The following is a 59,185-nucleotide window of genomic DNA, read 5'->3' as shown; positions in this document are numbered from 1 at the left end:
CGACTTTTACAGATAGAGCATACCAGGACTCCTGGAAAGGATAAAGGTAATATTTGGGTGTTTCCAATTGACAGACTTATGGGTTTCGCTCAGGGGAGGTTTGCAACTCCAGAAGGGCAGATGGCTTTTGCTTTTGCGGTGTATGGAGCAGTGTTATTTCCTTGTACAGGAGGATATGTAGAAAAGAATGTGATCAAATTGGTTCACCTTGTCAAGTACGGCACCAATCCAATACCTGCAATCTCATGTGAGACAATCTGATCCCTTAATCATTGTCGTATTCAAGGAGAAGGCAGTTTCCGGGGGTGTTCGCAATTATTAGGACTCTGGTTGGTGAGTCACTTGAAGTACCCAAAAGGAATTGGAGCTCCGATCATTATATTTGAAGATCACACCCGGATGCTTAGAGATCCTATTCAGAATTTCAAGATGGCGAGGATGCAATCTAATGTACCAGCTGTTGACGTGTGGAGACAATTCCTGGAAGAGTTAGAGCCGAAGGAGACATTTGATCGAGCAACATGGTACAAGCCCAAAGGTTTGCTTTACAGATGTGGTAATTACAACTGGGTGCCATTGGTGGGACCCTGGGGAGGTACCGGTCAAGCACCAGCAATGTTCTTGCGTCAAGAGGCTGGCAATTTATGCACGCCAGTTACACATGGCTTGTGGGAGTTTGAATTCGCACATGGGGATGAGAAGGGGAAATGTCTATCTCACCAAGTGGTAGAAGCCTGGAAAAGGACCCACATAATGGAGCGCGGAAGGCTTACTGTAGATTCGGAAGGGAAAAATCGATATGTACAATGGCTCCGAGGAAGGAAGAAAACTATTACCCAGTGTGGCAGCTTTACTAGTACGAAGAGGAAGGAGACTATATCTTGTGAAAATGAAAATTCAAGTCTGGAAATACCATCCAATGAGATTAATGAAGTGGTGGACACCCTAATTGAAGAAGAGGTAGAAACAAGGCAAAATTCATGGAAAGAGAAGTATAATAGATATAAGAACAAATGCAAAAAGCTGAAGAGGAAGGTCCAGGGGGAGAGGGAAGCCCGAGAATCGGAAAAATGACAGTTTGATATGTTGAAAAAGAAATTCTTGAAGCTGCAGAAGAAAATGAAGAAAAGAAAAGAGAATGATTTAGCAAAGCATAGCAGGACACAAGTGGAACTCCAAGAAATGCAGGAGCAGATTCGGAAGCTAAATGAAGAGCTCGCATCTTGGAAAGAAGACGCTTATCAACTACAATTGCAGATGCATGCAGATAGAGAAGAGCAAAGAAGAATAGAAGCTGAGAAGGATGGATTGATAGAACAGATGAATGAAATGTTTGAAGTGAACCAGCAACAGGTGGAGGGGATCACAACTTTAAAGGAACAGAATGATTATTTTCATTCAATGCTGGAGGAGGTCCAACAAGAGCAGGCAAGTACCAAATTCAAAGTAAGGTTGATGATGAGTCGCTTGATGACCCTGTCAGATTGGGTTGAGGTTTATGAACGACGTCTGCAAAATTTGAGTTCCAACCCTGTTTTGGAAATGCCAGAGCTGACAAAGATATGGGCATTTTTGAAGAATTTGAAAAGTGACTTACAGGAGTTTCAGAAGAGGTTAAATGCAGTACAAGCAGGAGGTGCTTTTGTGGTCGAAATTCTGGTTATTCAATTGGACTGAATATGATGGTTCCCATGTATGCTTTGAATGAATGAAATGAATAACAGGAGATTCTGCTTTTAATTGTCTTGTCCCATTGCAAAGAATACTTAGGATTTGCACAAATAATAATCACATGCATGCACATTTTAAAATAAATGACAACTAATGTTGTTTTTATAATGCACAGAGAATCATAAATAAGCATAGCACCCAAGAAGCATCATTGTCACCCCTATCAGACTCACTTTATGACAGTTTTGTGTATGGAGGGATGCAGAACAAGATAAGTTTGGCTGATACTGGGGCAGTTTTTGGAAAACTGCCATTTATAAACTCGATTGATGTAACTAGGGCAATGCTCGCTAATATATGTGATCAGTTTGGAGAGTTTCAAGTTGCTATGGTGGAAGAGGAAGAGAGTTCAACTGCTAGACCTTGCTTTGTCATCTCGCGTCCTTCAAATTTCAAACTTGGCAACTGGACCAGTCTGGAGCTCCCAATATCTCTCAAGAATCTGCAAGAGTAATCCCGAGTGCACTACCATCGTGGGCCCAGCTCACGGCCTTCGTTTGGGTCTTTTGTAATGAGCATGCTTTACTTTGCTTTCAATAAATTTTATAGTATGGCGATTGCATGTTCTATCTTTGTACATATTCCCTTTTCCATGAAATGAAAGTCTTTTGATAGTTATCCATATTCATGTTTCTTTATTCCCATTTAAGTTTTGTTCTCCATTCTCAAAACCATTTTTATTCATTTCTTTCACAGGATTGAAAATGATGATAACGAAGATGACGAACTTAATGAACCAGATTTTGATGCACCCATTAGCAATGTTGAATCTGACTATGAAATAGAGGAAGAAATTGAGATTTTACCTGAAATGTTAAGACAAGTCAATCAAGAGGAGAAAATAATACAGCCACATCAAGAGGTAACAGAAGTTGTTAATTTGGGAACTGAAATGGAGAAAAAGAAGGTTAAGGTAGGAGCTGCCTTCGAATGAGAAAACAAGAAGAAATTGATAGATTTATTGCATAATTACCAGGATGTCTTTGCATGGTCTTATCAGGATATGCCCGGTCTTGATACAAGTATTGTTCTTCACAAGTTGCCATTGATTCCGGAATGTACTCCAGTGAAACAAAAATTGAGGAGATTAAAGGCAGATATGCTTTTGAAAATAAGAGATGAAGTGAAGAAGCAGTTTGACGCTGGTTTTTTAGCAGTGGCTAGATACCCTGAATGGGTGGCAAATATTGTACCTGTTCCCAAGAAGGATGGTAAGGTTCGGATGTGTGTCGATTACAGAGATCTCAATCGTGCAAGCCCGAAGGATAATTTTCCTCTTCCCCATATCGATGTTTTGGTGGATAATATGGCTAGACATTCAACTTTCTCTTTCATGGATGGATTTTCGGGTTACAATCAGATCAAGATGGCACCAGAGGATCGTGAGAAAACGACTTTTATTACCCTCTGGGGAACCTTTTGCTATAGAGTCATGTCGTTTGGTCTGAAGAATGCCGGTGCTACTTATCAACGAGCCATGGTCACTTTGTTTCATGACATGATGCATAGAGAAGTTGAAGTATATGTCGATGATATGATAGCAAAATCCAAAGAAGGTGAAGATCATATTGTGAATCTCCAGAAGTTGTTTGATCGATTAAGGAAGCATCAATTGAAGTTGAATCCAGCTAAGTGCACATTTGGGGCAACCTCGGGGAAGTTGTTAGGTTTCGTTGTAAGCAGGAAAGGAATTGAGGTAGATCCTGATAAAGTGAAGACGATCTTGGAGATGCCACCCCCTCGGACAGAGAAGGAAGTTAGGGGTTTCTTGGGAAGATTGAATTACATTGCCAGATTCATTTCACAGTTGACAGCTACTTGTGAACCTATCTTTAAATTGTTGCGTAAGAGTAACTTTACTGAGTGGAACGAAGATTGTCAGATTGCATTCGAAAAGATCAAGCAATACTTGAAAAGTCCTCCAGTGTTGATGCCTCCTGTGGCTGGCTGGCCACTTATTCTCTATTTGACTGTCTCAGATAGTTCGATGGGATGTGTGCTTGGACAACATGATTCATTGGGAAGGATAGAGCATGCCATTTATTACTTAAGCAAGAAATTTACTAGTTGTGAAGCAAATTATTCGATGTTGGAGAAGACTTGTTGCTTTTTGGTTTGGGCTGCACATCGACTTAGACAGTACATGCTTTATCATACTACATGGTTGATTTCTAGGATGGATCCTATCAAGTACATTTTTGAGAAACCTTCTCTTTCAGGGAGGGTAGCTAAATGGCAGATGTTGCTATCAGAGTATGATATTTTGTATGTCACACAAAAGGCAATCAAAGGGAGTGCAATAGCAGATTATTTGGCAGATGGAGCAATTGATGATACTCAGCCAATGGATATGAAATTTCCAGATATTGATATCATGACTGTGTAGATAGAATGGGGGAATCAGAAGGATTTGGCAAAATGGACTATGTTGTTCGATGGTGCTTCTAATATCGTAGGATGCGGAGTCGGTGCAGCGTTGATATCACCTGAAGAGAATGTTATACCGTTTACAGCTAAGTTGTATTTCGAATGTACTAACAATGTGGCTGAGTATGAAGCATGTACGATGGGAATTCAAGCTGCTATTGATATGGGGATTAAGAGGCTACAGGTTTATGGTGATTCACAGTTGGTGATTAGGCAATTGAATGATGAGTGGGAAACCAAAGATGACAAGCTCATTCCATATTACTAGCATATCAAAAAGTTAGTCAAGTTTTTTGATTGGGTTGAGTTTGATCATATCCCAAGAGAGGAGAATCAAATAGCGGATGCTTTGGCAACTTTGGCGGCAATGTTTGATATAGACCCAAAAGGGGAAGTGCAGGTGATTAAAATCGAGAGACGAGAAGTTTGAGGTTACTGTTCAAATTTGGAGGGAGAGCCTGATGGTAAACCGTGGTATCATGATATTCAACAGTACATTGAAAAGAAAGCATATCCATCAGGGGCATCAGAGAATGATAAGCGTACCATCAGGAGACTGGCAGGATTTTTCTTCTTGAGTCGAAATGTTCTTTATAAAAGGAATGATGGAATAGTTTTCTTACGTTGTGTTGATGTTGCTGAGGCTAAACAAATAATGGAGGAAATTCATGAAGGAATATGTGGGACTCATTCCAGTGGATATGCAATGGCACGGAAGATTATTCGTGCAGGGTATTATTGGTTAACCATGGAGAGGGACTGTATAAGTTATGCAAACAGATGCCACAAGTGTCAGATTTATGCAGACAGAACACATGTTCCAGTTAATCCATTGCATGTGTTGACATCACCATGGCCTTTTACGATGTGGGGATTAGATGTCATTGGTCCAATTGAGCCGAAGGCTTCTAATGAGCATCGTTTCATTTTGGTTGCTATTGATTATTTTACCAAATGGGTGGAGGCTGCTTCATATTCTAATGTGACGAGTAGCGTGGTTGTTCGGTTTTTGAGAAAAGAAATTGTTTGTCGATATGGAGTCCCAGAAAGAATTATTACTGACAATGGCACGAATTTCAATAGCAAAATGATGAAGGATTTTTGTGACCAGTTCAAAATTTATCACCATAATTCGACTCCTTACCGTCCGAAGATGAATGGGGTTGTCGAAGCGGCGAATAAGAATATCAAGAAGATCATTGGGAAGATGACAGAGAATTACAAAGATTGGCATGAGAAGATCCCTTTTGCTCTATATGGTTATCGGACATCAATACGGACATCTACCGGGGAGACACCTTTCTCCTTGGTGTATGGTATGGAAGCGGTTTTGCCTATCGAAGTGGAGATTCCATCCCTTCGCGTAGTTCTGGAGGCGAGTTTGGAAGAATCAGAATGGACTCAAATGCGTTATGAGCAGTTGAATTTGATTGAAGAACGAAGACTAAGAGCAATTTGTAAAGGGCAATTGTATCAAAGAAGATTGATGAAAGCACATAATAAGAAAGTTCGACCTCGCAGTTTCAGGGAAGGAGATTTAGTGTTGAAGATGATCTTGCCGCCTCAAAAGGATCACCGAGGGAAGTGGACACCGAATTATGGGGGACCATATGTGGTGAAGAAAGCCTTTGAAGGAGGGCCATTAATTTTGACAAGAATGGATGGAGAAGAATTGCCAAATCCGGTGAATGCAGACGCCATCAAAAAGTATTACCCATAGCAAAAAAAAAAAAAAAAAAAAAAAAACTCGCTAGATTGAAAACCCGAAAGGGCGGTCTAGGCAAAAATTTAAAAAAAAAAAAAAAAACTCGCTAGATTGAAAACCCGAAAGGGCTATCTAGGTGTCGCAACCGGGGTCACGACGCAGTCCGACGTTTGAAAGGATGAAAAATGTTTAGAGTCGCCACCAATTGATTTAAGGTGCAATTGGACACCGTAAAAAACCTGCGAACCAGAGAAAAGGGTACAGGGATCGATTGAGTGTGGGGAAGGTGTTAGGCACCCCACAACTCCCGTTTGAAAACGGTTACCCGGATTAATCTAATGGCTATCTTATGGAAACTTGCTCTTTGCAAGATATAATTATTTTGAGAAAAAGGTTGGTATGAAAAATACTATCAACTCATGATAGCTTTGGAAAAAGGGTTTGAAATAACACTTATCAACTTATGATAGTGTTTGAAAAAAGGTTTGGAATATTACTATCAACTTATGATAGTTTTTATTTGGGAATACACTGCCAACTTTGGTAGGTTTAAATTTAAATACCAACTTATGGTTTATTGAACAAAATGCCCTACCAACTTTTGGTAAGTTTGATTTTAAATACCAACTTATGGTATAAATGATTATATGTACTACCAACTTTTGGTATGTTTAATTTTCAATACCAACTTATGGTATAAATGATCTTATGAAAACTTGCTCTTTACAAGGTGTAATTGTTAAAGTTTGAATTATTACTTTCAACACACTTATCAACTTATGATAGTGTTTGAAAAAAAGCTTGGAATATTACTATCAATTTATGATGGTTTTTATTTGGAAATAGGTTTGAAATAACACTATCAACTTATGATAGTTTTGGGAAAAGATTTGTAAGAATACTATCAACTTATGATAGCATTAAAAAAAATTGTAATTTTACTAAAAACTTATGATAGTTTTTATTTGGAGACACACTACCAACTTTTGATAGATTTAGTTTTAAACACCAACTTATGGTGTTAATGATAAAATACCCTACCAACTTTTGGTAGGTTTAATTTTGAACACCAACTTATGATGTAAATGATAAAATACCCTACCAACTTTTGGTAGGTTTAATTTTAAATACCAACTTATGGTATAAATGATTATTTGGAAAAAATGTCATTTGCCAATTTAATCCATTATTGCCAACTTATGGCAAATTCATAAATGAAATCAAATATGGTCCATAATCCAGATAAGTGAAATCAACTTATGATTTCCTTAATTGAAATGACAACATATCAAAGAATCAAGATTTGCACAAAACAGATTTTTAAACCACACATTGCGCACAGATTTTTCAACTCTGATTTCACCTGTCAAATGAGGTCGAAATGCAACGAAATTTTATATACAATGTCACAACACCTCAATAAACACTATATCAAAATTTCAGAGCAAAATTCAAAGTTTAAAGCAGTCTGCTAATCTCGGACAGATTAGGGTCTTGAAAATCCTGCAATTTGAAGTCCTTGATTGTAGAGGCTCGCATTGGAGAAGATTGTTGTAGCAAAAAAAATAACAGGAAAGCTTGATGATTGATGAACTTGATAGCAAGAAGTTTCTCCCCTTTTCTTTCTCTCTTTTTCTTTTTCTCCCCCCCTAGCTCTCTATTTTTGCTCTCTTCCCTTAGCTCTCTCCCCTAGCTCTCTATCTTGCTCTCCTCCTTTAGCTCTCTCCCTTAGCTCTCTATTTATAGGAAATTAGGAGCTACCCATCCATTGAATGACCAACCATGGCAACCTAAGTGGAGTCACCACCATTGAATAACCAATTTGCACTAAGTAAGTGGATTCACCACCATTGAATGTAAATGGAGTCACCACCATTGAATTTGCACTAAAATGATGGATTCACCACCATTGAATGTAAATGGAGTCACCACCATTGAATTTAAGTGGAGTTGCACATCAATTTGCACTAAAATGATGGTGATGCATGGAATGATGTCAAGAGAAATATACATATATGTGTATATATGTATAGGTGGAAATAGTAATGGGTTTGACAAATCATGTGGTGGGCTTTCAAATGATAATCAAGACATTGGTCAAGATGGTAGTGGACACAAGCAAATTAGCTCTTCATGAAATGGGCCAACAAATGTTGAACATAGGTTGGTATGAATTGGGCTAAGATATGAGTATTTGTGGGCTTAAGAATCCAAGAAAGAGAATATTTATGGGCTTATAGGTACAACAAATGTGTTTTTTTGCATTTTTGTGTTTTTTCTCATTTTTGTATTTTTTTGTATTTTAGCCGGACGAAAATCGGGTACTACAGCTGCCCCCCTTTGTATGTCTTTTATGAAATAAAAGGCAAACAAAGGTATAGTCAACCGAGTTTCGTACGAGAATTGAAATGCACGGGATCACTATGGCCATTCCCGGCTTGGCCAAATATTGGTGCAGGAAAATAAAGGGGCACGGGATCACAAGGCCATTCCCGGCTTGGCCAAATATTGGTGCAGGAAAATAAAGGGGCACGGGATCACAAGGCCATTCCCGGCTTGGCCAAATATTGGTGCAGGAAAATAAGGGGGCACGGGATCACAAGGCCATTCCCGGCTTGGCCAAATATTGGTGCAGGAAAATAAGGGGGCACGGGATCACAAGGCCATTCCCGGCTTGGCCAAATATTGGTGCAGGAAAATAAAGGGGCACGGGATCACAAGGCCATTCCCGGCTTGGCCAAATATTGGTGCAGGAAAATAAAGGGGCACGGGATCACAAGGCCATTCCCGGCTTGGCCAAATATTGGTGCAGGAAAATAAAGGGGCACGGGATCACAAGGCCATTCCCGGCTTGGCCAAATATTGGTGCAGGAAAATAAGGGGGCACGGGATCACAAGGCCATTCCCGGCTTGGCCAATGTTTTTTTTTTAATCTTTGACTTTTTTTTTTTTTTGGTGAAAAGGTGCTCGGGATCACTGTAGCCATTCCCGGCTTGGCTGAAAATTTTTTATTTTTGATTTTTTTTTATTGTGAAAAAGGTGCTCGGGATCATTGTAGCCATTCCCGACTTGGCTGGAAAAGATTTTTTTGATTTTTTGAGAAAAAGGTGCTCGGGATCATTGTAGCCATTCCCGAATTGGCTGGAAAAGATTTTTTGATTTTTTTGATTTTTTGATTTTTTGAGAAAAAGATGCTTGGGATCATTATAGTCATTCCCGGCTTGCTTGGAAAATTTTTATTTATGCAGCGATGATGCATGCACTGACCTATTTTGCTCAATTATGAATGTCTCATGAATGAATGAATGCATGTTTTCTCAAGGCTTTGCCATCCTCCAACAAGCGCACAATTACGAATTGCTAAACCAAATTTGTTTCTCTGTTAGGGTTGACCTTCTGACTCACTGAGCTTTCAATGTATCTTCTCTAATCTGATTAGTGAAGGCCTTTTTCCATTCTGGATTCTAGCTCTTGGGCTATCTCTTTTCCTTCTCCAATGTGCATTCCCATAATCAATTGATTTTCCCTGAAATTTGCATGTTCGTACGCATCTGAGTTCAAAGCTACCCATTTATCTGAATTTCTTTATTCAATTTAATATTTTATTTTTTTTTTTGCACGGCTTAGGAATGTGAGCTTCTCTTTCCTGCTAACACCTGCTTCAGCTTCAGGCTTTTCACTCAGATCCTTTCGAGCTTAGGATGCCAAAATCCATCAACTTCCTATCAAAAGTATTGTCCTGATGCACTCATTATATTTCCTGTCAAAACTTTGTCAGTGATAAATTCAAAAGTACAGCCATGCTTGTCAATTATTGAAAGCAAATGATAAATTTTTGGAGTATGAAATGAGAATTGAATTGGGATGTGGAAAAGGAGACAACAAGCAACAAAATTGAAGAAATGAATTTCCTCACAATTTGTTTCTTGGAGTATCAAATGAGAATTGAATTGAGATATGTAAAAGGAGACTACAAACCACAAAATTGAAGAAATGAATTTCCTCACAATTTTTATTGAAAAGGATGGGTGGTAATAAAATATTTTAGAATGAAATATGTACAAGAAATTAGGGAGGTCAAAGGCAAGAAGGACAAACCGAACTTATTCAAGATGAAATATGTGATAATTCAAAGATTGTACCAAAATTGCCCCAATTTTGGTGTGCACCCAATTAACAATAATCAAAACTGACTTGTATGAGGCTATCTCTGAACCTTCCATTTCTGCCAACAAACTTCTTCTTTCTATGTAACAGACTAACACCTTAGCAAGGTAAAATATCTGATGGTATCAAGAGCACCCCAAAATCTACCCCAGTTTTGGGTGCATGTCCAATTAACTAATCTCCAACCCTTCAATTACGAAATTAATTTTGCACTCCCACCTATGTCAATGTGAGACAAGTTAACAACCAACTCAGGCAATACTCATCAATTCAACAGATTCGTGATCCAACCATCTTGCAGCCCAAACTAAAATGCCCATAAGGGTTTTTTTTCACTTTAGCGGAATTCTTCTTTTTTTTTTTTTTGCCCCTATTTTTGCCTAGAGCGCCCTTTCAGGTTTTCACTCTAGCGAGATTTTTCTTATTTTGTCCCTAATTTTTGCCTAGAGCGCCCTTGCGGGTTTTCACTCTAGCGGTTTTTTTTTTTTTTAATTTTTTTTTTTAAGCATAATACTGCCTAAGAACATCGATATTTACTGGGTGAGGCAAATCATCTCCATCCATCCTTGTCAAAATTACTGCTCCACCAGAGAATGCTTTCTTCTCCACATATGGTCCCTCGTAGGTAAGAGTCCATTTTCCACGATGATCTTTTTGAGGTGGGTGAATCATCTTTAGTACTAAATCCCCTTCTCTGAAACAACGAGGTCGCACCCTCTTGTGATGTGCTCTTATCATTCGTCTTTGATACAGTTGTCCTCTACAAAGTGCCCCTAATCTTCTCTCCTCAATAAAATTTAGATGTTCATAACGAGTTCGAACCCACTCATTCACTAGTGAATGTACGCACAGAAGTCCGATATCCATATAGAGCAAAGGAAGTCTTGGTATTCATGTAGGAGACCTATCAATTTTTTCTATCTTCTCCTTCAAAAGCTGCACCAATCCTAACCTCCTTTTTCTGATCTTCAGTTCCAAGTTAACAACCTCAATTATTTCTTTGTGTGGCTGAATTATCCTCTCTTCTTGGTTAACTTGTCTCAACATTTCTGGCGATGTCTCAAATTCGTCCTTAATGTCAGGGTCAGATTCAACATTGTTAATGAGTGCCCCAAAATCTGGTTCATTCGATTCATCTTTTTCATTATCCTCAATTTCAATCCTGTTAAAATGGAATATGTGAGATTTGGAATTTTGGAGGTGATGGATGAAATGAAATGAATAGATGTGAGAATTATGAGCAACGATTTTTGTGTATGATAAGCATATCAGAATCATCAGAAACATGAGAACATGCAAAGGCCTTACTATGCGAATTCATCAAAAGATAAAGTAAAGACATGCTCATTACAAAAACCCAATCAGTGGCCATGAGCTGGGTCACAGATCATAGTGCACATGGATATTACTCTTGAAGGCTGTTGATAGAGACTGGCAATTCAAAACTGGTCCAGTTGTTGAGCTTAAAACCTGAAGGACATGGCAAGGCTTAACAGCAAAGTTTTGATCATTCCCCATAATAGCAACATGGAATTCCTCAAACTGCTCACATAACTCCCCAAAATTTCTGACTGTTGGATTGCTATGTTTTCACTTCCGTATCATATCCATGACTGCTACCAACATGTGCTCCAGCCTGTGTTGTCCATCTTCTAGTGTTTGTAGCCCCATCTCTAGTCGGGCTATCGCTGCATGCATGCGATCTGATTGTGGAGATGCTGCAATTACTGATGAGGAATCACCAGGTGGTGATGCTGAGGGACCATCTTGGGTCTGCTTCTTTCCAGCAGAAGTTGTTTTCAAATGGTTGATGCTCTGACGCCATGTCCTTCTTTCTAGCATGGTGACCTGATATCCCAAAGATGCTTGAGGCCGAGGAGGTCGAATGCTTTTGAACAAAAGCAACCTTGTGATAAGCCGTGGGAAAATAACTTCCCCGCCTTTGTTGGCTTCGTCTCGACAAAATCCTTGGCTTTGAAGATAATGGCCAGATAGATCTTCCCAATATCAAACCACTGCCCTTTATACATAGAGTATAAGACTGACAAGAATTTTCCTCGTCGTTCTTGCTCATGGCTAATAGGGCACAGATTTTTCCTGACAGCATCATCCAGCAACCACATCTTTGAAGGCAAGTAAGCACGGCATGTAGCGTTGCTGTGCCTATTCTTTTTTCCTCCACACATATCATCAACAATTTTCTGCTTTGACGCACAGATCGGTTGTCGAGATCCAGTGGGCTTATCATCTACTGGTGGATATCCCAAGCAGCAACACAGATCTGTTGTCGTGAATTGAACTTTTATACCATCTAGAATGACCTGATAAACCAGTTGATTCCTAGTCCGCTCACTTCGTGGTAGCTCGATGAGAGTGTGATAGAAGGAGCGAACGATCTGAGGATACACCAGTAAGTCATTTTCTGGATCTGGGTCTACTAGAAACAGCAAGGAATGCTCCCTCAAGTAGCGCATCGCCCATTTGTTGAGTGCTTCTCGCTGTACCGTTTCGTCGATTCTACACTCAGGAATAATTTCAGCTTTGTTGAACAACGCAAGCCTGGACTGTAATCTTGAGGCGATGGTGCGCGAGCGTCTCGGCATAGCTCTTGATCTTTGTGAGAGAACACACTTTTGTCAGGAATGATTGAGATGAAGATGGAGATGGAGATGGAGATGAAGATAGCTCAGAGAGAAAACACACTTTTGCAATTGAGATGGAGATGAAGACGGAAATGGCTCTACATATACGAAGACATTTGCGGTGCCTGTCACATCAGTACTTACTTGACTGTCACCATCCACTGTTATTTTCCCGCTTGAGGACAACTCTTTTCTTCCTTCTTTTTTTTCAACTAGATAATAATAAAAAAACAAAACTGTCACACTCAACTGTTCATTTCCCGTTTGAGGACAAACTTTTTTCTTTCTCTTTTTTCTTTTCTCTTTTTTTTCAACTTAAATAAAAATAAAACAGAATAATAATAATTAAAAAAAAAACTTTCACACTCTCCAAGAAATTACGAATATTTGCACAGTGAGGCAGGGTACATAACAGACGATCGGGATTTAATCCCAGCAGGACCTTCTAAGCTGTCTGATAAGAGATTCCAACGGAGGTGGAGAACATGACTCTAATGGTGATGGTGGTAATGAAGGAGAAACTGACAGCGATGGGGGCGGAGAGCTAAGAGTGGAGGATGACGGTGACGGTGATGATGATGATGAACATAGATCACAAGTCCCCGGAAGCTTTCTTTTGTTTGTTGATGCATCTCTCTTGGTTTCCATCTCTGGTCATGTAACCTTTCAAGCGCTTCACATCTGACAACTTCACTGGCTTTACAATAAAATCCTTTGCTCCTTCTCTCAAGCATCTGTTGATCGAGTCACTACGTTCTCAGATGACATGATTACCACTGGAATCTCTCTCAAGGCAGACGATCCCTTGATTTTCTTCAGCAACTCGTATACAGTAGTCGGTGATAATCAGATCCACCTTCAAACTATCAAACCCAACAGAACAATTATTCTCCTCGTCTAATCCCAGAAACTGAAGTACTCTTATTCCACTATCCACCGCCATCACTTTACAGGAAGTAATCTTGAGCAACCTTTCAATGACCATTCTATCAACAAGGTTGTCATCGATAGCCAAAACATGAACCTCCTCATAATCAGATATAAAATGATCTATTCCAACTCGATCAACAAGAAAATTAAGAGTCAATTTCCTCAAAAACTGCCCCATTATATTTTTTTTGTTGTTCATTTTCATTGTTTTAGCAATTCACAACTGGAAATATTGTACTATAAGGATGGCAAAGACATGAGTGAATTGGTGTTTTTTCTTCTTTTTTTTTTGTTTTTTTTTTTCATGCATGACTATGAACTTATTTAGTTTGACAAAATGCAATGACTATACCTACGTGAATGCATGAGAGAAGAAACCAGTAATGGAAATTACAATTAAAAATGTGTAAAACAAAACGTCAACGGTAAATGAATAAATCACACAAAAATAAAAATGCCATTATATGGGGTAACCTAAATTTCTGGAGGTTTCGAACATGGATCTAGGGTTTTATAAAGTGCTTGGGTAAGTTTATCTAACTATTCCGCGAGGCCCCAGATCATGTTGCTTTTAAAATCCCAACTATTGGGACAAAAGCTCCTCCCTTAACTTTTAAGGGAAGTCGATCCGGTGAGGATATCTTCCACTACCCATGCGGAGACGGAATCTCACGAGAATAGTGGTCAACCCTCTCTAATACTAAAGGTAGAGCCCAGCTGGTAGGCTACAGTGAGTGTGATTGTATGAGATGACAAATACTTTACCACAACAAAATAAATCAACATCTCAGCCATATAAAGGAAACAAACAATTAATCATACAAAAAGAAGTAACCGTAGCCAATCAGTTTAATCATATGGGCTTGACCCTCTTAGGTTTAAAAACCTGGTGTTCCCCAGCAGAGTCGCCAGTTGTCGCAACCGGGGTCACGACGCAGTCTGACGTTTGAAAGGATGAAAAATGTTTAGAGTCGCCACCAATTGATTTAAGGTGCAATTGGACACCGTAAAAAACCTGCGAACCAGAGAAAAGGGTACAGGGATCGATTGAGTGTGGGGAAGGTGTTAGGCACCCCACAACTCCCGTTTGAAAACTGTTACCCGGATTAATCTAATGGCTATTTTATGGAAACTTGCTCTTTGCAAGATATAATTATTTTGAGAAAAAGGTTGGTATGAAAAATACTATCAACTCATGATAGCTTTGGAAAAAGGGTTTGAAATAACACTTATCAACTTATGATAGTGTTTGAAAAAAGGTTTGGAATATTACTATCAACTTATGATAGTTTTTATTTGGGAATACACTGCCAACTTTGGTAGGTTTAAATTTAAATACCAACTTATGGTTTATTGAACAAAATGCCCTACCAACTTTTGGTAAGTTTGATTTTAAATACCAACTTATGGTATAAATGATTATATGTACTACCAACTTTTGGTAGGTTTAATTTTCAATACCAACTTATGGTATAAATGATCTTATGGAAACTTGCTCTTTACAAGGTGTAATTGTTAAAGTTTGAATTATTACTTTCAACACACTTATCAACTTATGATAGTGTTTGAAAAAAAGCTTGGAATATTACTATCAATTTATGATGGTTTTTATTTGGAAATAGGTTTGAAATAACACTATCAACTTATGATAGTTTTGGGAAAAGATTTGTAAGAATACTATCAACTTATGATAGCATTAAAAAAAATTGTAATTTTACTAAAAACTTATGATAGTTTTTATTTGGAGACACACTACCAACTTTTGATAGATTTAGTTTTAAACACCAACTTATGGTGTTAATGATAAAATACCCTACCAACTTTTGGTAGGTTTAATTTTGAACACCAACTTATGATGTAAATGATAAAATACCCTACCAACTTTTGGTAGGTTTAATTTTAAATACCAACTTATGGTATAAATGATTATTTGGAAAAAATGTCATTTGCCAATTTAATCCATTATTGCCAACTTATGGCAAATTCATAAATGAAATCAAATATGGTCCATAATCCAGATAAGTGAAATCAACTTATGATTTCCTTAATTGAAATGACAACATATCAAAGAATCAAGATTTGCACAAAACAGATTTTTAAACCACACATTGCGCACAGATTTTTCAACTCTGATTTCACCTGTCAAATGAGGTCGAAATGCAACGAAATTTTATATACAATGTCACAACACCTCAATAAACACTATATCAAAATTTCAGAGCAAAATTCAAAGTTTAAAGCAGTCTGCTAATCTCGGACAGATTAGGGTCTTGAAAATCCTGCAATTTGAAGTCCTTGATTGTAGAGGCTCGCATTGGAGAAGATTGTTGTAGCAAAAAAAATAACAGGAAAGCTTGATGATTGATGAACTTGATAGCAAGAAGTTTCTCCCCTTTTCTTTCTCTCTTTTTCTTTTTCTCCCCCCCTAGCTCTCTATTTTTGCTCTCTTCCCTTAGCTCTCTCCCCTAGCTCTCTATCTTGCTCTCCTCCTTTAGCTCTCTCCCTTAGCTCTCTATTTATAGGAAATTAGGAGCTACCCATCCATTGAATGACCAACCATGGCAACCTAAGTGGAGTCACCACCATTGAATAACCAATTTGCACTAAGTAAGTGGATTCACCACCATTGAATGTAAATGGAGTCACCACCATTGAATTTGCACTAAAATGATGGATTCACCACCATTGAATGTAAATGGAGTCACCACCATTGAATTTAAGTGGAGTTGCACATCAATTTGCACTAAAATGATGGTGATGCATGGAATGATGTCAAGAGAAATATACATATATGTGTATATATGTATAGGTGGAAATAGTAATGGGTTTGACAAATCATGTGGTGGGCTTTCAAATGATAATCAAGACATTGGTCAAGATGGTAGTGGACACAAGCAAATTAGCTCTTCATGAAATGGGCCAACAAATGTTGAACATAGGTTGGTATGAATTGGGCTAAGATATGAGTATTTGTGGGCTTAAGAATCCAAGAAAGAGAATATTTATGGGCTTATAGGTACAACAAATGTGTTTTTTTGCATTTTTGTGTTTTTTCTCATTTTTGTATTTTTTTGTATTTTAGCCGGACGAAAATCGGGTACTACACTAGGCAAAAATTAGAGTTAAAAGCTCGCTAGATTGAAAACCCGAAAGGGCGGTCTAGGCAAAAATTAGAGCAATAAAAATCCTGCTGAAGTGAAAACCCCTCGTGGGCGCTTCAAGCAAAAATTAGGGAAAATAGAAAAGTCTCTACTAAAGTGAAAACCCTTCCTGGGAGCTTCAAGTAACATTGAGATCAGAAAAGGCGTGGAGAAAGCAATTACGGGGAATTGACAGAGGCCATTAAGAGGATTTGAGATGGGACAATACAGTGAATGACAGATAGCAAGGCTGTACACGGGTGAATTGGTTATGTTCAGGGGTATGCATGATGAGTCTGTGAAGGAGAAGCTTCATATGGAAGTAGTCAGATTCAATAATTGCAAAATGGGGGCACACAAAAACTAGGGCAGTTTTGTGCGGAATCAAAGTTATCTCATTTTATATCCTGTAAAGATTTCTGCTATTTCTTTTATTTTTAACCCTCCTGAATCATATATATACTCGATCAGTCTCTCCTGTTATCTATTTATTCTAAATAAAACTCTCTGAGGTCATTCAATTCATTTCTGAATTCCTTATTCATTGCTTGTGTTCTTCACGATTTTTATTGCTCATATATCTTGCCTTTAGAAATCTCGTGTAGTACAAGCATTGCCATACTATTGAATTTATTTGGAAGTTAAATAAGGTAATAAAAGAATCATGACAAGTGCATTAGGACATTGTTCTTAGCAGAAACATGTGAGATTTTGGTGTTCTTGACGGTAAAGAAGCTAAAAGAAATTAAATGGCACCAAAAGGCATGGTGGAGCCGAAGAGGTTGTGGTGTTCTTAATTCTAAGAGAGCTAAAAGAAATTAATTGGCGTTAAAAGGCATAGTGGGGCCAGAGAGATTTTGGAGCCGGAGAGATTGTGCTTGGCGTTAAAGGTAGATGTAAACAGTAAATTGATGGAAAGATCGGACAAAAAGAGAATGAAAGATACAAGAATAAGCCTAACATGGCAGATTGAAGATAGGATGGAATCAAAAGATGCAGTCTTCTCATGATGGATGATTGCAGGATGAAAGGGTGGAAATCAGATATGAACAGTAAATCAATGGAAAGACCAGACAAGACAAAACAAGAATGAAAGATACAAGAATAAGTGTAACATGGTAGATTCAAGATGGGATGGAGGCAAAAGATGCAGTCTTCTCATGATGGATGATTGCAGGATGATAGGGGTGATGGTGCTTACGACAATTAACCAAAATCAAATTTTCAAAATGAGAAAAATAAAAGAAAATACAATTTTCTTCATGCATTCATACACTCATGGATATTTTCTTGCATAAATTCAAACAAACATTTTTGGGCCAAGCTGGGAATGGCCGTAGTGATCTCATGCACTTTCTTTTCATCAGCCAAGCTGGGAATGGCTGTAGTGATCCCATGCACTTTCTTTCTTTTCATCAGCCAAGCTGGGAATGGCTGTAGTGATCCCATGCACTTTCTTTTCTTGCTGGCCAAGCTGGGAATTGCCGTAGTGATCCCATGCACTTTCTCTTTATCAGCCAAGCTGGGAATGGCTGTAGTGATCCCATGCACTTTCTTTTCATCAGCCAAGCTGGGAATGGTTGTAGTGATCCCATGCACTTTCTTTTCTTGCTGGTCAAGCTGGGAATGGCCATAATGATCCCACGCATTACCTTTTTCAGTTCCCGTACGAAACTCGGTTGACTACACCTTTGTTTGTCTTTTTTTTCATAAAAGACATACAAAGGGGGGCAGCTGTAGTACCCGGTTTTCGTCCGGCCCAAAAAAATAGAAAAATTAAAAAATATAATAATAATAATAATTCAAAAGCCCGTTCTGAAGCCCGTAAGCTCACAAAAAATTCAAAGCCTGTTTCTTGGACCCACAAATATGCAAAAAATCCTAAAGCCTATTTCTTGGACCATAAGCCCATAAAAATTCCAACCCAAACCCAATATAACTAAACCCTAGAAAATATCTAAAAAATAGGAATATTAAATAAATAATAAATAAAACCTTAAAAAAGGAAAGGTGACACCTTTTTAGGGTTTTGCAAAAAAAAACATTAGAAAATACCAAAATATTAGTTTCTTAGTATTTTTAAGGAGAGAAGAAGTAGGGTTTGTGGGGACATTTTGGTAAAAAGAGAAAGTAGGGTTTTATGTGGTCATTATATAAAGATAAGTGAGAGATTTTTGTAAGGGGGAAGCCGCACAATAAGAAAAAAGGGGCAGCCGCACAAGGGAAGGAAGAAAAAACAAAGAGAGAGTGAAGAGGGGAAATCGGGAAACAAAGAAAGAAAAAAACAGAGGAGAGAAAGAGAGAGAGCAAGGCAGCCAAGGGAAAAGAAGACAGCAAGAGAGAGTCAAAGAAAAAGAGAGAAAACCAGGGGAGCAAACTGTGAGAAAGAAAAGCCAAAATCAAGGGAGAGTTGCGGAGAGAGTCTTTCGTCACTCAAGGAAAACTTTGATTCTAAGAAAAGGAGGACTTTCTATTGCTCTAAGAAGGTAATATCTCATATACACTTTGGTTCTTTGGATTCCATTTCCTCGGCTCTGTTTCTGTTTCTATTGCAGATTCATTTTCTGATTCATTTTCTGAGTTTCTTCGGGTCCTTGGCCTCTGTTTCCATTTCATGTTTGTCATGTTTGTTCTATGTGATGAATGACTGAGATTTTGCCCATATTTGAGACTCTTCCTCCTGTATCCATGTATGTGGTTTCTGTATATTTTGTATATTGGATTTGTTCGCTGTATTCGTGCCCTTGCATTTTATGTAGGCATATATTGGTTTCTGTATGCATATATGTGTTATATGTGTTTGTATCAGTTTATATGTGATGTGTATATATATATGGTATGTTACAGAGAGTGTATAGTATATATATATATATGGCGTGTCTATGAGTTCATGTGTGTTTGTATGTGTATATATGTTGTGTATATATATATGTTGTGTATGTATGGATTTGCTTGTATGTATATATACACTGTGGGTACGGGTGTGTATATAGATCGTGGGTTATGTACGAACGATTTATGTGTTTATGTATATGCATATCTATGTATATGTGGTTTGTAGATGTATATGCGTATATTATCATATATGTTTTTATGTGCATGCGAATTCTTAGATATTGGGCTTGGTTTGATGTTATGTTTGAATATCCATTTGACCCCATTTTTTTTGTGTTTGATGTTGGGGCTTGGACCGGGCTTGATCCCACTTGGGCCGGAGGACATACTTAGAACATTTGGACCGGATTTGAGCAATGGGCCCCATGGGCAATATTCCAATTGTTGTATAATATTTGCATTCCTCATTTTATATTTGTCTTTTGTACATTCTTGTAAAATGTAAGTCTTGTAATAGTGTAGCAAAAATAGTGGATGTAAAAATAGAAAATGCATACATGATATTCTAGGATGCTAGAAGCATATAGAAATTAGGAAATGATTTTTGTGAATAATGATTGCATTAGAATGCATGCTTAGGACTTTGATTTCTCACACTATGCCATGATGCTTAGATGTATGCTAGGATTGTTTGAATGCAATGAAAATGAATGCAACGCGTTAGTCATTAGAATTAATCAAAGCCGTCTCACCTTAATAAACACACCAAGATTAATTTATGGAACCTTTATGTTTTGTTTAAATATCAGGGAGCCTTCAAGATATTGGGGTTCCATTGGCATTCATCCAAAACATTTGGATTTCATGGACCCGGAAAGCAAATATGTTTTTAGGGATTAGGAGAATTTATTTAAGGACCCAAAAGGGGGTTTAATGATATTTGGCCCTTCCGATGGACCTTAAATGGATTCTTTCTTTTCTCATGAAGAACATAATTGTGAGTAAGGCTTGAATTGAATCTTTTTCATTGATTGTGGGCCTTTTTGGTGCATCAACCAAGTTCCCAAAAATCTCTTCACCAAAACCATCAAAATCCATTCCAAAACTCATTCCAATGTTCCTATCCAAATAGCCTCTTTTCCAAATCATCAAAACCATCAAAACCCACTCCGATATGGATTTTTTCATCCAAGACCAAGTAAAACATTTTCGGCCAAGCCGGGAATGGCCGTAGTGATCCCGTGCACCTTTTTATTTCAACAACCACTTCAAGTGGAATTTTTTATTAAATGTTTTCGGCCAAGCCGGGAATGGCCGTAGTGATCCCGTGCACCTTTTTTTGTCAACAACCACTTCAAGTGGAGTCTTTTATTTGACATTTTTGGCCAAGCCGGGAATGGCCATAGTGATCCCGTGCACTCTCTTTTTATCAAAAACCACTTCAAGTGGAATTTTTATTAAACATTTTTGGCCAAGCCGGGAATGGCCATAGTGATCCCGTGCACCCTTTTTTTATCAAAGACCACTTCAAGTGGAGTTTTTTTTAATATTTTTGGCCAAGCCGGGAATGACCATAGTGATCCCGTGCACCCTTTTTCCTTCTTTTTTATCAAAACCCATAAAAATAAGATTTTTAAAATCAAATCTTGGTCTAACATTAATGGAACATTTCCACCCATTTGATAATACGTGATTTTCCGGGCATATGGAAAACTCATTAAAACATTTGGGACATACAATCATTCCTCAAAACAAATTAGAGCCAAATAGGAAAACATTTTTGAAGGTAACCGTTTTCGGGAGTTATGGGGTGCCTAACACCTTCCCCATGCTCAATAGACCTCCTTACCCATTTTTCTCGTAGACCAAAATGGATGTCCAATTGCATCCTAAAAATCAATTGGTGGCGACTTCATTGTTTTTATGCCGGTTGCTTCAATGGGTCTCACTAAGCTAACCCTCAAGGAGGAGTGTTGACTGGTAGTGAGGTTTGCTTAGCTAAGTTTACATTTGACTTGGTCTTAGTTTATGTTTGTGTTCGACCTTGCCAAGTCATGTTTTATTTATTTTTTTTATTATGTGTATGCAAGTAAGCCACGTAGGCTAGTTGTTTCAGTAAGCTAGTTTGTAATTTTGTATTAAAGTGTTTTCTTGTACTCCTGTTGAAGTACTCTTTTTATGGAAGTTGCAGGCTGAACTTCGAATGTTCTTTGCTGCAAGCTTCTTACTTTGATCTATCACTTTTCTTCACTTTAGTTTGATTTATTCGTGTGTTTATCTTGTGAAGAAAGGATCAACTAGTTGCTGTCCTTATTTTGTGGTACTGAAGTGAAGAGTGCAGGTTGTTGGTGTTCTAGTAAAGGCACTGTGGTTGATCCAGCTGGTGTAACTAGTGTTCTTGTGGTGCTAACACTAACTCTCAGACATCCGTATTTCTGCACAGCTTGTAATTTTTTCTATCTAAGTTGTTTTTAGAGGGTAGGAGAGTAAAAAAGCAGGCTATGTTGAGGTGGGTGACTTTAAGGTTCAAGGTCTTTGAAATTCTACCTAGGGATGGCAACAGGGCGGGGCGGGGGGCGGATCATGGTCGCCCCGCCCCCGCCCCGCACCTCCAGGTGGTGCCCCGCGCCCCGCCCCGCCTCGCATGTCGAGGGGACTTTTACTCCACGTGCTCGCCCCGTCCTACCCCGCGGATCCCCGCGCCCCGCCCCGCCCTATTCAACACCTTTGAAAATTGCAAAATTAAATTTCACATTTTAGGATTCGAACCTGAGACCTGTAGGTGGGAAAGTAATGAACTAACCAACAAACCAAAACTATTTTCATGTTACACTTGCCAACTAATTAAATTATTATCTTTACATACCACCTATTATATTTTTAACACCATTAAATAATTTAAGTTTTACTTAATGGTATTGATTTTAAATTTTATATTATACACATCTATAGTTTTAAATTGTTTAATTTTATACTTTATTTTATAAAATCTTAGGGTCTTAAAGATTTTATCAACATTAATGAGTAGAGGATCATATTATGGCTTTAGGGTTTAGTGCTTAGGTTTAGAGTTCAAGGCCTTTAGGGTTTAGGGGTTTAGGGTCTTTAGGGTCTTGGGGTTTAGGGTTTAAGGCCTTTAAGGTTTAGAGGTTTAGGGTCTTTAGAGATTTGGGGTTTAGGGTTTAGGACCTTTAGGGTTTTGGAGATTAGGATTTAGGAGTATAGGGTCATATTTAACTTAAGATTTAGGGTCCTATATTTGTATCAATATCAATTCAATTGACTTAGGGTCTAGGGATTATTTATGTTGGATTAATTATATGGTTTAGGGTTTAGCGCTCACGTTTAGGGGTTAGGGTTTATGAATTATTTATTCCTTAGGTTTAGGGAATTAGGGTTCATGGATTATTTAGTGCTTAGAGTTTAGGGATTATTTATATTGGATTAAAACTAAGCATTCAAATCTCTATTTTGACATTAAGTTAGGGTTTAGGGATCTTAAATTATTTTTTATCAACATCACTTCAATTGAATTAGGAGTAGACTATATTTAATTTAAGATTTAGGGTTTTATATTTTTATCAATATTTATTCAATAATCAATCTAATTAAGAGTATAGGAGTATTGTAAATATTATGTATAGGGTTTTAATGTTTAAGTACTTAGATTTAAGACTTATTAAAGAAGTTTAGGGGTTACTTTGATTTTAATAATAATATCAGATTAATATATGTTTAGATAAACAAATATTTATCTATATTATAAAAGAAATCTTATATATATATATATATATATATATATATATATATATATATTATGTACATAAACATGTATTGCGGGGTGGGGTGGGGTGCGGGGCGGGAGGCATACCCGCCCCCGCGCGGGTTGAAAATTTTTACCCCCATCCCCGCCCCGCACAAGTCTCGGATCGGAGAAAATCCGTGTGGATCGGGGCGGGTCGGGCACGAATTGCCATCCCTAATTCTTCCCATATCTTATTTGTTGGATTTCAATGGCAGCAATGAGATAACTTGTATGGAAGTGTTAAGCAATTTGGATTAAAATTAAGTATGCTATTCATATGAATCACAATGAGGATTTTGGCAGCTTTGATGTTGAAATTTGTCCACATTTCCAATTTTTCAACGAAGCCTATTCATAAGGTATGTGAAGTTTTTATTTGCTTTTGGTCAAATATGTCTGTGTGATGGGCATGAAGTTAGAGGAGCTAACTTAATAAGAGATCAACTTCCTATAAGTAATGGTGTCTTGCGTTACATTGCCAATGAAAACTATTTCCGCAGATCAGTAGAGACCTTAGCCTAGGTGACCTTTTTTGGAAGTGAATCATCAGTTTGGTTCAGATGATTTGGAGGAAAATATGTTGATCCTAAATGTTTGGGCAGCTAACTGACAGATCATTACTGCTGAAACAAGATCTATGACCATTCCATTTTCCACACGGTAGCGAGGACAAGGAATACCATTATCAGACTGATAGGATGTATGAAATGGAAGGTAACTGAAATAGACTATTGTTCCTCATCAATAGTTAAATTGAGGACGAGCGAAGCAGAAGTTCACTCAAATTCATATAAGATGCATGAGTAGTAGCACAAGCACCATACCAAAGGTTTTCATAATAAGAAAAAGGATCTGAAGACATCTGAAGGTCCGATCATTTTGTGACAATGAGCATGTTAGGTAATTTAGATGAATCCAACTTGGGGAATAACTGGAGAAGTTGATGATATGAGAATGGCATGGCCATTGCTGTTAGCCTGTTAGCAGTATGTAGTTGGTAACTCTCTAAGTTGTATGGAACTATTGCTTGTAATTCTTAAACAAGTTGGATTAAAGTACTATTGATGAAATACCCAAAACCAAAAGCTCCATTAATTTGAATTGAATTACATGGCCCTATTCATGTTCATACTTCATTCTTGACAAAGCACTTTTGTATTGAACTCTTATTTTATTTCATCATGGAAGACAATTTATATGACATCTCTAAGACACACAACACATCTTGTCTACCCTTTTTGGATTCAAGCAAGGCCATTCTTGTTGTTCTGAGGATAATAGATCTGGTAACTGGGAGGCAAAACTATTCCCTCTTTAGCACAAAAATCCTTGACTTCATTACCAAACGCAGGATTGAACATTCCATGGTTGAACATCCACTCAAAGCACTTGTGCGGAAGCGCTAGAATAACTTGACAACACTTCTGGCTTAAATATACCTTCTTATTGATCAAAGCTGAAGTGATTTCTTGTCCACAATCAGTCCCTTTGTCTAAGTCTAGCCAACAGATCAATGGATATGGATTGTAATACCTTTCATCAAACATGGGGGATCGCGATCGAGCCGGTGTGATTGCAGTAGATGCAGCTAAGATTATGGTGATCAGATGAAGCATACCCCGTTGTTGCAGAGTCCCCATGTCCCTTCTATTCAACAAACTTAATTTGCGTAGCTTGTGTTGTGGTTATGTAGGGTTTTGGTTAGTCTTAAAGTACGTAGAGAGTAACAGGCAGCAAGTTACAATCCACTTGCACTAAATACAGGATATTGCTTTAGCTTTAAGCCTTTAAAGAGTTATAAAACTGTAATTAAGTAGCAGACCTTCAACTTTTACCCACAAAATTTAATGGGAGAGAGTTAAAAGAGCATTGATGGATGAACGAGTAAACGAAAACCCACTCACATGTACAATAGAGAATTCAATACAATATTAATGAAACCAATTCAATGCTTGTTTGAGAGAAAAATACAATATCACAACTTATTTTTCCACAATAATATTCATATCAGATTAACATAACTCAATCGAGTAATATATAAGTAAAATACTAACCACTCTCAAACAATGTCTACTTTTTGGGCTTGAAAACCGACAATTACGGTTCATAAAAAATAATTAAATCTGTGTGGATCCGTGGTCCAGAGCGGACAACATCCTTAATTTTTCTTTTTTTCCCGTGGGCCCTGGAGTGAGTATGCTACAACACATTATTACCGCCGAAGAAGTTGGGCTAGTGATGGATTAGCCCACTACTTTTTTTTTCCGGCCCACTTTACTCTTTAGTTTCGCTGCATTGCAAGGGACTGAAGATAAAGACGAGGAGAAAATTGAAGAAGCAATAGCTTATACTGGCCTTTTAGGAATTAGGATTCAAGAAGCGATTAGTTCTAAAAAAATGGCGATGCCGACGAGGGTAGGAAGTGGAAGTGTGAGGGGCTCCTCAAGCAGCAGCAAAAGGGATGACACGGCCAAAGCAATGGTGGCTGATCAAATTTCTCAGGCAGTACAATCCACCTCCAATCTCCTCCACCTCATGCAGCAGTCCTCCCCTTCTCAGGCATGCCCGATCCCCATTTATTCGAATATTTGAATGTATGTATTTGACCGTATCTTTTTATGACTGATGCCAATTTGAATGGTTTGCTTTTGTTTTTGTGTCATTGCTGATTGGAGATAGAACTAGGGATATGAAGTGTTAATTTCGCTAGTATATTTTGGTGTTGCTGATAATTACAGTGACGAGGGTTTGTTTACTTTTTGTATGGATTTCCCAATTTGGGGTTTAGGGTTTTGATGTAGTCATATTTAAGACCTTTGGAAGCTTTTTGGGGAATTGATGCAAAGAAATTCGAGATTGGACTTCTTTAATGGGATATAAAGACAATGTTTGCTGCAAACATTATCAAGAATTGAGTATTATGCTGCTGAGTACTAGAAAGTGAATGAATCAAGGCAAAATACTGATACTTATATTGTACTGTGATTTGAAATGGACCAATATTGACGCAATGTGTTATGCATTATAAGGCAATTCTTTACGAGTGAACCTAACTGCCTAAAGTACTACTTTATAGAATAATATACTAGCGGCTCAATGTCACTCTCATATTTCTTCTCATTATTTTGGAAACATGAGATTAATAATTCTTCTAAGATCCAATCTTGTTGCAATTTCATGTATCTTTATGCCAACTAGTTACATAATTTGAGACTATCTCTATGAATGATGTACAGTCATAAATTTCATGTGCAGACTCAACTGATGAAGCTCCCAAAGAACCTCCTGGCTAAAACTCCTACAATAAAAAACACTGGGCAAGTATGTAGATCCCTCATACAAAGGTATTCAGACTTTATAGAGGACATCACCGGTGAATCTGGTAATTTTGACCTCATTGTTCCTCATTTTTTTATTGCAGGTGCTGGAGCAGATGCCTCAGGTGATTTCATCCTTGGATGCACATCTGGAAAATGGATTGCAGAGGTTATACTTTTTTCTATCTGACATTGTCGTTAATTGTAACACATCCTGTTGTTTCATCATCTGAAAGTTTCTCCCTTTGCGGTCATGAATAAGCTAGGGATGCCTTGGTAGTAGGCAACGTTTTCAAGTTTAAACAAACTTGAGCTGCTCATTCGAGGTGCCTTGACTAAGCCAGGGGAAGTGGGAATTGATCCTAGGCAATTTTCTTGCACCACAGGAAGTTCTTGAGCTCATTTCAGGAGTGTGCAAACCAAGATTAGACAATTAGTTGTGCTTGGTTTCAAGTTTGAGCTCAATTTAACTAAATGAGTTGGGTCAAACAATTTTATGTTTGAATTGGCGTGTTTGCTGGCTGCTTTAGATTGTAGTGTGTGATGATTCCATCTTAATAATTCTTGGCACTTGGTAGCACCATAATGGACTACGTGCTTGCCTGGATGTTGTTTGCTAAATGCTAAGCAAACTGGCAGCTCTTGTTTGTCTATTCCAGGATATACTGATTTATGTTCACCTGTTTATATGGATTAAATTTTTGCAGTGTTCTCCATCTGAAGCCTGTAATCCAGTTACTCACAAACATGGAAAGCTTCCAACTCAATTCTCTGTCTGTAGCTCATCTCTCTCAGGAGGTATAATCTCCGTCCCTCGTCCTTTCCTCCTTTTGCATGCATCTGCACATGAATGATCCATTCCTTTTGTTATTCATTTCAAGGCATCACGTTTTCAAAAAATTCGCTTCGCTTTTCACTTGTCATTCAAATGTTGCTTGTTGATACAACTGTATTTCCTTTTGTTTCAATTGTCCAGGAAGCTGAGTTGCCAAAGCAACCTCCAGAGGCAGGTTGAGCAATCTTAGCACGCCTCTATGATTGAGGCCTGGAATGGCAAAGTAATGCTAGAGACCTTAACTGCCAACCTTTGGAAATGTAGCTAAAAGTTGTGACGCCAGTTTACATTGCACACATTGAACATCAAATTTCAAGTATGGCGATTGTGCTGTCGAGATGATATTGGAATATCCTCCATTTATTTCTGGGTTCGTATCAAATGTATTTTTCAAAAGTAGTCCAATCTTTCGTTTTCCCTAGTGTTGGAAACACTTTGCCTTCAAGTATTGACTTGCTGTATAGCCTTCTTCCAAAAGGGAAGTATATACCTTCTGTCCAATCCAGTTTGCTGTCTTGTTATTCCTTCTCTAGAAGTAGAGTAGAGCCAGACTCGCACAGATTCGTCCGTTCATGTTGTTTTTGGACAGGATATGTCCGTATGGCGCTGCTCCTTGCTCAATGACTATGAGGGAGGACCGTGTATCAATGAATTCCATGATTGTATAAATACAAACCTTGCGTATATATATGTGGGCCATCTGGCCCGTGTATCAGTATTCTTCTTCCAGGGCCACAATTCAAGCTGTTCAATATTGGGGGCTAGATTGATGGATTGCAAAATTCAGGCTATTCCCAGTTTCCTAGGAAGAATACGAAAGATCACAATGGACTTGGGCAGATGAAGTACAGGACCATAATTTCTTACCAAACTCATTGACATGCACTTACCTTGCCAGAAACTTTATTGGAATTTTTCTTGGTATAAAATGGTTAGAGAGTATTATGCGCAAAAGTCAGAAACCCATCTAACGTAATCAATTGTAGGGTTGGGACTGGATTGGTTTTATCGATCATTATCGATCAATCGATCCATTATCGACCAGTCGATTATCAACCACCAACCGACCCATTGAATCGGGCTGATAATATCATCCGACCCATGCAAAGGTGGGTTGATTGATGGTTTTCAAAATACACAAAAGTCGGTTGGCCGATAATTATCGGCCAACCAACTATTAAAAAAAATTAGTATAAATTATAAAATTAATGCTATTAAGTATTTAAGCTAACTAGTTAAGTATAATTTATTAAATGTTAATTATTGATTTATTGTTACTTATTTTATTTAAAACAAAAGTTACAATTTCTTGCCCTAAATCGCGACTTCGAGTCTTCGTCTCTTCAACACTACCACCACAGTCTGCACTCCCAGCCCTAAATCGACGTCGACAGATGAAATCGCAGTCCCAATCCGACACTCTGCACTCCCAATTTCTTCAAGAAAGCATGCGCAGTTCCCCCAATTTCTTCAAGAAGGTCAAATGTTCTTCTAGTGTGTTTGAGTGCAAGAACAGGGTTTTGAAGAAAGCGAAGGGAGGGTCAATTCTGTGAGGGGCAGGATCACTAGTTGTGATAGTGAGTGTTGGTCTTGTGGAAGTCAAAGGTATAATGATAGCTTTGCAAGAAAGATTGGGAATTTTGGTTCTGATGTTGAAAAGAACGACAATTTTAATGTGGGTTTAGTTTCTGATGGTGGCTAAAGATAGAAGAGGTTGAAGACAATGGCAATGGCGTGAAAGAAGAGAGATTTTTTGTGGAAACTGAAGTGGATTTCTCTGGAATTCAAGAATTTGGCAATGAAGTCATGTCATGAGAGCAGAAAGTCAAAGAAAACAAGAGAGTCGGGTATACCGGCCACCCAACCCAGCAACCGACCCGAAAAAGTCAATTGCCAACCGACACCTGATCCATAAAGGTTGGACTGATAATGGTTTTCACATTTGGACAAAGTCGGTTGGTCGGGTCGGTTGCATTATCAGTCGATAATCAATCGACCTAACCCAATCCCAGCCCTAACCAATTGGTTGATTGGTCGGATATTTTCATAATCCGTCTAACGTAACCAATAATAATCAATTGATTGGTCGGATATTTTTATAAAAAAAATTGAAAAAATGATTGTTTACATCTCTAATATTTTTAAAAATGGAATAAACCGACCGTTTACATCTCTAAAATTTTGTATAAAGACGTAAAAGCACTAAGTAAAACAAAATCAATATATATAGAATAAAACCTACTACATACAATGTTATATTTTTTTTTCTGTTTAATAGATTATACGTGTATTTTTACATATAAAATAATGACGCATATATTGTGTCCGTTTGGTGCATAATTTTGATTGTAGCATATATTGTAAATAATAAATGGTAGCATATATGGTTCTTGAAATACTGGTAGGTGTTTGGCTATATTTTTGTTGATAAAATATATGATGTTAAAATTGTTGAGTAAATTACGTGCATGGTATTATGCATTAAAGTTATTATTATACAAATAAATAGTAAAATCAATAATAAAAAATAATTTCTTAAATATTATAATTATTTAAAGAATTTTTATTAACAAAGTAATTACAGAATTACTTAAGTGAATTATTTATAATGAAAAAAAATTAAGTGAAGAGTTTTGCACAGAGGAGGACTAGTGGATGACGACGAGTCCGTTAGAGGAGGACGACTCAAGAAATTGATCGGCGGTGATGAGTGATGAGGATGAGAGAGGTGAGAGAGATGTGGAGAAACATACGAGAGAGGTGGAGAAGATGAAGGCATTATCGTCAATCCATTTAAAATCAAAGAGAAAATTGGAAAATGATGTCCAAATGTCTGAAAATTGTTCAAAATGGAACAGTTTCAAAATGAGCAATATATTGTGTCCAAAGTGTTTCGGTTTTTGAGTCCAAAATTTTTTCTTTTTTGAAAATCACACACACATAAGACACAGACACAGGCACCAACACCTCGAAGGGCAAAAACCTGTGTTGATAACTGAGCTATCAACTATATATATGGGACATACATCACCGATGTAGGACATTCTGTGATAGACAGAGGGTTTAGGGTTGTTTGATTGTGCATAACAATATATTATCAAACTACAATACATGCACCAAACCAAACGCACCCAATATTGTACCATATTTCCATGCCTTTTTCAACTGAATTAGGGTTTGCCTTCTTGCCGCACGCCGCACCCCCACTCCTTATTATCTATAAAATAAGCTGCTTCCGCCAATTCAGACCGATTGACTATCGCTCATCTTTCATTGAAACTCTACTGAATTTTACTTTCAATTGAAGTAGATAATATTAAGCGTGTGTATGTCTGTGATTGTACTTTGCCGATGTCTTGTTTTGTATTCATATGTATGGCGCAGAGTTATGGCCGTGATGAACATCTACAATTGTGTACCAGAGACAGTGTCTGTGACGGTAACACATCCCTCTAAGAAGTTCTGAGCTAACTCTATATGGGTTTTTGTTTTATGTTCGAATGGAACACTTGATTTCGTTTGTCGACTAATTTTTCTTTTTCTCTCTTCTTTTTCTTGTCTGGTTTGTTGATTTGGGTGGTGTGGATGGGAGGAGGATAAGCGAGGTGATGATAGAAATTCATGTCTGTCAATCCACTGACAATTAACATTGTGATGTTACTATGAATCCCGACAGGTTCTGATCGCCAATTACCAAGTCCTCCCATTAAAAGGTCTATAGATTTGTTTGAAAAATGTGTTTTTCTTTTTGCGACTGAAATTTGATCGTGTTATTTTGTTTTTACTGATCGATAGTGTGTTCATGCTGAGCCTGGGGAAAGTGGTTACTTGATGATGTAATGTTGTGTATCTCTGTTTTGTTGGGCAAGTGATGAATCTCCTATTTAATGGGTAATTTGCGTCTGAAATTGTATTGATGCATATCATTTTGGAGACCTGATGCCTATCTTTCGAAAAGAAATAAACTTTGTTATGTAGTCAATTTTCTGGCCATGTATTTGTGAAATTAGTATTTTCTGGTAGAAAGATGGACCTATCTTTTTTGAATGTCTATCACCATATATGAATGTTTTTGAATGTTCAGGATGTGCACTGTTTTTGAATGTTTTTTGATGCTTGTCTGCTAGCATAGCATTTCCTCCTCTCTTACCAGTTACATTAGTCATGCTATGTGGAATTGTTTTGTTCTAATTGTTGAAGAATAAATAGAATTTCATCTGAGAAAAAGGGATTCTTGATTTTAAGTTGTGTGTATCTCTGAGGTAATAGGTTTTGAGTTTTCGACTGAGGTCAGGAGTCATTTGTTTCGTTCCTTTGATGGAGAATCATTGTAATTTCATTTAATGGAAACGTGCTTCTTGATTTCATATTAGTGTATGTGCATCTCTCTTTGTTGGGCAAATGATGAATCTCATTTTATTTATGGGTAATTTGCGTCTGAAATTGCATTGATGCGTAACACCTTGGAGAACTGATGCCCAACCTTTGTAAGGTAATTGTGTTTATGTTTTGTTGTTGACATAGCCAAAAGTCATAAAATTTTGTTGCTGGATGAATGGCACAAATATTTACTGATGAAAAGTTGTGAGCCCTGATTTAAAACTATCTTCTTTGACCATTTTATCATTATGAATTTATGATATGATGAATGTGGTAACAAGTGTACCATAGAAAAGCATTGTAATTTAATGTTATAAAATTCATGAAGATAGAATTTAACATTTATTTGATTTTGTCTAGACATATTTCACACATTTTCTATGGTGTTAGTTTAAATTTCCCGTGCAAGTGTGGATTTCTGTTCAAACAACTATAAACTTGTTAGAGACAATGATTTTGTTTTTGCATTCTTTATCGATCATTATCTGCTTCAGAATGGAAATAAATCTGCCCAATGTCTTTATGGTTTATGGGATATGTTATGCAATTCAACCTTTGACGTTGGGGGGATGCCTATGTAGAATTTTAGCTACCTAGGGGGTTCACAAACCTACAATTCCTTCTAATTTCTCCTTCATTACCTGTTAGCACATTGATGTTCCCCATCTTGATGATTGACTTCACAAATGAAGCAAAGAAAAGCTCTTGGTCAGAGGCATAAGCCCACAACTGCTTTGTTATATCCCCCTCTTGGTCTTCATTGATTAGAACATTGTCTGATCCTAGCAAGCCATAACCTTCCAGAAGGTTAATGAAATAGTGATTGTCAAATCTAGCAGGAGTCCTTGAATCTAGTGGTGCCAATACATTGTCTGTTCCTGATTGTTTGCATATTGAATGTAAGATTTTTTGGAAGGTTGTATATCTCTTGTATTTGTCATGTCTTTCAATTTGGTTCTCATCGTATAGCCTTTGCTTGAAGCTGAGACATCTGGCCTTGCCCATTGTGTGGCTACCTGTTCATACGTTCTCAATTATTTATGCAATCTAATATTAGAGAAAAACTTGAATGTGTGTAGATTTGTACCTGACAAAGTGACCAAGTCTTCTATGTCAAGACCTTGTTGTCCGAAATTAGAGATGAGAGTCTCTAGAGAGGAGTTGGGAGTGGGGATGAACTGGTTGGCACCATCTAAGCTTGCTTTCAGTGAGTCTCTCCTGCCCAGCTTCACCTTCCATCTTGGTCCACCTCTCTTAATTTGCATACAAAATGATTAGTATGTATGCACACAATACTTGATATTCCAATGGAGTAAAGAGAGTTACCAACAATACAGCATCACGAGCAGCCATGGCTAAAATGTCAGCGCAGGAGACTGTTAATGGGCATGCCTCCTCCAAGAGGTATTTTATCTTGTCAATGACTTTGAATCCGCGCAAGGAGTTCAGGTTTGGCACTGCTTGTTTCTCACTGACTATGTTACCATAGCTATCTAGAAGAACTGATGCGTCACACCCCTAACGGTCATCAGGATACAGTTAGCACTTGAAACTGAGATGAGCAAATCAAGCGGTATTTTCGTATTTTCTTTGAAGTATTAGAGTTACCATGACAAAACAATCGTGGAAATGCATTCGGAGGAGAGAAGCAGCCATTCGAGGATCTTTGCGGACTGCAATCTCTACATTGCGACCAACAATCTCTTCTGCTGAGGGGCACTGCTCCTTGTAATAGTCATGAATTAGAAGTTCATGGTCTCCAAGAGCTTCCCTGCCCTGCAAAATCAAAGCTAGTGAAATCAAGAATACTATCTCCATTGAAGATGATGGTGAAGAAAATGTTTGCTCAAATGCATGTGCATACTTGTGTATATATGTAGAAGGGTGTTGGCTTCCAAAATGATGTTTTGTGCGCTCTTTGATGTTTGTTTATGTTTTCGAATTGACTAAACATGTAGCGATTACCTGTTGCTATTCATTCAAAGTTGATGCAACTAATCTTATCAGAGTTTGACCTAACATGCATATGCTATCCACCTAAAAGGTTAAAGCTTTGTTTTGGCATTTGTTCTGACCCAGCATGATACAATCAAAGCTAGTGGCGTCACAGGTTTCTTTAGTCCTAACTTCTCCATGGTAAGGAAGACTTTGTTTTCAAGTATTGAATATGTAAAACAAATATTGAATATGTGATGTATAGGTTGCAAACAAACCCTTGCAATTCTGTCATTGTACAACATGTTCGCCCGTATAACTTTTCCATGATATAATTAACTTACTAGGCTGAAATCTTTGTAATCCAATTGTTCAAGTGAATCACTAATAAAATGAGCTTACCAGCTTTAATGGAATTGTCATGCAAGTAATCGAATTTCTGGCCAACCTTCAAATTGTTTATCTGGAGTTTATCTTAAACGTATGACCTTTTAAAAAGACATAGAATGACTACAAAATCCGGGGAAAAAAAAAAGAAGATCCTAGACGGTAACAACGTTTATCATAGACTTGCAAGGCAAGGAAACCAAAGAACAAAACTCAAGTTAACCATGGGGGTCTCACTATTGTTCAAGGTTCATAGAAAGCATAAATCTATTGATTGAGCTCTATACATCAATCCACCAACACAAACAATTCTGTGTCTATTCTATCATACTGGGTTAGATTTTGTTTCTGTATATATTGACTCAAAACACTCACACAAACTACTTCCTGTTCTTGCATTTTTCCTGGAAAACCAAGAGCAAACTCCACACATCCCTTGCATGCTGAGCATGGTCATTACTGGAGTAGAAGTGCAGCATCGACATACCCCCCGTTTGTCAAAAAAAGACGCCAATCTTTCAACTTTGTTAAAATGACCTGTTAATAGAAAATCCCACTCTATTAGAGGCATGCAACATGAATTTGACCATCACACACCCAAATCCTGGTTTTTAAAGTAGAAACCTTCAAACTGAGAATATCTCACACTCAAATTTCTTTTTACATATTAAACTCAAGAATTTCTCAAACTTCTAATGAACGAAAAAAGTAAAATGTGAAGAGAACTTGGTTCTGATTATAAGTTACTGAAGAAGCTTTTTATTGAAAAAGGTTTTCATGCAAGGCTCATCCACACAAGGATTAAAACAATTTTAATTGATCATTCCCCTTTGCTTATCATGTAACATCACCATCATGTTGAATCTTTGGAGTTGGTCCCAATTCCCAAACTTTCAAGGTAAATAATGCAGTAACCGGGAAAGATAAATGCGATAAAGTTATGTGAGTAAGCTTGCTTTAATAATGCCGTATCATTGCAAATCCAGTAATGACGTTCTAACTGTACTAAGAGTTTTAGCAGTTCAGATATCAGATTTATGCATTGTACACATAGTCACAACGATATTCAGAGAGTCGTTATAATTTTAGTTCAATTACCTGGTGTTAGCTTAAGGTTATATGTCCCCATCTTCATCAAGGAAAATCTCAGGATGTACAGCTGAACTGTTGACATTGAGTGCCTTTTGCAACTTCCGATTATCTAATACTTCAACTTCAACCGCGAATACGGAGCTAACAGGGCGGTGATCTGAGAGCCTTATTTCTGTAGGCTTGTACGAATGTTGTTTTATTCCTTTCCCTAACCAGAGAATTCGATCACACCTGCAAATGATCAACTACATAACTTAGCACGAAATTATGACAACACAAGACGTATCAATCCAATGATTTAGTGATGAAACAAAAAAAAATCTAAAATACAGCAATCAATACTTGAACCCAGGGGTCCACTGTCCTATCTATTTTAACATTTCTCCATACTACTATCTTTCTTCAAAACCAGATGTCATTTGTTGTCCTCCTTTGAATACTTACCACGCTGGAGATCTCTTCTTCTCTCCTTCCTTAGGGTTCTCACCGACATATCTATCAGAGTTTTTCTCATACTTGTAAGTGGGAGGAAAGTCTATCACTCCCTCTTTCCATCCATCAAATACATGCCCACTCCGAAGTTCTTTGCTTAGCTGCCACATAAGGTGACGATATTTTAACACTAATTTCATCAAAAAAAAAGAAGCATGATTCCATTCTGGGATAGAAAATTTACAAAACAAAGAAAAGATAGAGACCACCATTAGTAGAGCAAAAAAAAAAAAAAAAAAAAGAATGCCAAAAAGAAGCACTGTATGCAGAAAGATCCATCCACGGGCAGTAAATACACAATGTTGGAAACCATATTATCCCTGATTCAGAAAAACGTAATGACGAAATGCATTTTATTACGGCGGATCAGGACACGTATGCTCCAGCGTAAAATGCCAGTGAACGAATAAGTCATTTGCAGAGAAATATCAAATATTGCATGACAAGGCCAAGGACCAACAAAACTGAAAATTTTGAACGTGTCAAGCAACTAATATTTAGTATGCTGATTCTAACCTGGTCATTGTTGATCAGTTCATCCCACTTTTTCAGAGCAACAAGCTTCCTAATTTGGGCGTCCAACATATTGAGACGATAATTCAGATCTCCAAACCAGAATATCTGGCTGTTTACACAAGCATCCATGATCAGAAACCACATTCACAGAGAATAATTAACAGGATTTCCTAAAATTTGCACTCAAGGGTAAGAAACTTAAAAACTGGAGAAAAAAAAGTCAGCAATCAGTGACTAGGAGAACATAAATTTAAATTCAACATAATGCTTACTCATGAGATGGAATTGTCTGTGCTTGCTCTGCATCAATGATAGATGAGAAACGGGTACGTCTTATTATCTCATATACATCAGCATTACGTCTCTGTTCAGTTCCATCCTTCTGACCAGATGTCAAGTGTGAACAGACAAAGCACAACCTTGACTGGAAAAGAGTCATGCTAACAGAAACAGATCCCTGCATTTGCAAACTTCTACTTTAGATATCCTGCAATCTAGACGTAAGCAAATTCTAATACACATCATTATATGCATATGGTATTTTCTATTACACTGTAATTATTGCTATCTCCCAGCTGTAACTAATAATTTTTCTTTTTATCTTTTTTATGGTTGCGTTGGAATGCAATTTATTTGCCGAGTAGGCTCTTTAACTCTGGCATCAAAGAGCAGACAGTACCTTGTTTCCCATGTAGCCCATGAGACCAACTCCAACTGGAGAGACTTTCACATTGTTTATATGTCTCCTTAACCTTTTGCGCACCCAAATTGATAGGTATATTCCTACCATCTGCTTGCTAACAATTCGCACATATTTAGGACGTGACTTCACCCTAGTTCTAATATCTTCACTGTCATATTGTTCCTTTGGAATTTCAAAACGATCATCCTCCCCTTCAGATATATCATCAGACACATCAGAGAGAGAATCGAGAACTTCAGGCTGAGAATTGAGGACTTCGGGCCTCTCTTGCTGCTCTGTCCACATTGAGCGCAGATCTCCAGAGCTGTGATGTGATCTTTTCAATCGACTGGCATTCAACGAAACATTTTGGGGGCTAAATATTAGAGAATTTTCTGCCCAACTCAAGCCCATTCTTGCATTACTACTTAATACTCTCCGCATTTTGAAATTGGAAGAGGTAACTGGAGGGGTTGCATCCAATGGTAGTTCAGGCCAGTCTAATCTGCTATCACATTCAATTCCAAACATTCTTTTCAAGAGAAAATTTTCTCCAATACCAACTGCTTCATTTAATCCTTGTGTCGCCGAATCACCACCATAAGAAGTTTCCATATAGTTCTCACTCAGAATCTCTAATGACAGAGGATCAACCTCATCTTCAAGTGCATCAGCAACAGAGGAAGTCCTTAACACTGGAGAGGGTGGGGCACTGAAACATTTGTGTTTGCTTTCTGGTTGTAAAGATTTGTTGAGAGTTCGTCGAATAATTGCCTCCCATTTCAGAATAGGCCTGTTGTCCTCCGCTCCAAATACATTTCCAGCATTCAAAGGAACGACCTCTTGAAACCTGTAGAAAGCATATGTAAACACCACCTTAAGATGAGTTTTACAAACGATTAACCTTATCAGTAGTCCAATAATTTGATCAGTCACTGAGCCAAAAACGATGATTGTAGATAGAGAAAGAGATACTAACACGTTAATGGCATTAAGAATAACAAAAGAATGCTCCAAATCATCAGTGCATCAGGGGGCCACTAGAGATTTATAAAAGTCAAGATGTCCCTTTTCTATGTATAATGAACATTTTCTAAACATAAAACCGTTGGAACCCTAACGAGAACTTGACTTCACAATGTGGAAATTCTTCAAATATCTCATATATGAATCTCAAGGCACATCCGGATGCAGTTCCCATTAATTTAAGCCAATATACTATATTGAAACTATAGGAACCAAACCCATGAACAATCAAACCAAGATAAAAGTACCTACATGTATTGGAACATAAACTTATCCAAACTAGAAAAGTGGTTAAAAAAGCAATCTAGTACTCCGAATTTATCCTCTTGGCGCAGAACAGCAAGCCACATAGATTTTTGAGGCCAAAAAAAAAAGAGATGCACACAATCTAGGTTCTTATACGACCCCAGGGTAGATTTTTGAGGCTTTAAACATGAACAACACAACAGACAAAAAAACATCATTTTCTCCAAATATTGCATCAACGTACCAAACATGAAACTCAAGGATACTGCAAAATCCTCCAAAACCAAGGGGATGTACTCACCCAATGATGTACATATCAGATGGTTCTTTTGTACAAAGCCAATCATCAATCTCAAGATCTTCATGTGGAAGCACTCCAGCAACATTCCAAGTGCCTATTGTTACTCTACAGATAACCACGAGCCAGAATAATTCTGAGTTAGAACCCAAGCAATAAAATAATAAGTCTAGCTACAGCGCTAAACAGCATAAGCAGAGCAAATCCAAACCTCACATCCTTAGTATTTATATACTGGGCACGCAGAGTTTCTGATTTTCCTCTCCTGTGCCTCACCTGATAGCCTTTAGAAGGTGCTTCTGTACCACCAAAAATATCACAGCCATAAAATGATTAATATTAAGAATGCATAACAGGATTAGATACTGTGATACAGTTTGAAAATCTAAGATAAATGACTAGAAACTTCTCAGGCTCCTTTGTGTCTCCTAAGATTATGAGGAAAGAAAGATGATGTGAACTATCATGTTTTACTCTTTCCTTTTCCTAGACTCTACTGAAACACGGAAACGTATGAATTATGATCCAAGGTCCATACTGATTATAGCACAAAAGTTAGTCAGACAATGAATCATGCTTCCTCTACGAGCAAAGATATTGGATTGCTAACAACAGCCATCATAGAATAGGAAATTAGGATTACAACATAGATGAACTTGTGGAAAACTTCGATAATTTAAACTATGCGGCACTGAGAGACAACGAGTTTTAAATGAATTGGGTTTGAAAGAAACCATCACAGAGTGATAGCAAAGATATCATCAACGGCATCATAAGACGTGAACATCTATGAAGAGCAATTCATCCTAACAAATTTAGACCACAGATAAAGAGAACAAGTATTGCCTGAATTTTGAGCTCGGTATGTAGCATGGTTCCCCTGTATCTTATGGCCATGATCCTCACCCATATGCACTTTTGCATCTTTAATAGAGCAAGCTGGATAAAAGTCCAAAGAACATCATCAGGCATTGAAAGTATTTAGAAAAAAACATTATTACTGAAGCATGCTGAAGTCTCACCATCATCCTCGCTTTCAGTTTCTGGATCAATCTCATCTTCACTAAAATCAGAAACCTTGGGTTTTATATTTAACCATTTTTTCATCACAATTGAGGGCCAAAATGCCTGCACCCATTCAAATCATCCAAACAAATAAGGTATATAACCACGCCTACATCGCCAGAATCAGATTCAAGCATCAAGAAGCACTGGAACATACCTCAGAGCGCTTTCCTCTTCTTGTTCTCATTGTTTCAAGACCAACTATTCAAAAGTGGAAGTCCTACTCCTACAAACAACTTGCCCTTAAATACTGGACGCAGGTTCTAATATCAAATTTTCACCACAAGTTCTTAAATAAGGATGCAGACACGAGCATCAGATTGTCACTATTGTAGCATATTAATATTCAAATAGAAGACTGGCAGACGTTTATAATAAAAGGACGATCTAAAGGTAGGCCTATTTGATGCCAAACTAAATGAAATTTTATACCATGACCAAATAGAAGGGACAGAACACCCACAAGCCACAACCCAACTTGCAGAGAAAAGAATTACTCAATGGTTCTCCTTCAACGTCACAATATTCTAATAAAAGAAACAGATTAGCGAGATATTATTGAAAATTTAAGGAAATCCCCTACAATTTTCACATAAAATTTTTAAAAAAAAACGTCATTTTCATGACAGTAAAACCTAGAACATCCTCCTAAAATTACTTATTGCTGCTACAGCCAATGAAGGCAGAGTTAAAAAGAACACGTTCTCATCAAAAGTAAACAAAAATGAACAATTCAATTGCAAAATGCCAAAACTGCCAAGAATACAATGAACCCAGAAGTCAATAATTACATGGTTAAAGAAAAACCCAATTGCAGTCTGACCAGAATTCACTTCATAACCTCCAAATCAAAACCTAATCAAAGTAACCCAACAAGTAGAAATCAATCCCCACCACAAATCTTAAAGACAAAAAAAAAAGGACTGATAAATAATGATTAACAACCCACAGCACACATTATTAACACTGATTAAGACCAGCAAGCATGCTTATAAAAATGCCAAGATATAGCTGCTGATTAACTAAAGCATTGAAGGCTGACCTTACCATCAAAGCCAAAAATTTTCCCATCCACCCATACAGCCACACCCACTTGGTAGAGACATGTAACAACCCCGTTAATCAAACATGGGTTTGACACTAAAAAAATATACAAGTTCAAGTCAAAGAGATAATTACAGGAGTAAACAAATGTAATCAGATTAAGTACAGCTGTGAGGCCATTGGAAGGACGGTTCATATATGTGTTTATAAAGATCAACTGGCACAATTTTCTTTTCCATTTGTAGTTAAGATTCAAACCCAAGAACTCATCCATAGAGGGACCACAAAAATGGTTAAGCGCACTCTATGTGGAGGATGTAAACTCTTCTGGGTTGTTTTTTTTCTTTTCAACTGGAATAAATTCCCCAAATGTTTACTCTTGACTCTTGTGCTCCTTTACTTGTTTTTTCTCCTATTAAAAAATATTTATTAGCATTTTTTTTTGTCTGGAAAAATATTTATTAGTTGGGACTTGGGAGAGAATTTTTGAGGTTATTTAATTATAGAGGCCTTTCCATAATATCCATGCAAATTATTAAACTTTAAGAAAGAAAGGAGAAACAGACTGCAATAGTAAAAGATTGTAGCAAAAATGGTTTTTCTTTTTCTAATTAGGGGAAAGCAAGAAAAAATATATTTGTGCTCAAATATCGTATGCCTAATATGTAATTAGACCCTAAACCCGAGCTTGTTTGCATAAACACTTGTCAAGTTATGATAAAATATATCTAAATATCTTGTGTAATTACACCTACCAAATTTGTTCTGGTTGCACAAATACTCTGAAATTATATATAAGAAAAGACTAATATATAGCAAAATCAATTATGATTTATGAGTGTGAAGACTAACATCTCACATCGGATTGGCAAAACCTAACCGAGTTATATATAAGTAAAGACCTTACACCTCTCAGACAATATGACGCGTATAAATAAAGCCTTTATATAGGTTCAGGAGCCAAAAGTAGTCAAGTGACCAAAGAGTACAATATCATTCTGTGTAGACCTAGTGCAGTCGTTGTGCTAGTCCTTAAGGATGCGTTTTCTGAGCTTAACACCCATGAAAAACAAATTTTTGTGGGCTCGTGACCCAAAGCGGACAATATCTTTGATGTGTTTATGCTTGGTTTTTCAAGCCTAAGAACAATACAAAATGAGAAAGGCATGATTCATTTTCAACAATTATTGTCTCCATAATCAATTTTTAGTCGAAAAATGGGGGCAATTAACTTAACACAAAATTAATTAACAGCTTATTAGAATTTTGGAAATTAAACACAAATTCATCCTAAAAAAATTAGTGTAGAGAGAAAATGTGTGTTTGACTTTGGGTTTGGGGTAGGCCATGTCAAGTTGGCAAGTTGTATCAGTGATGTATTGTTGTCTTGTGGCACCAACAACAGCTTGAAGTGTGTACTTCCATTGTTGGGTTCTTTGTTTTGTTAGCTTTAGCACAAGTTGATAAATAGTGCATGATTCATAAGCCAAATTTGGTTTTGAGTCAAGTGCCTGGTTTAAACAAGAAATGAATTTGTGGATCTAATTTTTCAATCACCTTTTATAATATATATATATATATGTGTGTGTATATTACACCAAGAGAAAAAAAGAAGTTGGGTATCATTCTTTTTTTATTCGGATAACTAAGGTTAGGTACAAAGTCATTCTCATAAAGATATATATATATATATATATATATATATATGAATTCTCCTATAAAAACAAAAAAGTAAGGATATATAATAAAGACGTGTTTTCACCATTGATTTAGAACATGTGAGACTTAAAACAGTGTGCTACAACTGAAACTTATATTCATCTTTCTTTAGGCTCCGTTTGGATGAGTGAATGAGACTCCGTATGATGTAAAATTATCTTTTAATGAACTTATCTGGTATTTGGACGATTTTTAAAATATTCAGGATAGTATAACTTTATACAAAAGTGGTTCTTATACGATGTCGACCGTATAATATTAAAACACCTACAACTCGTTTTTATTTTATACGGAGCGCTTAGTATAAGAAATAACATGTCAAATGATAAAAAAGATCTTCACTCTCACTTTAATTGGGGGTAATCCATACATATTACCACAAATCTTATACTATACAAACCTAATATCATATTATTTCCAAGCACCGGATATGATGAAATTATACTTCAACAGATACAAGGATTAAATTATACATTGGATATAAAAATTATACTATTCTATACGAAGTTCCAAATACAACCTTAATGTAACTATGAAGGTCAAATACATATGTCTTGTCAAAAAAAGGTCAAATACATATGTAGTAGAACTAATATTACTACAAACTCTCTCTCTAAACTCTCTCTCTCTAAACTCTCTCAACTACTCCAGCAAAAGTGCAGCCGTGGAGGAGGAGAGGTCTCTCCTCCTCCTCCCCCACTCACCTCCACACCCACCCCCAACCACCCCCACTCCCTTTCTCTAACCACCTCGATACCCACCTTCACCTCCACAATCACTTTTCTCCACCTCCAACTCTACTTTTTAAATTTTAGTCTGTTTTCCTTTGTTCTGTGTTTGTCCCTCTAGATCTGATGGATTTTCCTTCAGATCTAAGGGTTTCGTCCACCGATATGGTGGTTTGGCTCCTCTCTCGTCCAGATCTGATTTTCTTGGACAACGTGAGGCTTTATCTGGCGGCGGCGACGGCGACGACGACGTTCGTCTTTTGACTACTCTGCATCAGGTTGTAAAGAATATGTCTCAAGACTACAGTACATGCTCCATTCTCTGGCGAGGTTTCAAGGCAATCCTTAATCGTGCTTTTGCTGCTTTCAGGCCCCTGCCTGCCTCTTCAAACGAGTTTAAACTCTATTTTAGCCTGTTTGTGGCATTTGTTGTTGTCCTGAGTCAATCCTTTATCCTTGATGTAGTAGGAGTGTTTTTATTTTTATCTTGTAATCGAGGAGTCTACTCCTCTATGTATGGTGCTGCGTTATTTGAATAGAAGTTCGTATTTCTCTCAAAAAAAAAAAATATTACTACAACGCTTGGTTCAAGAATTCCAAGAATACTGTATAGGAGTATCTTTGTCCATGTTGACTTCAATATATTTTGTAGCCTTTCAAGTGAAAGCAAAGTCTTATCTTTATGTTAGCATTTGCTTTCATTGGATCGACAAATATATCAAGTTGTATGTAAAGTAAATAAAAAAAAACCAACTACTTTTAAGACTAAAATAATAGCGATAAGCATGAATTACATGGCAATGCATGAAGGCAGCAAAATGATCCCATATGCATGAAGACTTAGATGATATAACAGCATATATTCCTTACACTTTTTTTTGGGTAACGTGGAACCCACCAGCTGTCCATTGAACAATTGACTAGTAAATCTATAGTCACATGAAAGACCGGGTGATCCCTATAGACAAGTTGAGACCTGAGTCGAGACCCAATGTGAGAAGATAACATAAGATGACATTCACACACTGTTGTAAATCCATACCCTATACGCATTAATAATATTGTCTGCTTTGAGTTGTTCGGTTTCTGTGAATACATTCGGTCCGTACGACTTTGTTTCTCCTTAGGCCTAAGTAAGTGGGCTAGGCCCAACTCACTAAAACCTAGGAAAATGCCTTGTTGTAGATAAGGGGTGGGCTTAGCCCTTATAAAGGACATTGTCACCACATCTTTTAACGATGTGGAACTTTACACACACGTTGGGCTGAGACCCAATGCGAGAAGATAACATAGGGTGACATTCGCACACGTTGAGCTGAGAAATAACTCATCTTGTAAATTGCGATAAATGAAAACACTCTCATGAAACTTGAACTCACGACCTCTCACTTATGTTATAGAGCTACTGCTCAAGTTCACCATCTCAGTCAACTCAAGCTATTGTTCACATTCTCTACACCATTTGAAGAGATGTTACATCATTGGTTTCCTCTTTAATTAAGCCAAGGATTTTCCATATGGTGATGGATGTAGGAAGTGACAAGAGCACGTAGGTGTGGGTCATTGAAAAACTGGAGGTTGTTACACAATATTCTGTTAACTCGATTGAGATTTAAGAGGAGACACATGCACCGATCATTACAAGTAAACTACAGCTGTTGAGCACTTCAAATTCAAAGGAATATATAGATGGTAAGCATGCATTGACTTGTGTTTTTGAAGTAGCTAACTTCTCATTATGTTGGAAATCCACCTAGCGTCCTATATACACCAATAATATTGCACACATGTATAACCCATACACATCAATAATATTATTCGCTTTGAATTATCCAATTTTCGAGAATACATCGGATCCGCACGACTTTGTTCTTCCTTAGCCCAGTTACTACATGCTGAAGCCTATGGGTCAAAGCTCAATTCACTTGGGTTAGGAAAAAACATTGTTGATGTAATGAGGGAAGGCTTGATCTTATGAAGTGTAAGAATCCCACATCTTTTTCTGATGTGATACTTAACACATTCCATGCACAACTTGGGGAGGGAGTGGGACTGTGTCTTATTTCCCACCAAGGACACTACAAACATATGGAGTATTTCAATTCCTTTGCACGAATGGACCAAGTTCTTTAAGAACAGACTATACTATTATAAGGAAATGTATCATCAATGTTCTTTTATAATCAACAATCCAATCCCTTCAACAACTTAAAAATAATTCTTCCATGTGGTAGAGGCAGGTGTATTCTACTACTCGTGTTGATTTAGATTTTTGTAAGCTGAAATCATTAGAAAATGACCAATCCAAAAAAACTACACTACAATTGGTGTCAATGGATGGGGTTTGTCATTAAAGCATAAAAGACGACAATTTCAATTCTCATGCCCAACAATTTCAACGTTATTTTTTTATAGGAACTTCACCCGATCTTTTATGTCACCAACATGAAACGAACTGGGTTGGTAGTCCGAATTTCGAATTGACACAACTGTTCAGTGAGCATATATTGGGCTGGACAATTGTCGATAAAAAAAAAATATATATATATATATATATAGGAAAAGAAGTGGCAGGAGGAAAAAAACAAAGAAAAAAAAAACCCACTACAATCATCACATAATTCATTGGTCATCAACAACCGAAAGATTCAAAAACAACGCACAAATGTACTTGTATTAAACCCCAACAAAACTGTCCTTCTCAAAAGGCAAAGCCATGGAAAAATTAAAAGACAACAGTCCAATTTGCCATGCAAGTCTGCTATCTGGACCATAGAGAGCCTAGAGAGTGAGAGAGAAACCACAAGAGTGAAAATGACATCCACTCATAGAGCCAACCTACTGTATTAAGATATCAAAGAAAGCAAAGCAAATAATCTTTGGAGATGGATTCAACTTTAAACTGCAATTGGTCCCTATTACTGTTCAATGGTCATTCTTTTTCATCTGCATACTATCCACCCAAAAAAGGAGCTGGGATAAGCACACACTTCCACAGAACCTTAAGAGAGTCCCACCTGGACACTACATAAGCTCATAGCTTTTCCACCATCAATTTTAATGGAAATTCCAGATCTTAGCTTCAGAAGAAGAATCACATAGAGCCAAGGAGATGTATAATGAGTGTTTTCTGATAGATTGCGTAATCACAAAGTTCATGCAGTAAAATGTGCTGGGTAAATCATGCATGACGATAATATGATGAACCATGCAGAACCACAAACCTAACAGGAGCAACACAGTTTGCCATGACAACACATCAGGACATCTGCACAAACTTGCCAAAAAATGTATGCTTAAGCTCACTAGAAAATCCACCAGAGCCGCCTAATATTACAGCAGGATTTCACACAAAATGGAATTGCTTGGAAGGTTTGTTCTTATAAGGAGGAGGTATGGTGAGAAACAAGTAAAGATCCTGAAAAATGTGTTTTGTACACAAGCTCAACATGATGCAAAACCATCGTCTTCTGAGAATATACTAGAAGCTATCACACTATTGTGCAGGCAATCTGTCCACACATGGTTCAGCAAAACACTGCTTCTTGTCACATGATGGTGCAACGGCTCCTTTCCTCTGCTGGCTGTGTTGCCACTTGCTGGAACCTGTGTGACTCTGATGGGTTGTATGTGAACTCTGAAGTATCAAGCCCATACTGGTTTACATGCATAGATAAACCAAAACATCGCAGCATTATTAGAACAAAAACTATGACAGATAAAAGTCATCAAATAACTGGAACAGAATTGGGGTGAGAAAGAGGAGGAGGTAGGCGGGGTTGGAGAAGGCAGCATAGTGAATCGATAATAAGATGGTTAGGTCATTTGGTACAGAAAAAAGGTCAAAATATGACGAACCCCAAGTTAAATGACACTCAACCTAAAGACATTTAGAAAATTCAGAAATGAAGATATTTAATTTGATAATTGATATAGTGCATTTCACACCTTTTCCCTCATCCGTGCACTCCAAGCATCATTTCTGCTCGGACGCTGGTCAACAGTTCCAGCAACAGGTACACCAGTTGCAGGCGCTGCTGACCTGTTGATCAAGGGTTGCCGGATTTGTTGTCTCGGGGCAATGAGTTCATCGTCACTGTCGTACTCTGCTGGCCTATTTGCTGCCCTTACCATAAGCGCTAACAAGAAAATCAAAGCCTGCAATTCCATGTTCATTCATATTAACATGCGTCTGGGGAATAACAGGTATGCAGTAAACCCAGGATTTAAACCCGGAACTGGAAGGAGATATATCTAAATTATATCAAATAAACTCACTCATACAAATTTATTATATCCACAAGGATACACGAGAGGATTGAAGGCAGAGAGAGAGGTGAAGGAGATAGTTATACATGGGGTTTGCCCTGAAAATTTTACAATCAAGTTTGACAACCATCCTGTAGGCTCATTTTTAAAACGGTAACACGCCATGACAAAAATTGGATTGGAAGAATGAAATATATGAATAGAAGAATTTATATCAACAACGATACCAAAAGAACGGATTTCAAATTTCTGTCCTGGAGGTGCTTTTGGCTTTATAGGGTTATGGAAATCAGGGATAGTAGGATTAAGAAGTAATATGAGGAAGTCATAAGGTGACTAAAAAGTAAAATAGGTAAGCTTTTGATTTTCAAAAGACTAAGAAGCTAAAAGCTAGGGACAGATTGATGTTGTTCTTAATAATGATGCTAAAAACTACACAAGGATTGCAGCATTGAACATGAGAATACTGTACCAGTGAATAATAACCCAAATTATCCAACAGCAAAGAGAATGAAGAAAGGAAAAAGGATAAAGAAATGAAGATCAACACTAGGCAGCCAATGTTTAATGTCAAACCTCTTACAAAGTACGAGAATTTATGGACTCTAGACTAGCCTTGATTGTAATGACTTCTTTTTAAAAAATGCATGGGGACCTGGCTTTTCTTTCTTTTATTTTTGGATAAGTAATGCAATGTCCGTGTGGCGTGTATACACAAAACTTGAGAACAAACAGAAAAAAAATCTCTGACTTGCAATTACCAACTAAAGACAACAATAAATAGTCAATAACCAGATAAGATTCAAACTAAGAGTGGATCTTTTTTCAAAAAGATAACAAGAATGTGTAGCTGTGTCAGGTATAAAAATACATATAAAGCTTACAAGAACTACTGATTGAGATATGCCCTTAATGTTAAAAAGAAAATTTCTCACTCCAAAATCATAATATGATTTGTGGAGGAAAATGTTACTTTTCCCTAAGGCCGTCTTATGAACACCTTGCATAGCGATACAGTTACAAGGCAACACTATCACCAGTGAGATCCGCCCTTACCGTCCAAGTTTGTAGGTATGTATACCCAAAATCATAATTCACATCACAAAAAGCAATGACATTGAGTTTTGCTTACCTCCAAAATTACAACCCCAAGAGCGACCCACTTCACAATTTTCCAGTTTTTTCTCAGGAAATCATATATCATGTCAAAATATCCAGTTTTGTCCGTTGGAAGATCCTGGAAAGGAAAATCATAACAAAAATTAGATGAGCAAAAAATGCAAGTTGAACTTCAAAGTATCATAAAAAAAACACTCACTTCTTTCCAGCTCTTGTCAAAGAAAATAAAAGCTGCACATCCAAGCTCCACCAATATTAGTAATATGACCAATACCGAATACTTTTCTAGACTTAAGGGAACCAATTGTGATTTGTGACAATATAACATGAAATAAAAAAGTAACAAATAAAAATGGAAATGTAAATGATGCAGATGTACACAATAATATCAGTGACGTGTAGGGGCAAGCCACTCATACAGATTACTTCATTAATAAGGATACACATGTCAAGCAGCATCCATTTCGTGATACAGCTCCAATACACCCAAAACAAGAAATGACAAAGAGAACTGCTCCGACACCAATAAATAAGTATATGAACCTGCCAAGGAAAATAATGTGAGGATTAGATCTTAGTAGTTGAAAAACACATATGAAAGAACAACATAGGAACCCTATTTTTGATGCTATAATAATTATTAGGAAGCAAAATACAGGTATCATAGACAATAACAACAATCAAGCTGCTAAAACTTGTCTGCTGAGAATGTATAGGGATCAAATACAATCCAACCCAATATTCCTGCTGCAAATCATCCCGCGGCAGTCTTGGGTTAAGGGATAGTTGAGGGACTCTACGGACAGAAGTAAACTCAAAATGTTGAATTAAATTGCAGCTGCTGCACCTTGGGTTTGACTAACAGTCTAATGTCAGTGGTTTATGGGTGAAAACTACTATCTGGGATTTGCTCTATAGGGATGGGTCCAAAGTGAGCATACCTTAAATGCGTCCATGTCATTTAGAGAAGCACATAAAGAAGATATTACAAAGGTTAAATCCCCTCCTGAAATTCATGGATGCTTATCTCAATAGACAAAATTGTACCAAAAGATATTTATTTGCAACATACTGGCAACTTCAGGTCTAAACTTTGCTCAAGCATGGTCTAAAGATAATATCAAGGAAACAAGCATCTAAAAGTGATCCACGTGAAGACAGTATAATCAGTTGATTACTGCTACTTCTCTAAACAGTAACATGCATCTAAAAGTGATAGAAATATAGGAAAAAGTAAAAAGGTTCAAATTTTTCTCGAGTAAAGGTAAACAACTCTCGTGCATAATACTCCCGCAATGGGCAGGGTTGGGGACATGCTGGATATACGTAGACCTTACCCCCACATAATATGTAGAGAGGTTGTTCCTGGAATTGAACCTGTGACCTTTAGGTTGCACCATTGCAACTCTACCACTTCAAAATTTTCTCTAGTAAATGAAAAAAAAAAAAGGAACTATAGAAATGAATGTAGCATAAAATCAAAGATGAAGGTTATATTCAACTATTATTTTCTGAATCCAATACCATATTATATCAAACCAGTAAACATGGATAATTAACTGTCAAAAAAGAAAATATATGCCCATTAGGAATCTAAACAAACACTTAAAAAGAAAGACGTTTTAACCTTCTAACTCTCCTACTTTCTAGCTTCACAAAAATGGCTTCCTAACTTTATTTTTTAAAAGCATCCCCCTCCTCTCATTATTTCCAAAAGTCAAGGGAAGTCTCAGATGACTTAAAATGGTCGTAAACACAGAGCAGATGAATTAAACTATGAACTTTATTAATGCGTAAAACAGGTAACAGCTGTAGAGACCAAAATAAAAAGGAATGTACATAATTACAACCAGTCATACCAGGCTTTAGGCAAGTTGTCAAAAATATTAGCTGACAAGGACACAGCCATAAGCATGGGCCGACCAATCTGCACTAAATCCTGATCATAGCTCACAGGCGAAACTCCACCAGCATCATCACTGGCTCTCTTGAACTCAACAAACAAGTAGATCCCATAACCAACCATGGCTAAACCCACAAGGGTCAACAAAAAGTTCAGGAGCTTCAAAAGGCACTCCAAGCACCCTCTACAAGCCATCCTCTATGATTCTTTCAATCCCTTCAAATCAAAACCCAAATGAGTTCTCCTTACATCAACAAGTGGTCAGATCACATTAATCGAACCCACATTGACCCACAAATGAATCCCTTATATCATCAAAAAATTTCACAGAAATAACATTCAAGATACACAAATTATAAAGTCGAGAAATACTTCAAAGAACGTTCTCATTTGGTGGTTGATAAAATTCATAAGAAGGTAGCATACAGCTAAGCCAAAAACTTTACCCATTAGAAAAATGGAAGTTCAAAGCAAACAAATTTCAATTACCCCTAATGCGTCCACTTGAATTTAGCTTCCTTGAATCCTATGCATCAAAAATAAAATAACACAAAATTCGAGCTTATTCTACTTTTCACCAAAATCTTCTCAGCACGCCAAAAAGGGACAATAACCAACAGGTATGTGCTGCCACTTAAAATATTCAAATTCCGAATCTGCAACTCCCTCCCCGTGTATTACAACAAAAATTCCACCAAATCCATCCACTTTCAGAAACAATTCACAACTATAATTAGCACCGATTATTCCACTCCCAAAAATAAAAATAATAAAATTTCACGATAATATCAGAAGTATATCTTGCTTGGATCGGAAGTAGGTGATGAATAAGTAAAAGGCGAAGAACTTACAGTTATCGAAAATTGCGAGCGCCTCTATTTTAATTTTCTCGAAAAATCAAGAGAGAAGAAGATGATTTCAAAAATGGAGGACAGCTTTCCTCATCTGGCTCCGCTCTGAAGTCTGAAGGACGATTGGCAATTCGTGTGTATTTTTAATGACAAATTTGCCCTCATCTTTTTTGCGTAAACTATGGAACATAATGTAAATTTGAAGGGCAAAGAGGGGCCGGCACGATTTGTTTAATTTTGGAAGTACTAAAACGACAGAGTTTTTAGCTTTAATTGTTATATTCTTTTTCTTGCGTAAACTATGGAATATAAATATGTATTATTGAGCATATATATTAATATTATTGGGCAGCATATATTAGCAAACACATACGTCTAGGACGGCATTGATTATTGATTAATTACATAAATTAATCCAAACTTACAATTTTAATCAAGTGATGAAGTCAAGCCAAAAGCAAATCAATTATTATAGTAATACAGATTAGTTAATCATTCCTCCTTTCATCTTTATTTGGTCAATGAATGTTCATATTTGTTTCCAAGCATGAAGAGAAAAAAAAAGAAAAAAGATAAGAGGCATTTCTTTTTTATTTTCCCTCTCTAAAAAGCATGATATATATCATCGTACTCAAATAAACAAATACTGTGGATGTATGGGGCTTGCCGTTTTAGTTTTAAAACTTTGTTAATATACCCATATATTCATCAAACTGCTTAATTATAAGTATTTTAAAATAAATAAAATAAAGAAGAAACAGAGAATGTTTGGTAGTGTTCCACTACAAAATTGGCGGGAAAAATATGCTATGATTATTGTAATGCAAGTGTTACTGTGTAAGAGCATCCATAATAGTGCTCTGCTTGAAATCATACTTTCTTGATAATTTAGTACTGTATGTCTACAATAGACACATTTTGACACTCCAAAACATATGAAAATTTTGTAGCTACTCCATATTTGGAGTGTTTATTGGTTCATGAATAATGAAGAGATAGGTGATGAAAAATAAAAAAGAGAAGATGGAGAAAATAAGTATGGAGTGTTGACTCAAGTGTGTCTATTATGGATGTATTGGAATGCAATACTTGTAAATTGATAGTTGCATAATAATTGATGTGTTTGGAGTGCGGGCACAAATATACCCACTGTGAATGCTAAATTACAAGATAAAATAGAGTGCTTGAAACAAATGCAACATTGGAGATGCTCTTAAGGTTTGGAGTTAGGACACAACAGTAAGTCAAAGGCAACAACTACCAGTCAAGAATGTAAAACCAAAAGACAAGCCATTACTGATAGCCAAAATACTCTCAATTCATTTCTTGACAAGATCTTGTTAAATAGCTGTTCTTGTTGGCCCTAATTGTTACCCAGTGACCCACACCACACCAGTAGCCAGTAGGTCTGTTTCTAATTGAATAGTGTTTGGGCCCCTCAAAAGCTAGGCAATGACAGACAGCCCACAGCTTTTGCTCTCCCGAGAGAGAATCCATTATTGAAATCATGAGCACCAATTGTCCATTTTCCTTTTTGCGTTGTTCAATGTGCACTTTCATCATTCAGATTCCATACTCCACTGTTTACCAATAATAACTCCCTTGAAAGGTAAACACCCAACAAAACCAAAGTCGACATACTTTTTATGGGAAGCAGAGTACTTCAAATGCCAAACCAAATAACATGTCGTTCTCACGTAGAGATGGAAGTCTCATAGATGTATTTATTATCGCAATTTACAAGATGAATCATTGTTCAATCCAGAGCGTGTGCGAATATCACCTTATGTTATTTTCCCGCACTGAATCTCAACCTAAGTCTCAACTGGTCTATAAGAATTGTAAATCTTCCATGTAATTCGAGATTTATCAATCAAAAAACCGATGAGTAATTGGATAGATTCCACATTTTGTAGGTCAAGAGTCCAAAACCTACCCAACCCACCTCAGGGTCATAACCTGGTATTATCCGGAGAGGGGCAGATAGATCAGATCAACCTAGTGGTCGATTTCAAACATTAAATAGAACACGTAAGTAGCTAGACCCAGACTTGCCTTTTTTCAGTGTTCATCATCGCATTCATGTGAAGTTTACATACAAGGTTGATCCACTTATTCTTGTTTGTTGGTTCTGCCTTGGACGGTTGACATAACACACTTTTTAACTCCAACAATGCCAACTGCCCAGAATAAATTTAAAAGCTTTAATTTGGATCCAGAAAAATACACCTTTCTCAGTCTATTATTTCACAACAATGAAGTAGACTACTCATTCATGAGTCATGAATCATGATCTTGCTGAATCAATTTCATTAAATTTATTTATAGATAGAGATCAAGTCATTATCCACCAAGACTAGCTAGTTTCAACTTTATTCACAGAGCAGCTGCAGCATGCACCAATGCACCATGGTAGTCTAGCCCCATCACCACCAATGGTCCCACTACGACCTCCTCCTTAATCAAGACAAGAAGAAGAATTATCCAACACCCAGAAACCCGCATTCAACGATCTCAACTCTGTGTGGTCTATTTACAACCACAGAGTTCATATGGGGTGGACAATGCGACTACGTGGCCGATTCTATAGCCGTTCCTGTAATGGCCATTTTGTGCTGGTTGTGGTTGGTGAGAACCTTCAAGGGTATATCAAAAGATAGGCAATTTCAACCAATCAGGAACGATTGGGAAAAAAAAAAAGTTGGTGGTGACAGGTAATGAGCCTTGGTTGCAGGAAAGTGCCTCTACTTTGGGTCATTAGCAGAGTCACTCAGTGGGGCCGGAGGTCGTGATGCCACATCAGCAAGAATTAGAGCTGTTGATGTTGGGAGGGATGGAGGAGATGCCTTGCCTGGAAAGCTCAGCCAGGACACACTCAGTGGAAGGAGGCTTTAGGCCTAAAGGCAGGGGTAGCCATGGCTTGCTTATTGCCTCTTTCACAGCCTCGTCAACTATTTCCTCGGCCTGCAATTTGAGATTAAGGATTCATGGAAATTAATAATGTGCTTTCATGGTCGTTTCTCACACGTGCAAAACCTATTACCTCATGACTACAGACCACTTACATTAACTAGACTAATCCACTGTGAAATAGGAAATTTCCAACATGAGATTCAAGAAATAGTGTTTTGAGAGGGGTGTTGAATTACCGGGTGATGTTCGAAAGAATTTTGAGGCATGCCATAGCCATTGACAGCACCAGCATTGTAAAAACCAGATGTATTCTGCATTTTCCAACAATTTCAGTACTCAAAAGGAGCATATCAACATACGCATGGACATCCACAGTAGAGTCAAAAAAAAATAAATTCCCAGTGCAAATACTCTCAACAAAGATCTACATTAACTTGCTCACCTGATGAGGCAAGGAAGGAGAATGGGTATGAGTTGGTGGCATCACAGGGCAACCCCAAGCGTCAGCATGCAACTGAAACATGAAAATAAAAAACAATGCATATCAGAAGTTACACTTCAAAAACACTTCCCAGATACCCAAAAACATTGGCCATCCTGACTACTGGCCCAGACAAAAATCTCATATATATATATCAGACGCTTTGAATAAAATGTTACCCCAGGATAAGCCTCCCACTGCCAACTATCTGTCGGTGGCCACGGGGGATAGCCACCCCACATTGGAACAGGTGCCGGGTGAGTATTAGGAGCTCCCCACACGTGGAAAACTGGACCAGCCGGAAGAGCAGGATTAGAATGGTATGTTGGGAAAGCCATGATAGGTTTATAGAAACGGTAATTTCTTTGCATTTGATCTTTTTGATGTGGCCATCTCCGGTCGTCGTCCTTCGGCAAGATGTGCTTCCTTTGTATTCGATATTTCTGTATGACGTAGATGCAATATTTAATTAGCTATGAATAAATCTGGAGTTCTTTAATAGGCAGAAGAGGAGAAAAATGATGAGGAGGCATGCATGATGCATTCTTAAGAATGGGAATATGATGAGACTAGTTTTAGAACAGACCTGGAGATGACTTGCTACATTATGTCTTGTCAAGCCTTCCACTTTCATCAGCTCTAGAATTCGAGAGGGTATCGCTTGATCTATACCTAGCTGCTCCACTGCTTCGACAAACTTTCTATGCAGTTCTGGCGTCCAGTCTACCTGGAAATCAAACATAAGTGACCAACAACAATTACGTATGCACGTCCTACTTGCACCTAGTTCACTGGAATATAATCTACATTTGACAAACAAAACACATTCAATTACTGAAAACATATTACTAGTGGGGAAACTTCCAAAACGATCAAAACTTTCACCCTTTTGAGGACAAGAGGAAGAATCAAGGATATCTTCTGAAGCTAAAACTGAATTACCTTCATCTTCTTTCGGCTAGCCTTAATCCCAGAGACACTATGGGTAGCTTTACTAGAGCTTTCAGTCCCTCCATTAGAAATGTCAAGATTGTCTTTATTTTGCAGGTCTGGGCACAGATTACCCTCATTGTTAGCACCATCAGCCAAGTCAGTCTCCTCTTTGATCACAATCTCTCCTGAACTCTGTGGTTCGCTCACAATTAGAGTCTCTTCAACCACTGAATTTCCACAAGTAGTTTCGACAGATTTAATTTCCCCATCTTGCTCCCCGTTCTCCTTTCTCATTAAGCTATTAGTTTGATCTTGGCAATCCTCATCATCCACAAATCTTCCTCCTTGTTTTAATTGTGGGGTTAATGGAGCTGGATACTTAAAGCTCTCAGCTGACTGCTCTAGCTCATTTTCATTTTCCAGAGACACATCTACTGTTTTTTCTGACCTATCTTCATTGGCTTCTCCATTCTCCAGTTGAAGCTGCATCATAGAGACCACCGGCTGCTTGACAGGTTTTAGCGATTCTGAGATGACACTCCCCTTTGCATTGAACGCCTGCTCAGGACAAACAAAATGATAAAGTGGTCTTCTCACAACAAGCACAAATTATTTAGCAGTAGGTCCCCACATAAAGTTAGCAAAATCCAACAGACCTTATGAACGACATGCTGCCATATGTTCTTTAGTTTGTCATCGGAGAGAGGTTTCCCAAGAAATTCAACTGCACCAAGCTGAAAATTTCCAGTCAAATGCATGCATTGATAACTATAATGTGTGGGAGAAAGCCTCCATGTTGGACAGCACTTGAGCATAATTCTAGGTCAAATCTTAACCGAAGGTACTGAACAACGAAATCTAAGATCTCGTGTTCATGCATATTGTCGTGTTGAAGTTACAATTGAAAGGTTAGAATAAGTCTCACCGCTATGCACTTCATCATGGTGCCTAGACAATGAATGTTTGACGTCACTGAAGCAGAAAATTAGTTTGCGTTAAGTCAAATATCACAGAAAATAAAGCAACTCAACCCCACCCCCCCTCCCCCTCCCAAAAAAAAATATTCAATACTGAAGAAGAGACTCTCATGCACTAAAACTTGGTCATAAGAAGAACTAGTGAGCTTTCGGAACTTACTAATGGTTGGCAAGTCCTTGGCAGCTTCAAGAAACTTGAAACTCCCATCGCTATTGCTTGTACTCACCTGTACAGACACATAGACTGTCATTATGATCACAGTAATGATATGGCTTGACTAATGCCTCATAAAAAAAAGTAAAGCATATGTAGCCATGTTCTTTATTTCACTGGAATATGACCGTTTTGAGGCTCATAAGTTTTACAATCATGAAATATTCTTCTAGATATGCATGTAAATTAATTCCGTAACACTCTTGAAAATGAGATATCATTCAGGCTTCAATAATTACCTCCACAATGGCAACATGGAAGCTTTCTTGTTTGCTTGAAATTGCAGACAGAGCTTCTTTCTCATTGCAGAAAGTAAAAACTGTAATGAGCACGTAGAGGAGACTTAGAACCACAGAGAAGGATTTCTGATGGCAGAAAGAATAATCTACTAAAGCATTACAGGACATAACTCAATGGCAGAACCATAACTCAATGGTAGAACGAACCATAACTCAATAGTAGAACCAAAATAACATAAAGGCACAAAGTAAAGAAGTGGGGCACAACTACATGCTTTGGGTAGCATTTATACTTGCAAAATTAGGTGAAACAAGACAAAAGAACCTCAATTTCCATCTGAGGAAGTAGAAAACCGCATCAAACAAGCGCAGAACAAATCTGGAGAATCAAAATATGTACCAATATAGTCCATAGCTTCTAGTTTTGACTTAATCTCGGCAGCCGAAGTGCTGTCCTCATCAAGAAGAAGGACCCTGAGGCCTTTTGGGAAATCTTTCCATGCTGATAAATCATTAGCAGTGCAAACCATAGCTGGTTTGGCATCGTTTCTCAGGCTGCAGATGTGTGTCTTAGATCAAAACTGATTAACAGCATCAATTCAATTCTCTGCGAGATCCAAATGAGATTCACATCAAGCTCAACTACACTTTGATCCAATGTCCTAGATTTATCACTCTCACATAAGGGTAACTCTGAACTCCTAACATTAGAAAACCAATTTCACAAAAGTATGCAGCAAAACATTCATCAATCCAGAATCTTAACAAATTCATTATTTAGACACAAAAGTTACCTGGATTCAGATGCATTTGGGAGTTAAAATAAGCAACAAAAGCTTCTCACTCATTGATTGATGTGATATCACATCAGCAACAATAAGAAAATTAGAGTGACAAATTGTTTAAGCTAAAGAGATCTTGTTCGCTCTTGCTTGCTTTGTAAAACAGCATATAATGGAAGTACAGACCATTAGGCACAATACAAATTGAACAGCAGAAAGCAAAATTGTTCATAACCCCCACCAAGAGAAGAAGAAAAAGAGAGAGGGAATCAAGAGTACTAACCCCAACAAATGCATGCACTTATAGCCATGAAAACACCATTGAACCCCTTAAATCTCTTAAAACAGACATGAAACAAATCAGTCCCCGCATGGGTTTTTCAAAGTGCATAGAACTGTATAGTTTCTTCCTTGGCTGTATAGAGAGGCCAGAGAGAGAGAGGGAGGGGGGGATGGGAAGGTCTAAGTGGGCTTTATGAAGACAAGTCTGTGACTTGCAGTGTAGCTATCAACTATGTACGGACCACGTAATATGCAAAGGAAAATTAAAAAAAAAAACAAATTAAAAAAAAAAGGACTTCAAAAGGTCAGCACTTTCGCTCCACAATCACTTGTTCATTTTATAATTGCATCTGATTAATCAAAATCTCATAATCTTTTGGTAAGTTGAACTAGTTTAAACTAATCTTGCATTATACATGGCTTTTATATTTTGGTGAATTGACTTTCATGATTATGCTTGGTTTTTTCTTTGAACTTTTAAGTATCTACGGATTGAAAAGGTTGGTTTCATGGCCAACAAACAATTGAGTTATAATAGTAAAAAAGGGTTACTTTACCGTCAAGATTATGCCTTTCTTTCTTGCAATGAAGTGTTTTTGATTTTTATGTAGTTTTCAATTCTTAATTATGGTTCCTTTAATTAATTTCGTAATCATTATGGCCGGGTCATGCTATGACTATTCACCATTTTCATATCCTTATTTTCTCTCTTTTCCAAGTAAAATTAACAAGTCCTCATTTTTGAATACATGGTTTCTCTATTTTAACCAAAAACCTATTTTAGAGATCCTTATTCTAATATCACTTCAACCACATTCTCATTTTAATATCACATTAAATATTTTAATATTTTCAAATATAACTACATTTAATTACTTTCAACTTTAACTCATTATTACAAATGTTATTTATCTTAATTTAATAATGTCATTGTTAAATATTAATATATGTATTGTAAATGAATTTGAAATATTAATTTATATTCTAAATGAATGAATATTTTTGAAAATTATTTTATAAAAATGGGATTCGTACCTTTAGAAGTCTACCCACATTGATATGAGCATTGTACTTTGTT

General features: G+C 37.3%; 5 protein-coding genes and 4 non-coding genes across 12 annotated transcripts; 5 read left to right on the top strand and 4 right to left on the bottom strand.

Moving 5' to 3' along the window:
* The first annotated feature begins 25,698 nt into the window (after window positions 1-25,698).
* On the top strand, window positions 25,699-28,263 carry LOC119980597 (tobamovirus multiplication protein 2B). The gene is made up of 5 exons (XM_038823364.1): window positions 25,699-25,941; window positions 26,638-26,703; window positions 26,804-26,868; window positions 27,407-27,497; window positions 27,676-28,263. Exons 1-5 carry the CDS (start codon window positions 25,780-25,782, stop codon window positions 27,712-27,714), a joined length of 423 nt encoding a protein of 140 aa, XP_038679292.1. The 5' UTR covers window positions 25,699-25,779; the 3' UTR covers window positions 27,715-28,263.
* Window positions 28,264-30,923: 2,660 nt separating this feature from the next.
* Window positions 30,924-31,004, top strand: LOC119981521. The gene has a single exon (XR_005464136.1). It is a non-coding gene; the product is annotated as a small nucleolar RNA U61 (small nucleolar RNA).
* A 130-nt stretch (window positions 31,005-31,134) lies between these two features.
* Window positions 31,135-31,221, top strand: LOC119981523. The gene has a single exon (XR_005464138.1). It is a non-coding gene; the product is annotated as a small nucleolar RNA snoR14 (small nucleolar RNA).
* A 172-nt stretch (window positions 31,222-31,393) lies between these two features.
* LOC119981597 lies at window positions 31,394-31,482 on the top strand. Its single transcript, XR_005464202.1, has one exon. It is a non-coding gene; the product is annotated as a small nucleolar RNA Z101 (small nucleolar RNA).
* A 444-nt stretch (window positions 31,483-31,926) lies between these two features.
* On the top strand, window positions 31,927-32,017 carry LOC119981596. The gene has a single exon (XR_005464201.1). It is a non-coding gene; the product is annotated as a small nucleolar RNA Z101 (small nucleolar RNA).
* A 55-nt stretch (window positions 32,018-32,072) lies between these two features.
* LOC119981450 (peroxidase 20) lies at window positions 32,073-33,981 on the bottom strand. Its single transcript, XM_038824570.1, has 4 exons — window positions 33,523-33,981; window positions 33,241-33,432; window positions 33,002-33,167; window positions 32,073-32,930 (listed from the first exon to the last, which is right to left on the bottom strand). The coding sequence occupies exons 1-4, from the start codon at window positions 33,730-33,732 to the stop codon at window positions 32,500-32,502; spliced, it is 999 nt and encodes a 332-aa protein (XP_038680498.1). The 5' UTR covers window positions 33,733-33,981; the 3' UTR covers window positions 32,073-32,499.
* A 411-nt stretch (window positions 33,982-34,392) lies between these two features.
* LOC119981382 (type I inositol polyphosphate 5-phosphatase 2-like) lies at window positions 34,393-40,775 on the bottom strand. 2 transcript variants are annotated; one of them, XM_038824473.1, is made up of 12 exons: window positions 40,701-40,775; window positions 39,811-39,879; window positions 39,611-39,716; window positions 39,435-39,527; window positions 38,800-38,887; window positions 38,592-38,696; window positions 37,016-37,868; window positions 36,609-36,793; window positions 36,337-36,445; window positions 35,773-35,921; window positions 35,335-35,559; window positions 34,393-34,773 (listed from the first exon to the last, which is right to left on the bottom strand). In XM_038824473.1, the coding sequence occupies exons 2-11, from the start codon at window positions 39,838-39,840 to the stop codon at window positions 35,352-35,354; spliced, it is 1,926 nt and encodes a 641-aa protein (XP_038680401.1). In that variant the 5' UTR covers window positions 39,841-39,879; window positions 40,701-40,775; the 3' UTR covers window positions 34,393-34,773; window positions 35,335-35,351. The 2 variants fall into 2 exon arrangements, with proteins under 2 accessions (XP_038680401.1, XP_038680400.1); XM_038824472.1 differs by lacking the exon at window positions 40,701-40,775 and adding an exon at window positions 40,086-40,286.
* Window positions 40,776-46,365: 5,590 nt separating this feature from the next.
* LOC119980288 (tobamovirus multiplication protein 2A) lies at window positions 46,366-51,443 on the bottom strand. Its single transcript, XM_038822926.1, has 7 exons — window positions 51,287-51,443; window positions 50,392-50,651; window positions 48,976-49,075; window positions 48,732-48,812; window positions 48,546-48,650; window positions 47,093-47,302; window positions 46,366-46,800 (listed from the first exon to the last, which is right to left on the bottom strand). The coding sequence occupies exons 2-7, from the start codon at window positions 50,628-50,630 to the stop codon at window positions 46,693-46,695; spliced, it is 843 nt and encodes a 280-aa protein (XP_038678854.1). The 5' UTR covers window positions 50,631-50,651; window positions 51,287-51,443; the 3' UTR covers window positions 46,366-46,692.
* A 2,035-nt stretch (window positions 51,444-53,478) lies between these two features.
* LOC119981427 (two-component response regulator-like APRR2) lies at window positions 53,479-58,270 on the bottom strand. Of its 3 annotated transcripts, none has more exons than XM_038824527.1 (12): window positions 58,109-58,270; window positions 57,444-57,650; window positions 57,044-57,123; window positions 56,751-56,817; window positions 56,539-56,585; window positions 56,270-56,347; window positions 55,623-56,171; window positions 55,267-55,407; window positions 54,860-55,123; window positions 54,642-54,713; window positions 54,436-54,510; window positions 54,086-54,250 (listed from the first exon to the last, which is right to left on the bottom strand). In XM_038824527.1, the coding sequence occupies exons 2-12, from the start codon at window positions 57,571-57,573 to the stop codon at window positions 54,086-54,088; spliced, it is 1,668 nt and encodes a 555-aa protein (XP_038680455.1). In that variant the 5' UTR covers window positions 57,574-57,650; window positions 58,109-58,270. The 3 variants fall into 3 exon arrangements, with proteins under 3 accessions (XP_038680454.1, XP_038680455.1, XP_038680456.1); XM_038824528.1 differs by lacking the exon at window positions 58,109-58,270 and adding an exon at window positions 57,838-58,062; XM_038824526.1 differs by lacking the exon at window positions 58,109-58,270 and having other exon boundaries at window positions 53,479-54,250; window positions 57,444-57,573.
* Window positions 58,271-59,185: the final 915 nt, after the last annotated feature.

The sequence above is a fragment of the Tripterygium wilfordii genome, chromosome 16 (assembly GCF_013401445.1).
Source record: "Tripterygium wilfordii isolate XIE 37 chromosome 16, ASM1340144v1, whole genome shotgun sequence".
Taxonomy (NCBI): Eukaryota; Viridiplantae; Streptophyta; class Magnoliopsida; order Celastrales; family Celastraceae; genus Tripterygium; species Tripterygium wilfordii.
Note: the sequence above shows the minus strand (reverse complement) of the source record. Positions and strands in the feature narration are given on the sequence as shown.

Excerpts from the sequence above, each read along its gene's own strand:
- LOC119980597 (XM_038823364.1), top strand. The coding sequence starts at position 25,780 with ATGGCGATGCCGACGAGGGTAGGAAGTGGAAGTGTGAGGGGCTCCTCA. Across the intron at positions 26,704-26,803 it reads CAATAAAAAACACTGGGCAA|GTGCTGGAGCAGATGCCTCA; the intron begins GTATGTAGATCC and ends TTTTTATTGCAG. Across the intron at positions 26,869-27,406 it reads CTGGAAAATGGATTGCAGAG|TGTTCTCCATCTGAAGCCTG; the intron begins GTTATACTTTTT and ends AAATTTTTGCAG.
- LOC119981450 (XM_038824570.1), bottom strand. The coding sequence starts at position 33,732 with ATGGAGATAGTATTCTTGATTTCACTAGCTTTGATTTTGCAGGGCAGG. Across the intron at positions 33,433-33,522 it reads TCCACGATTGTTTTGTCATG|GGGTGTGACGCATCAGTTCT; the intron begins GTAACTCTAATA and ends GATGACCGTTAG. Across the intron at positions 32,931-33,001 it reads AGACTTGGTCACTTTGTCAG|GTAGCCACACAATGGGCAAG; the intron begins GTACAAATCTAC and ends ACGTATGAACAG.
- LOC119981382 (XM_038824473.1), bottom strand. The coding sequence starts at position 39,840 with ATGAGAACAAGAAGAGGAAAGCGCTCTGAG. Across the intron at positions 39,717-39,810 it reads GAAGAGGAAAGCGCTCTGAG|GCATTTTGGCCCTCAATTGT; the intron begins GTATGTTCCAGT and ends GAATGGGTGCAG. Across the intron at positions 37,869-38,591 it reads TCTGATATGTACATCATTGG|GTTTCAAGAGGTCGTTCCTT; the intron begins GTGAGTACATCC and ends TGCTTTCTACAG.
- LOC119980288 (XM_038822926.1), bottom strand. The coding sequence starts at position 50,630 with ATGGCTTGTAGAGGGTGCTTGGAGTGCCTTTTGAAGCTCCTGAACTTT. Across the intron at positions 47,303-48,545 it reads TTGGGGTTGTAATTTTGGAG|GCTTTGATTTTCTTGTTAGC; the intron begins GTAAGCAAAACT and ends ATGGAATTGCAG. Across the intron at positions 46,801-47,092 it reads GTGCACGGATGAGGGAAAAG|TATGGGCTTGATACTTCAGA; the intron begins GTGTGAAATGCA and ends CATGTAAACCAG.
- LOC119981427 (XM_038824527.1), bottom strand. The coding sequence starts at position 57,573 with ATGGTTTGCACTGCTAATGATTTATCAGCATGGAAAGATTTCCCAAAA. Across the intron at positions 56,586-56,750 it reads CAAGGACTTGCCAACCATTA|TGACGTCAAACATTCATTGT; the intron begins GTAAGTTCCGAA and ends TTTCTGCTTCAG. Across the intron at positions 56,348-56,538 it reads CCATGATGAAGTGCATAGCG|CTTGGTGCAGTTGAATTTCT; the intron begins GTGAGACTTATT and ends GGAAATTTTCAG.